The sequence below is a fragment of the Melitaea cinxia genome, chromosome 7 (assembly GCF_905220565.1).
Source record: "Melitaea cinxia chromosome 7, ilMelCinx1.1, whole genome shotgun sequence".
Classification (NCBI taxonomy): Eukaryota; Metazoa; Arthropoda; class Insecta; order Lepidoptera; family Nymphalidae; genus Melitaea; species Melitaea cinxia.
The window spans coordinates 10402513-10463460 of NC_059400.1; the positions used below are offsets into that span (position 1 = coordinate 10402513).

At 33.0% G+C, this 60948-nt stretch overlaps 2 long non-coding RNA genes across 2 annotated transcripts; both read right to left on the reverse strand.

The window, feature by feature from the left end:
- Positions 1 to 40638: 40638 nt before the first annotated feature.
- LOC123655203 lies at positions 40639 to 43467 on the reverse strand. The gene is made up of 2 exons (XR_006743328.1): positions 43333 to 43467; positions 40639 to 41060 (listed from the first exon to the last, which is right to left on the reverse strand). It is a non-coding gene; the product is annotated as an uncharacterized LOC123655203 (long non-coding RNA).
- A 7834-nt stretch (positions 43468 to 51301) lies between these two features.
- On the reverse strand, positions 51302 to 60706 carry LOC123654942. Its single transcript, XR_006743290.1, has 2 exons — positions 60677 to 60706; positions 51302 to 51422 (listed from the first exon to the last, which is right to left on the reverse strand). It is a non-coding gene; the product is annotated as an uncharacterized LOC123654942 (long non-coding RNA).
- Positions 60707 to 60948: the final 242 nt, after the last annotated feature.

Here is a 60948-nt window from a genome sequence, read left to right on the forward strand (position 1 = left end):
CGTTTCGGTTTAATGTGATAAGCCGGTGATGCTGTGATTAAAACAAGGGGTGTAGTTGCGTTAAGCTTTTGCGGTCATTGTTTACTTTAAAATACGTATAATAAATGTTAATATTTGATTAATACTTTTGTGCCTTTTATACTAGTATTGTTATGTATTATAACCATATTATTTAGCAACGTAATACATATTTTCGATTTAATTAAATTGATTTGACTAAAACGTTTTGAATAATTTGTTCAAACCGACAATAGATATTTTCCTTCAATTGCCATCTGCTTCGAAAATAGATCGCTTGTCAATAAAAATGTAAATTCTCTTCAGCTCTCAGCTAATTCATTTCCCAATGGAAAATCCGAGCGTCACCGGAGATCGATCGGCCGTTCATTTCGCCAACATTTTTTTTCTTTTTCATTTTCATATTGACCAGACGCTTAATTTGAATACTAGTCCGAATGTTCATGCGACATTGCAAGCGTCCTCTTGGTAAAGGGCATTATTCTCAAAGGTCATATGGATTTCACGTTTGTGTCACTTTATGTATTTATTTTTTTCGAAAATCGGATACAGATTAAAAATAAACTTTATCTCTATAGCCTTTATCTTTTTTAAAGTAAATTAAATTTATATATCTATTACTGTTTCCACGACATTATTTTCTTAAACATTATTTTATGATAACTTAACATTAAAGAGTTTTTTTTAATCAAATAACGATATACCGCAACAATACGACTATGTAAAAAGCAGATAGAAAAGATTTTAGAAAGACCTAACAACGAATAACTAAATAACTGATTTATATAAGATCAACAAATTGTGATACATGAAAAAATCGAAAAAAATAAACATACAAAACCTCGAGTAAGCGCTCACACTCGCGGTGATACGCCTGACACCCTAATCAAATAAGTACCTTTTACGGGGACTTCAGTGACAGATTTAAAATTAGACTATAAACGTTTGAGATAAAGTTCACAATAGATTGAATGCAGAGTCAGACTAGCTTCCGCATAAAACGTATTTGTAGGAAGGACGACCCAGAAAATGGGTATAATATACTCACACTACCGCCGCTGCTTTCTCGCCTTATCCTCCTCGTCCCCCAGGAGTCGGCAGAAATTTATATAACAAGCTATCTTTCCCGGGCTCGATTATTGTCGAGGAAATACTGCCTCAGACATTATTTTTAATTAAATACGGGCAGCGTTCTGATCGGACTTCAAGTTTTCTCCTATTTGTTTTAAATCATAATAAATTTCTATAAAATCATGAATTACTATTATAGTATAGTGAATATAATTTTTTATTATTAATTTTAACTACTTTTATGTGGAATAAAAGGCAGAAAGTCTACCTCTATCAATCATAATACATAAGTCTTGACCTAAGCCATAATATCAATTTAATAAATTATAAACAATAGACAAGGCCTCTGGTAGACTATAGATATTTGGTTATACTCGTATAATGACACTCGCAAAAATAGTAATTCTAAACGAAAAAAAAAAAACCATAAAGGTAAAGGTTGGCATAAAATTATTAGCAAAAGATGACTGCTATTTCAGAAAGCCTGCCGGCTGTCTAGAATGGTGACTAAGGCAAACTACTAACTAGCGACCTCTCGATCATGACAACGACGATTGCATTTGGTGAACTTTACTGTACGTTCCCTTCGGTTTAATTGCCATGTTTCAATAACAACTTACTCAAGTAATAAGTGAATACATCGTCTGTAGAAAATCTGAAAGGTCTTCAAAGTCAGTTGAGGAAACAATAACAATTAGCCTTACTACTAAGGTCATCGACCATAAGAAGATTATATCAGATTTGTGATAGTTCATTTAAGAAAAGTCTCGTAGACGTGTGTGTGAACGAGGGCAGCATCTCTAATTTAAAAAAAAAAAATTGTTAGATATTGCCTCATCTACATACGTCGCCAAAGAAGTCGAATCCATATTTAAAGATTTTACAACCAAAATCTTTTTCATATATTATGTTATTGAGGTAGTTAGTGCACAGCAGTAAATACTCGTATGTTGCTCAAATCTGTAGTTTGACTGAGGAAATACCTTTAACTTAATCCTAATGATATTATTATATTAGGTATAATATACACAAAATTTGCTACATTAAGAGACTTAAGCCAATCTTATTCGTAACAAAGCACCGTTCAAATCGTCATAATTTACTTTTTTTGTCAACATTAAATTGGATTGGATGGGCATGGGCCTCTATCTCCGTGCAAGAGAAAGGAGGATATAAACTAAATCTACCACGCTTCTCCACTACAAGTTGGCGGATATAGTCCCTACTATGAGTAACTATCACTATCAGGTTTTTATGATTACAAGAGGGACCGACAGCTTAAAGTGCTCTCCGAGGCTCGGTGGGGAAACCTAGTAGGACAGACATCGAAACCGGAAAGCAATATTTGTAAAAATACAGATGGATATTATATATTAATATAATATCCATCCCGAGCGGGAATCAAACCCGCAAACCGCTGGTGTTTAGGCACCTACCGGCACCGGCACATGTACATTATGACCAGCCAGACCAGTTGTTATTAAAAAACAACAACATAATTATTTGTAAAAAAAAAAAACTAAAATTGATACCTGTGCAATGCTCGTTGGTCTTCTCTTTTTCAGCAAATGGTTCAGATCTAGAAAACTATGTTATGTTTATTGAGAAATGTTATATTGCAGTCTACTGCTGAACATAGACTTCCCCAAGTTCGCGCCAGACATCCCGGTTTTCCGCAATCCTCATCTAGCCTACACCGGTAATCTTACGGAGATCGTCGGTCCAACGGGCCGGGGGGCATACCACACTGCGTTTGTCAAGACGCGGTCTCCACTCCAGGACCCGTCTGCTCCAACGGCTATCGGTCCTGCGACACAGATGACCAGCCCACTGACACTTCAACTTCCTAATTGTGTGGGCTATGTCGGTTACTTTCATTCTCTCGCGGATAGTCTCATTTCTAATCCTATCTTTGGGAGAAACCCCAAGCATAGCCCGTTATATTGCACGTTGAGCGATTTTAAACTTTTGGACCAGTCCCTTCGTTAGTGTCCACGTCTCGGCTCCGTATGGTTAACACAGGCAGGACACATTGCTCGAAGACGTTTGTCTTTAAGCATTAGTTAGCAAACGCAGTGTGGGACCGTAATCTTGCCCGCTGGACCGACGATGTACTTAACATTGCTGGCGGAGGCTGAATGAAGATTGAAAACTGGGATGTGTGCCGCGAATTTGATTAGACCTATGTCCAGCTGTGGACTACAATAGGCTGAAGTAAAGAGATTATTTTTCTCTTTTAAAAATATCATGCAATTGAAATATGCGAGTTAATCAATAAATCGCACAATTTTTTTCATATGTGAAATGAATGATGCGCGTTGAAAAATTCTAAAAACATTCATTCAACAAAAGACGATTCAATTAATTATAATATAATAGCAATTAATGTTTTGTATTAATTATAAGGAGACAAACTTTCACTTTCTCTTGTGATGAAATCTATTTTTTGTTTTAGAATTACTGTGCCTGAAACTAATCTATCAACAAATCTTTCCCATAATGTTCTATGACATATGTAATATTAATTACTCGAATAGTACAATTTTTATTACAAAATAAAAAACACAAGATTAGAAAAAAATCACTTCAATAATGAATTTAAAAAATCTGCTACTTTAAACAATTTCCTACCTACTCCATCACTTTAAATGAGAGGGGGCAACCACCCCCAAGATTCGAATGTTCATATCGGGCAGTGAAGTCTGCAAGTTCCTACTACTGTTCTTTGTTTTCGACTTAAATTCGACTTGGCTTCGAATAGGTATTTATCTGGTTTGAATATTTTTAGTAACAGTACGTAATATATGTACAAGAATAAATAATCTACTCTAAGTTACGCTCATGTAATAGGGTTTAAATAAACTTTGATAGACCAAAACTATACAAACTCAAAAAGGTTTTGTAAAGTTAAGAGTTTGCTTATTATAAATGTGGGTCGTAATACGGTCAATGATAAAACGGAACTTTTCTGTGTTGGTCTATTTACTAAGCATATTTGCTTAAAATTTTCTTACATTGATTCTATTGAATTTGTAATATTGCTTAAGTATCGAAAACTCAAAATCACGTGGATACCCCATTTTACATATTAATTACAGCATTATGAGTAATAATAAGCATATGTATAGTGCGAAAACTCCGTACCATACTAAATCTGATAAATATAATAGTTGTCATATTTACGTAGGTTTAAAATAATATGTATAGTAAAACTCATACATTTTATATAATCTACAAACAACAAAAAGTAATCTCTGTAAATAACTAGATAAATTACAAGTTAATTTGATGATACATATAATGTTTAAGCGTTTAAATAATATAGACAGTTAAGAAACGAAGTTTCAATAAAAGCAACAATGATAATATTTTATGTACGAAGTATTCGATCTCCGTGACCCTTAGACGACCTGCAGACGTTCTTAGAGTAATATACAATATTTATAAGATTATTGACTCAAGTACAGTAAATAGTTTTTTTATACTTTGAAAAAATATTAGATTCTTAAAATATAATAATGCAAAAAGTTTTAGTTCGATTAAAAATTTGACACATTCAATTGTTTGGTTATCTATATATTTAAAAATTTCGTGCCACGATGTATGTGGACGATAAACTCCGAAACTACTGAACCAATTTTTTATTAAATTTTGTAAGCATCTGTAATTTGATCCAACTTGGGAGATAGGGTAGTTTTTATTTCAATGGGATCCGGTAAGTGGCGCTGCTATCGGTATGTAACTCCGAAACTATTGAACTAATTTTTATCAAATTTTGTACGCATCCGTAATTTGGTCCAACTTGGAAGATAGAGTAGTTTTTATGTCAATTGGACCCGGTAGGTGGCGCTGCTATCGGTATGTAAGCAATCAAATTTAGTAGCTGTTTTCCGGGCAGGACAACGTCTGCCGGGTCCGCTAGTATTTCATAAATTAAAGTTTATTACCAGAAATGTATCCTTATAATGTGATAACTTTAATTTTATTGATTACAGAAAATCAATTTTGATAAACATAAGTACATGTAATATTTTATGTTTTGAACTCCACAATGACACATTTTATTTATTTTTATGTAAATCTATTTAATTAATTTAATTATTTTAAAGATATTTTTTTACGTAATATTATTATTACTTAATAGTTAGTTCAAAATGTTAAAAACAAAAAAAGATGATAAAACATTGTAATATAGTATAGAAAAAAGAAGAAAGGAGATGAAGGACGATTCCCTACATTCTTGGGCCAGAATGTAATTAAATGAAAATGGTATCGATTAATGAATTTAGGCTTCTTTATCCCTCGCTGAAAATCCTCTATATTTTGGCTATTTAAGAGCGGAGTTATTAGACATTTTGTAAAAGTGAGGTTATGTTATAATGTCTATAAAAACCCCCGATCACTAAGTTCTTGAAGCACTAATGTTTATTATAAATTAGTGAATAGAATATTGGTCACAGCATCTGCTGCAGATGATTGTTGCAGCGCTAGTGTGTTGGTAGGATCCCACATCGTCGTTGATGGCTATAGAGCCCTATTGCTGCCCGGCATTTCTTGCCACATCGATTGCACTCGCAATCGCGAAAAATTAGTGAAGAATGTTTGAAAACTCATTACAAATATCAATCACCTGAAACCATAAATAAATATCGGGAATGCACTCAGAACCCATCGGAAAACAGTAGGTAAACACGAAACGAGTGACGGGACACGGGAGGAGACGGCGCGGTGGCCGGTGCGGAAAATAAACGGCTAGTATCAATGTCAGTCAGCTGTCAAAGCTGTCATTAAACTATCTTTATCATTTTTTTTCCACGTCCAGATTCAGGATTGAGCTGATATTTTATATTTTAAGATAAAAAATATGACTAATTTTGTAAACCATATCTCTACTTAATACATTTTGGCTCAAAAGTCTCCGTCTCCTTTGATACGTTAAATCACTAGAATTTAGTATTTTTGTTGGGTCACTCAAACCATTTATGAACAATTAAATTTGGGAAAGACAGCATGAGGTTACTTCTTCTTCTTTGCCTGGCTCTTTCCCATTTTTTTTGGGGTCGGCCCTCCGTATCATGTGCCTCCTGACAACACGGTCATGGGTCGTCTCTTTGTTGAGTTGGGCTTCTTAAAGGTTCTTATTTACTACAGACATTTATGTGATTCGGGGTTTTCCTCGTCTTCAGAGTTTAGTTTTGATATCCAGCACCTTTCTGGTCACGTGTCGGATGATTGCCTCATAATGTGTCCGTACCACCGAATCCGGCTCTTCTGTAGTTTTTCTGGGATAGGTCTTACTTTGAAGGTTCCTCTTATATGTGTGTTTCTGAGATGGTCCAGCCTAGTCACACCACCTACCCACCTGAGCATCTTCATCTCTGCGCAGTGCAATTGGTTTTCGTGCTGCTTTTTGAGAGGCCAGCATTCAGCTCCATATGTCATGGCCGGTCTGACGGCTGTTCTGTATACTCGTCTCTTTATGCGAACGGTGCGAATGCGAACTGCATGAAGTTACTACAGCGATCATTTATACTTTGAAAAAAAAAAATAAGGACGTGATACTTACAAGTTTACCATGGGCCTTATTGTGGAGAATTTTATTAGTGTATGTTAGCATATTTCATTTTAATAAGATAATTTCTTTATTTATATGTTTGATTTTAATTTCATCAGTCAGTCATCATCAGTTCAGCCTATTGCAGTTCACTGCTGGATAGGCCTGCCCAAGTTCGCACCAGACATCCCGGTTTTCCACAATCTTCATCCAGCCCACACCGGCAATCTTACGTAGATCTTCGATCCAACGGACCGGAGGGCGTCCCACACTGCGTTTGCTAGGACGCAGTCTCCACTCCAGGACCTGTCTGCTCCAACGGCCATCGGTCTGCGAAACAGATGACCAGCCCACTGCCACTTCAACTTGCTAATTCTGTGGGCTATGTTGGCTATAGCTATGCTGTGTATTTCTATTTATTAAACGAATAAACCATACACAAGTAACAAAAAGCCTCTGTTATAGAGTTCCCAATAATCAACAACTTATAATGCTAATATATTCGTTACTTAAAACTTGTAAATTATTAAAGAACCTGATCTTTATTTTAAAATATCAAGAAAATTCGAATTTAATAGACATGGTGTACAATTGAAAAAATAAAATAGATATTTCTAGACGTAAAATAGTTTTTTTTTTGTAATTATGTACAGAAATAAAATATCAGAATGTGATTTTAAATTTTAATAGCAAATCCTGAAATTATGAATATTTTTTTTATTATAAAAATTATATGCCCTTTAGTAAAAAAAATATTTTTGTCACATTTTATGCTTCAAAGCTCGCTGGCCACGACGCTGTTAACGATCCATAATCATAGGTACCTACATTATTTATGTCTAATAACGCTATCGCACTCTTGTTTTCAAACGAAGTTTCAAAAGTTTCAACATAAACTAGTTGGTATGATCTTGTGGAAAGAAAATTAGGTCGTAATTACTTGTTAGTAATATTTTCCTTTCTCTCGCCACAAAAGGCAAGCAAGATTCTAATATGCGAATAATTCGAAAGCTTCTCTTCGGACCTACGGAGTCAGACTAAACGCCCGACCTAGTTAACTAAAGCATAAGCGTTATGTATATTGAATTAAGTATAAATACAATAACCTTTATTAAAAACGATACATCGGGCTACAGTGACCTATATAAACTCGAAACATCACAGCAAATCAATTCAATCCAATTACTACATATATCGTTTGTATAAATGCTCCCAGCACCGGCAGTTGCAATATATATTTATAATATTGTCCCGATAAAATTATTAAAATTTTCAGGCAAAATAAAACTTCCAAACTATATTTAATTTGTGATTGTAACTAAGCTTAGTGAGACCAGTCATTTTAAAAATTTTAAACCCCAAATCTGCGGAAAAATTCCTAGTGAGCTGAATTTTTGTATACACCTTTATAACGGCGTTGTAATGAAGATGTGAAAAATCGACATTGATATCATGCCGGCTAAAAAGTTATAAAGGTCAAAAGGTCACGAAAATCAGTTTTTCGCAAATATCTCGCGGCCTATTTCTCGTAGGTCAGCGGATATCACTATAAAAATTATGTGTCGTAAAATTATGTACAAAAAAAATTCTTCTTGCATTTGTCTGTGAAATTAACCGTTTTCGGAGAAGAGCGCTGAGAAAGCGACTAGAATACACTCACATGCGGTATTGTATACCCTACACCAAGGCGTAAACTCTATCCTTTTTAACCGACTTCCAAAAAAGGAGGAGATTCTCAATTCGACTGTATTTTTTTTATGTATGTTACATCAGAACTTTTAACCGTGTGGTGTCAATTGGTCCCATTTAAATTTATTTGAGATCTAACAACTACTTTTCGAGTTATATCTAATAATGCGTTTTTACTTGACCCCTTTTTCGTCGACCTACGTTGTATTATACCGCATAAATTTCTACTAGATGTACCGATTTTAATATTTGTTTTTGTTGGAAAGGAGATATCCCTAGTTTAGTACCATAATAAGGAAACCAGGATCTGATGATGGGATCCCAGAGAAATCGGGGGGAAACTCTTGAAAATCCGCAATAACTTTTTACTGGGTGTACCGATTTTGATAATTCTTTTTTTGTTGGAAAGAAGATATCCTTAGTTTAGTACCATGATAAGAAAACCAGGATCTGATGCTGGGATCCTAGAGAAATTGAGGGAAACTCTCACTCTTCCTCGATAAATGAGCTATCTTACACTGAAAGAATTTTTCAAATCGGACCCGTAGTTGCTGAGATTAGCGCGTTCAAATAAACAAACAAACGAATTCTTCAGCTTTATAATATTAATATAGATTTATCCATTATAGTTTATTACTTCAGTGTATTTTTGTCTTTTGAAAATGATATCGTGCCTTGTATACGGGTATTTTTTAAAGTACACAGTTAGCGACAAGCGTGGGCATGTACACAAGAGGTCAGTGTAAATGGTGACCCGAATACACTCCCGACACAATCCAATTACCTCGAATATGGATGGAGAGTCGTAACTGGTTCACGTTGATTATTATTGAAGACTAAATTTTGTATGTGTCTTTACTCGGCTCTCTGAAGCTTATTGATGAAATGGCAATACTTATAGAAAGAAATAGCAAAAATGTACATTTTGATGAAATCGAAAATTTAGAAAAACTACAACATGTCCTGTTAAGTGTATTCTTAAATTTATGACAAAGTTATTATATTACTATTGTTGTTTTCAATATTATGCTATTCTTATTTATCCACGTTGAACGTGGTCATAAATTTTTTTATTATTTTACCTCTCGATATTCGACTGATATGGGTAAATATGTTTGTATAATGATATATTAATATGAGCTAATGCTATAATATGTAGATAGCAAGTTGTTTAAATATTTTTACTCCACTCCCTCCTTGGTGGCCGTCTCGTCCAGGCCCGAAATCCGCACCTCCGCGGAGTTGACGGGCCTGACTATATTGCCACCCCCGACAGGGCTCCACGGAGCGATTCTGCGAGCCGGTCTGCCTTCACATTCCTTTCGGAGCCGGGGATCTCCAGCATTCTCGCTCCCGTGGCCGTCTGCCGGAAGCGGATTTGGTCAATCCCCAGCTACCCCAAGCGATACCTTAATTAGCCTGAATAAGGTCAACAATAAACGTAATAAAAATAATGCTCTTTATTTAATTTGCACGTGTATATAACATGCAAGGACGGGTAGGTTTCAAATATTCATACTGAGATCGATATGAGTCGGTTCAGCTATGCGTTCGAGGCTCGAGGTCGGACTTCACTAATCAAAACGTAATTCCAAGCTTATATTGTATTCGGAGCAATATCTGATACTTAATTCAACTACAAATCGTAATTGTTTAAAAAACGAATTTACTAACTTGTTTATTTTTAATACTGTTGTTTAAACCAAAAATATATAAAGTAACTGATGAAAATCAAAAAGAGATTTAACCAAACGGTTTAAAATTAAATTGATAAAAAGAATATATGTAAGCATGTAAAAATGAATTATTACATTTCCCTTTTGTTTATGCTCTTCAATGGTATACCACCAACAATGCGTATTATAAATTGACAAATATTTTTGTTCGATTTATTTTTAATATTTAAATTATTAGATATTATAGTGGTGAATAGGTTGCCAACAGGACCATATGTAGAAAAAATTTGTATATTAATTGTATTAAAAGCAAGTCGTATTTCTTAAACAAAAAAAAAATGTAGGGTATGGAATTATGTAAATGGAAGAGGTAAAAAAACTAGTTTAGACTTTAAATGCCTATATTCATCTCATTCGTCTTTGAAATTTCTTTGTAAACGTCACAGACTTCGTAAGTGAGCGAGCCCACTTTATTATGATATATACGAAGGTTATTAATTCCCTCGAGTACCTTTGAACTTTAACTTTGCGGAGGACGCCACAAACTAAATAATCCAATTGTAACAAATATTACCAAAAGTATTATCAGATTCAACATATATACATATCTACATAGATTTAACGAGTAAGCACTTATGTAGCATTAGGTAATTTAGTTTCTATTCCATTACGTTTCAATTTGTTGTTTGGACTGGCCGTGGAACTTGTAAAACATTATTATTCCACGTAAAGAAAACCTAATGATCATTATATGATCAGCTTTGTTTATAGTAGGTATCATCAAATAAAAATAAAATAATTAGCGCAATATAATTTAAATGATGAAATACGTTTATTTTGAAGGATTTTTATTTAACTAAGTCAGATTCTCTATTCTTCTCGTAGATGAAGAAGGAGGCCCATGCCCAACAGTGGAATGACAGGCTGAAACGTAAGTCAAGAGTCAGTCAATGTGTAAGCTGTTAACTGAACGTTGTCAGCTAGACAACGTTCAGTTAACAGCTTACACATTGCAAATGCCATAATGATTCAACTAAAATGTTACGAATTTCACTGCATTTATTTAATAAAAATGCTAGTAATTGAGATGAATAACTATTTGACTAACGTGACTGGAAATTTTTTTTGTTAAAATGAAATGTACTATTTCTTCAATATACCTTTAATTACTTATCTAATTTATTCACACTTTTTTTTTGAAAACAAGTAAAAGTCAAAATGTTAGCATGGTAATAATGATATCAGAAGAACATTAAGCAGTCTAAGGTAAGCCTCCACTCTGTTGCAGTCGAGACCGTAGGCTGGCGCCTCTCGCTTCCAGAATTAATAACTTTCTCATCCCAATCACCCCTCACCCCAAAACACCCTTTTTCTCCCTTTCCCATACCATCAAACCCTTACCATAGTTTCTGTTCTCACGAAATTTTACAATGCGATATCACAACAAAGTCGTCACTTAATGAAGTAAGTGAGAGAGCGTTTAACTATCGATATGAAATAAGATTTCTAAACGATTCGAACAGAGAATACCTTAGTAATGAGTTACATCAGTTTACATTAATCGAGTTCCCATAGTATAGGTCCCGGTCCTCTATCCCTCTCTGGCTGTCGGAAGTTTCATGAGCGTTTCGGTTTGCCTCTTTGACTGTGTTTGGGTGTGTAATGATTTGACGCGCGTGTAATTTGGTGAAAAAATGTCGCCGCCTTTCATAGCCGTATTTTTCCATCACGATCCTAGCTTTTTGATGATTGTTATTACGCAGCTTGTTACGAATTTTATACATTTGTGATTTATTCTTTTATACATGAATTATGTAATTCTGACGTATCGTAATAACTTTTCATTATTTTGGAACAATATTTTATAATGAATGTGTTCATAAGCTATAGATAAATCCATAAATTTTAAAAATGAAAATTCAAACATGTGTGTAGTAAGTATTTGGCGAGTACGGATAATGTTTATAAATCATTTTGCAAATCGAAAATCTTAGGAAGATAATTTATTTTTCAACATTTTTTTTAATGGCAAGCTCATGCTTGTCTTGTAATCTTACTTGAATTTGATTGAGATCTAATGACTACTTTTTGAGTAATTTTTTGATACAGCGTTTTTACTTGACTATTTTTTAACTACCTACGTTGTATTAGTTGTCGATATAATTGAAGTAGTTTTTTTTTTTCGTTTGCAAGCAAACACAATTTTATTAATAAATTGTTTTTTTTCTGTTTTGCAGATCACAAATTAGTTTCAAATGTATTTAATTTATTTATCCTTACAATTTTGACATGCAGAAATCGCTTACCTACTGAAACCGTCAAATACTAACCAGTTGATAGTCCGTGAGGTTATTTGGGGCAACAAACTTACATTCAAGTTTTTAAATAAATGCTTTTTTTCATGTATCCACAAGATTTAACAGTTAAAAAAGTAAAACAAAAATTATTTAATTGTCTGTTTATGCGTCATAACAATATGCTAACTAAACAAAAAGTTCAAAGTATCTTCATTCTTCGCTTTATTTCTAAACTAACAACACGCGGTTACTGTAGACGCTTGCAATTTGAAGAACGACGAGCTGCCAACCCTACCCTCTACCCTAAAGTTCTGGCTACCACTTTTAGCACAGAAAGCCAACATGACTTGAAACCAGTTTTATTTAGCTGATATCTTCTGTGAGGTTGGAATACTTGCCCAGTATTTAAGATTTAAGCAGCAAAACATGATAAAAGCTTTTAGTTAGAAGAGGTGTGACAAAAATATAATATGTATTTTTTCTTTAGTCATCATGTCTTATATTTTAAAATTTTGTTTTAAATAACATAAACAGAATAACAATATTAGTCAAGTTAAAGTCACAAAATTAAATACTATATATACACACATATGAAAATTAATGTGCGCAATATAAAACGCTATATTATTGTAAAATACGTTATCAAGGAAATAATATTATTCATTATAAAGTTAATATATGATTTGGTTTTGAAGATATTAAGCCAAATTTAAAATTATTCAAAGACTAGCTGTGCCCGCGACTTCGTCCGCGTGGAATTTAACAAAAAAGTTGTTTGTTCAGTTCGCAGCGTTATAAAATAAATAAATTTCTAAATTATAAGTAGCATAAGTTACTCCTTACTACATCAGCTATCTGCCAGTGAATGTCCCATCAAAATTGGCCTCAGAGATTTGTCGGAACAAAGAGACAGACGGACAGACAAAAATTGTAAAAATGTTATTTTGGTATATGTAGCATGTATACATGCATATACATTTAGTAAAAAGCGTTTATTTTAATAATACAAACAGACAGTTCAATTTTATTTATTTGTATAAATGTATAGGTTGTTAAGACGATACGCAACAGTAAACAAAGGCTCTTAGGACGAATAACGTGTAATCAAGCTTATTTTGTACAAAGCGGTACCTTTTTTTGTTTTACGACATTCTAGAACGGAGAAAACTTTAGTTAAGTAGGAGTATCGATTAAACCTTATTACGCTCTAAGACAAAGAAAAACCTATTTTGGTGGTATTTTTCTATGTTTTCTTGCTATATTATATAAGTAGATGATAGGCTTGTGCATAATATTTCGCGACAGCAAACAATTTTTTAAAGTTTCCTCGCGAACTAGTTTGATCTTTTACTTCAGCTGCTCACTTTTACTAAAATACATCGAATTCCAGAAAAACGATCGCTCGCTTTGTCGCGCGTGCTGTTTCAATTCTGCGGTATAATTTTAACGATTATTGAAGTAATTAATAATTACTATAACATTTTTTAAAGCTTTCTAATGCACTGTAGGTTTTTATGGAATGAAAAATTAAGAAAATTACATAGAAAATCGAAACATTTTCTAAACATTAATGAATATTTCAACAAAGGACGACGTCTGCCGGGTAAGCTTCTTTATTAATATATTAACGAAATATTGTGAACGAAGTAAAATAATTAATAATAGGTTTACCTATTATTTCAAGTTTAATTTTAGTAAGACGGTCTGTTACAGACGGTCAATTTGTTGCGCAAAAAGTTAACAGAAAAATTAACAGCCATTAAATATACTTTAGTGTATTTTTTATAGAATTGATATAATTTAGATACATTATATGTATATTATACATTTTTTTAAATTATAATTTCAGCGCAAAATCCAAGCAATGTTTTTTTAATTAATACAAAGTATTAATATAAATATATATCGTATTTTTATTTTTCGTATTTTTCGTTACGAATACATACGAAACAAATTTAAAAGTTTATTTACCTATTTTAATTTTTCTCAAAATATTTATATGATGTTGGTACTTAATACTTTTTAAAGTATACTAAATATAAAACATCTCTAACAAATAATCAAATAATTTTTAACATTTTAAAATATTTTGTAATTGTTCTCAGAGACATAAGCGGTAAAAAATAGCGCGTTGAAGTCTTTCATAGGGACCTCAAATATCCACAAAATACCAAAAATAATACAAAAAATTTAACTTCGTATTTTTATATGAAACATATTACAATTTTAGTTGTTATAGCAAATTTGGGAAGAATTCTTTTCGGAAAATAAAATTTAATATTATTTTAATAAAAAATTTAACGAATGAAAAAGAAAAATTCAACATTCTTAATATAATATTCAAACATATATAAAAATAAATAAATAAATCAATAAATATATATAAACGCTAGTTCAATACTCAGATATGGAATCGGAAAATCAAACCATGTGTTGCTCGGCAAAAACAAAGATTTTATTTATTTACAATTTTTCTTTATATATTTTGGTACAAATATTAAAATAAAATGAAACCTACCTGCAAAAACAAAGAAACGACATTCAAAGTTATTAGATATAACTCGAAAAGTACTTGTCAAATCTCGAATAAATTTAAATAGGACCACATGACACGCACCACCTTTCGATTAAAAAAGAATCATCGAAATCGGTCCACCCAGTCAAAGATTCTGAGTTAACATACATTAAAAACACAATCGAATTGATAAAAGTATAGGCTAACAAGGCAAACTGCGTAGTTCGTACCAACTTTTTAGTTTGTGTAATGGTTTAATTTTCATTTTCTTTTGTAAAAACCTTTTCCTGACAATAGTAAAAACAAAAAAATTCCCATTTTGGTACAGTCGTTGAGGATTTATGTGCATACATAAATTACGAGTATATATGTGTATAGAAGATTTCATTACATTTTATTAAAAGTACAATTACTTTAAATATTTTTTTCAAACATCTTATAATTTGATGTCATACACGGGAGACAAAGAAGCGATGGCGGCACGGGGCGGGGGCTTCCACACGGACGATATGCATCAGAACAGCCGCGGAGCAACATTCCAGGTTAAGGCTAACAGTAGCAATATGTGGATAATACTATAATCAATTCATGTTTGGTTTCTTTTTTTTTTGGAGCTATTACTCTTGTACATTTACATATCATTATGATTCAACATTTCATACTGTATTATAGTTTTCTTCGGTTACAATATGCCGTCAGTCTTTTATTACCTATCTTAACGTATTTTTTCTTAAACTAGTATAATTTTTGACGTGACAACGTCTAATAAATCGATGAACGCCGACGGCATGCACGAGAAAGAGTGACTCATTGTGGCTTTGCGCTCATTGTCCCGTTACGCTCAGTGATAGTCGCTCAGTGATAGTATATGGAATGTAGATAGATGCGGCGCAAGCTATTACACTACACGTTAAATTATCGTCCGTAAACCAACTTTATTTGGACTATTTAGATTTAGTAAACTCCAGTCGTGCGTCGGAGTTGACACTCACACTTTTTTTTTGGTCAAATGTGTCGAATTTAAAGAAACGAAGTATCGGGCTATACTTACTACTGTTCCATTTCTTTCACGTATAATTTCGGTTACGGTATATGCCTCCATGCATCTCTATATGGCCCTAAACGGAAGGAAGCCAGTTTAATAACAAGTTGTATCATACTAAAGTAACAACATTTTATAACTTACTAATAAATAAAACAAAAAATAATCCATTAATAAATTACACTCATACTCACTTGATGCTACATTATCACAAGACCATTCTGCAGTCACGAAGGCGCCACACGTGCGTTACTGGTTTAAGAAACGTCTGGTCAACAAGAACATTAGTAATAAGAAATGCGGGATTCATTGTTCTACTAATAATTACATTAGAATATTTAAAAATATTTTATGCAACTTAAATTTTTGCATTATTTCTATGCTTCGAACAAAACTCTTCAGTGATAATAAATTAATTAATATTACAAATATTTGTAAGTAATATCCACATTATTCGTAGCGTCGATGTCAATGCAACTCTTAGTTACAGCCCAGTCTTTCTCTAATTTACTTGGCCGCCGCTTACCAACGCCAGCCGGCCAGGCCACACAAAACAACTATAGATACTCTTCAAAGATCGTACCATTATTTAGATTCCTCGTATATAATGTAAATCAAATATATATTTTGTTCCATTTTAACCGACTTCAAAAAAGGAGGAGGTTACTCAATCCGACCGTATATATATGTATATATATATTATGTATGTTCGGGGACAACTTCGTTTTTTTCGTTTGCGAACAAACACAATTATTCATAATAATAAATTATATCCATATTTTACTCTACACGCTACTGTGTGGCTACGGTAGTATATAGCCACCCCCTCTCTTCCCGTGGGTGTCGTAAGAGGCGACTAAGGGATAACACAGGTCCACTACCACCTAGGAACTTACAAAGCCGACCGATGGCGGGATAACTATCCAACTACTGGCTTTGAAATACACAGGCTGAAGATGGGCAGCACAGATTTCGGTGCGACAAAGCCAGCCCTGCGGTCACCAACCCGCCTGCCCAGCGTGGTGACTATGGGCAAAACACACAAGTACACGTCATTTTTGGCGTGAACTTATGGAAGCCTACGTCCAGCAGTGGACTGTGGTCGGCTGAAATGATGATGATGATGATATTTTACTTTATAGTTTTCATATTAAACTGTTATACACATCTATCCCTATTATTGTATATGTACTACGTTACGTATTTAGTATTATGTGTGCATGTTTAAATAAAACGAATTAATTAGAAGTTGTTATCTATGCATGTTGTATTTTATAATTTTACTTGACATTGAATTACAGTGTTTTTTACTGGTATTTTTGTTTGTCGGAGATCGTTATAGGTCCATGGAATTTTTATTTCGTTTAGTTAAACAGTAGGTTGTAAGGAAAGGCAATTAATGGCGAAGCGATAAATAATCAATCGGTAATATTATCCAAGTCAATAAAACAATTCAATTTAACCCTGTTGCTAGGTCGTCACTTCCAAAGCCATATCGCGGCCCATTCCAAATTGTGATTAAAGTAACCTAATACACACAATAACAGGTCACGCATTTACCAACAACTGCGACCTTCTTAAAACCAAAAGACCACAACCTTACAATTGAAACATATTACAAAAAGTAACCTTGTCAATCTGATAATATGGTTCAAATTGTAATAACATAAAATTGATAAAACATTAAAGTACAGTTGTGTGCCCCGTGAAAGCTACACATTTCATTTAAAACAGTAGGTACAATATGCGTCACAATGTACACAACATGTCCACTATCGTACACATACACGATGTCTGTGTGAGTGAATACAGAAGTGAAACACCGTACGCTTTAATTATAGGATTTTGATCCTTAATGCTGATATTTTAAGGCATAATTAGGGTAAATTGAGACAAATATTAAGGCAATGAGAATATGTTTTGTAAGTGTGTAAGCCACAACGGTTCCGATGGTTTATCGAAGAATGCGGAGCGTGAATTACCATGTTTAGGTACATGTCAGTTTGACAATTTTACTCTTATTTGGTTTTAATTAGTTTTAATTACCTACGCTAATTAAATTACTACAGTAAGTAATTAACAGATAAAATACAAAAAGTAATCTTGGATTTCAAATGGTAATAATTATTTTTATTATTATCTCTCATTAAATGTTTAGAAAATAACTTTTAATGTTAATTGTATTATTTAATTTCTATTTTTTTTAATTAAATACGTCATGATATAAATTACGAAGTGAATCAGAAAATTAATACAGTGAAAAAACCTACTGTAAAGCAGTGAAGTGAACAGATAAACGTATCAATTACTAAATTGAATTAAATGCTATAAACCGCGTGGACACGCGGCGGCACATTAAGCGAACATAGCGCATCGCTCGCATTAGCTTCTGACAGTTTGCGTGCGTGTGTGACTGTGTGTACCACGCTCGTTACGTTACGTGACGCTCACATACACCTGCCAACTTATGCGTGCCATCCGCTTAACCTAATTTAACCTCTGTACCCTTGCTATAAAATCTTCTCGGATACTATAGTAAAGTTGCCGCTCATAAACTTGCGCCCGCCGAAGCATCGGGTGGCGAAGTCCGGCAACGTCGCGCCGAATTTAGTTTGACATTTATATCACGTAAGCTACAAAACGGTACATCCAGTGACATCTATCGGTGCTTCATGAACTAGGAGTTCGGATTTTAGAGCGAGAGAGAAACATTTGACAATATCACTTTCACGGACTCGTACTTAAAGCTAAGCGGTTTGCAGTGTACAGTTTGTTTGTGTCTGTAAACACAAACAGCGCGCCCGCTGAGGTGTACCGCGCATGAATGAAATGGATGACCTACAGAATGAGATGGCGTACTAGCAACAATATACGTAAGATAAGGATGGCACAAAAGCGCGAAGCGTGCAGCGTACATCGTTTATCAGATTACATGCGAAGTATCGCGAGCGTGGCGATGTTTTGACACGCGATAATCATGAGATAATGCAGGCAATCTCAACGACGCTAAAGTTGATATTGGCTTTTTATAGCGCAAGTGGAGCGTTGGCAGTTGTAAGTAGGCAGAATAATACCAAAATAAAAATAACATGCGCTGCTCGTATGACGTATGCCGCCAGGTGACTCTTCAACTTTACACGCGATGATCACAAATTAGCCGCCGTATGGTACTTGACAAATGTTTTCCTCGGCTTGCCGTTTAGCTCTTCCATCATAACTACTGATTTTCTTAGTAATTTATTGCGCCTAACCATGAAGCTCTTTTGATTAAATCAATTATATGACTTAAATTTATATTTTCGAATTTAATTTACGAAAAACGAATAAATTTATTTCTTTGCTATAAATACTTATTTTATTTTTTGGTTAATCGCTTTATTTTAATTTTATTTTTTTTTGTTTTGACACAAATGTAAATTAAAATTTCAAAACTTACCTCTTATTCTTTTGAATTTAATTTTTTTCATGTATTAATTATATATACATATACAAAAAAAAAAAACTTTTTTTTATTTTATTGTATTTTTTTGTCTAATCTTTAAACTACGTTTTAGTTATTATCGCTAATATCATTAAAAAAATATTGGACTCATACTTGTTTGGATGCAACAACCATCGCCATCTTGTGCCCAGTAGCGCTATGTAATAAACCATTAAAATTCAGTTGATGTACATATGAATATTAAGTTAACGTTTAATTTTACTTTATTAATATTCTTTAAAATATTTTAATATTTATTAGTATATGAGCTAAATAAATTAAATTTATTATGTTAAAATACATATCAAATCATTGTACATATATACCTACTCGTAATATGTACAGTTACGCAAGTAATCTTTAAAAAATTACCCATTAACTTTACCTCAATAACAAACTGAATAGATCCGATGATAGCAATCGAAATTCCTTGACCGTTATTTCTGGACCATGTTTATCTTATAGTGTGCTTCGTAAACGTACCATGTTATTCTAGTATTAGATTTGTTTTCTTTTATTTTAGTAATTTTAGATGTTATTGGAATTCCGAATCGAGTTTAATTGATTTAGTGTACGAGGACACCTACCGCGTTGCTTTTTACGTCTTTGTGTTTTCAACCCAGCAGTGCATAAACTAAACGTATGACGCATATTTTGTTCTAATTGCTCGTTTTAATTACTATGTAACATAGCACCTACACACATGACATGACAAACATTTGTATTGGCCATACAGGTGTTTACCATGGTCTGGGTGTTTGTGCAGTCCTTTTGGGTCTCCCCACCGTGACTCGGAGAACACGTTACGCCGTCGGTCCCGGTTGTTATCATGTACACCTGATAGCGATCGTTACTCATAGTAGGGAATATATGCGCCAACCCGCATTGGAGCAGCGTGGTGGATTAAGCTCTGATCCTTCTCCTACATGGGGAAAGAGGCCTATGTCCAGTGTAGTGGGATATTACAGGCTGAAGCGTATAGCACCTACCCCGCCCACCCCAGCCTGCAAAATAATGATATTTGTAATAAATAAAAAAAATACTAATCGATAGATTTTCAATAGCTCAATTCAACTATGTTGTACTTTAAAATTGCCCACCTTAAATTATTTAATTAAAAATCCATTAAGTTTTTGAAAAAAACTTCATTCACAAATATAAAATTTAAAAAATAAATTAATTGTTTAATTAAAAATGTATTTAATTTAGAGATGATAATTTCAAATTTTATAACAATAGAATTTCCATCTGTCCCGAGTATAAAGTAGGCGTATTTATCATCAGTGGTATAAATACAGAAATACTCACCTACCCCACCCCAGCCTGCAAAATAATGATATTTGTAATACAAAATATATAAAACATTCTTCATAAATTATATTTATTATTTTTTATTAATATATAATATAAATAATATTTCAATTAGAAATGCATCTTGAGCAGTTTTTTAACACTATAAGCAATTTAAAATATTGTATACTTACATCAAGATATAGGAGTTTGAAAGTATTGATAAATGTTTTTTTTTTTTTTGAATATAAAATGAGTCCCCGAGCTTACGTAGTTTGGTTTCTTTTTACTTTAATTATTACCTTTTAGTCGGAATGAGTAAAAGAATATATTAATTATAAATTATTGTAATAAATACTACACGTAAATATTTTAATAGAAAATAAAATAAACAATTTTCCTATACTTATAATATGCGTTTATAATTATATAAAATTTAATTTTAAATTCATTAATAAATGACCAAAAATTTGAAATGTATACAGTAGTGAAATGTGTACCTTTGGAATGCTGAAAAAATAAAAATAAAATTTACTCTCATAATTTTTCCCTAATGCGTCATAAGATGTAAATCTTCAAAAATATTAAGAAAATTTAATATTTTTAATAATAAGAAAATACCTATATTAAATTAATAACAATATTTTTGTATATTATATACATTTTCTTTAACAGAAAGAATACTGAAATATATATTTATGTAAATTTTTTAATTTATTGTAAATTTATTGTAAATTTCATAATATTGTCCAATAATTTTACATTTCTTTTTAATATCAAACCAATACTGACATAGGTCTGCTCTCAGATTATCGCTCTTATTGGTGTGCTCGTCAGCGCTGATTTTGACTTGGTTTACATTTTCTAACAGTCGAGGTGTAAATCTTCCATTGATTTATACCGCACGTACTTTAATTTACAGTCGGTTCAATTTAGCTTCCTTTGACGCATGTTGACTGTCTATCCTATTCGAAATAATTCTTAGAGTTCGTAAATGCGACAAATTAAACCGGAAGTAAAATAACATTTTACATAAAATATTATAAAAATAGACAACCATTACTCAAAGATTCGAAGACGAAGTTATCTTGAGTGCTAAAATTGTAATCTAGTAATCTAATTTAGCTGTGCGCTACGATTTCACCCGCGTTAATTTGAGGAAAAAATATACCAAAATAAAGCCTTTAGCTTTCCTTAGTAAGTAATAAAATTGTCAATTAGTGCTTGAAATACAAATAAAGTATTCTATTTACTTAATCAGTGTTCATCATTCAACTCATTGAAGGAAGTTTAATATTTAACGTTTAAATTTAAATTTGTAATGTAATATTGAATTAAAGATCTTCATATCCCACGGAAAATTTATACAACGTTCGTCAGATGAAAATCAATAAAACTGAATAAGAACGAAGATCGACCCAATTCGACCCAACGTTAATAAATATTTTTTAGAGCTCAACATGTGATTTATTACACATTTAAAATCAACCAGATGCTGGATCATTGTTAACCACAGATTGATGATCTAACACTCTATTGGTCGAAATTTTATAATTAATTTGTTTCAACTCCAAGAAAACTCAAAAAAACGTTTAGTTTATTTTACGTTAAAAAGTAAAAGGAAGTGTTGAGTTCACTTATGAAATACATGTTAATGCTTGATAAACGTCATTGATATTATGGCGTTTCGGTTTCCCACGGCTTTGCACGCGTATTATTAATTATATTTCTAAACAGGCTTTGATAGATATTATTAACTAACATTATTAGCAATGGCCCAATAAAAATGTTATGTTTCTAGCTTGAAAAATTGTAGACTTCCATACAAACTTTCATACATGTTACAACTTTTTGGAACAGAGTAGCTTATACAATCTTTTTAGATCTAGTCCTATCTCTTTACAAAATTTCATTCCTACGGATTTCTGGATAAGGCGTGAAAGTGTTTCTTTGTTTGTATTTGAATACGAACTTTTACGTCCCTATTTCATCCCTACACAGGTCAGGTATAATTTTTTTTCTCCTATTTCAACCCCTTCAAGCCTTTTTTTCAAATTTCATTAAAATCTGTTTAACAGTTTAGGCGTGAAAGCGTAAATGATAGACAGACAGAGTTACTTTTGCGTTTACAATAATAGGAGGTAACATGTAATATAGATTATGGATTTCATTATCATTGATAAGTTAATATAATTATATTGTAAGTTGTAATTTTACTGTTTATAACTACTGTATAAGTGATTTTTTTTAATAACCGATAATTGCCCACACAAGAAAGAAAATATTTACAAAGCAACTTATAAATAAAAATTATTCTACTTAGAGTTACTTTAATGCTAAAACCAAATAAAATAATCACAATCTTTGTTCTTCTAATGTCCTTTCTATTTTGCCCATTGATTAATATTCTGAAAATTTTCTCTTTTAGAACTTTGCTTTCCATGTTTTATTTTGTTTCGTAAATCGTAATGCAGACATTGTAGTGTTAATAAGTTATGAACGCATATAACTTTACTCATTTAGAGTTATACGGGACCTTCCCTGCCCTTTTTGTTTAATGAATTCTGTGGTTTAAGGAAAAAGGAGATAAGTACATATATTTGAACTTTTCACCATAGGCAATTAATAAGAAAGCAGCTCATATGATTTGTTAGAAAATTCTAATTCATTTAATGTTCAATACATTAGTGACTTCATTCCTTTTTGCCATGTGACATTTTAATATTTTGAACCAATAGGTGTAAATTTCCATTTTTCAAATTTTTGACTTATCTTCTTTTTCCTTGCCACCTCAGAATCTTTTGCATACGTGAGGAAATTCGTACTGGATTCTAGGGTCAAGCTGTTTCGTCCGTTGTTCGACCAATGTACCTATACCAAAATTTCGCGTTTTCCGTAACTGATCTCCGTTAGAGAAATTCAAGGGCATTTCTTTACGTTTATAGAATTATTTATATATATATACTTAAAATTAAATTAATATTATTAGAATAATATTAATTATAATTTATATTAATAAACTAATAATATTTATACATCTATATATTAAATTCGCTTAAAGCATATAATTTTGTAACAAGAAAACTAAATCGTTAGTTTCACATATTTATAATAAATTTGTTTTAAGCATATTTGTTATACTTGGCGCTGTGCACAGAATTATTAAAATATAGATGTTTTGATATGTAAGTGTTTATTATATCTTTTTTTATAGCCCATATTTACATATGCACCCAGCATGGCAAAATTATAAAAAATACATGAAAGTAGCTTAAGTAAATAAATTCGTTTTTTATTTCACATCAGCTAAATCATTATAACTTATATTGTCAGTATGTGCAAAGTTCAACCATGGATCATATTTGTATGAAGATGGTTATGTTGAATATAAAAGTCCACGAGCTGACGTACTTTTGTTTTTTTTTTAACTTTAATTATTACCTTTTAATAAATATATTAATTATAAATTATTGTAATAAATACTACACGTAAATAATTTAATAGAAAATAAAATAAATAATTTACCTATACTTATAATATGCGTTTATAATTATAAAAAGTTATTTTAAAATCATTGACTAAAAATTTGAAAAAAAATGACTAAAAATTTGAAATGTATACAGTAGAGGTTACCTTCGGAATACTGCAAAAACATGATATTGCCATTCGCTAATAGATGGCGATAGAGTAATGTGTTCGTAATTAAAATAATAAATGTAGCATAGATGTGCAATACTTTAGTAGTGTAGACATATATAACTGCTAATATTAAGCTTTTTATTTATTTTATACTTTATATTGCACCAGTAATACATTACAACCAAAGTATAAAGATAGTTACAGACTGTGAAGTACAAAGGACGGACTTATAGCTAATTAGCCATTTCTTCCAGACAACGCAGACATAAAAAAGAAACTTGTTATCGAAATTGGGTAGGTGGTGTAGATGTATAATAAATTTGCATACAACAGTCCACATTCTAATACCTATAAAAAAAATGCACAAATAAATAAAAAGAAGAAGAAAAATTAATAAATCATAAACTAATAAAGTAGACAATAAATTACGTATATTAAAGATTAAACTTAAGTGAAATAATCAAAACAAAATTATAAAATTAAATATAAAAGAAAAAAAAACAGAAGAAATTATCATATAACACTATTTAAATCGCTTCCATCTTACGATAATGATCCCTAACGTGGTTTTTAAAAGTCAACAGTGATTTAGCTTCCCTTTATAGGTAAGGGTAGACGATTCCATAATATAATAGCCTGAGTAGTGAAAGACCGACCAAAGTACTTGGACTTATGTACGGGTAGCTTCAGCATAAGTCTTCGAAATTATCTTAATTTTGATGTTTCGCCGAGACATATCAATTTTTCTTTTTAATAAGAAGAAGAATTTGGATTAAATAGCACACACAACAACAGAGTAAGAATATTTAGGTTCCGGCGAGAGCTTATAGGAAGCCACTTGACCTTGGAATGAGATTCGAAAATATGGTGGCTTTTTAAAGAAAAAATGTGGGGTTGTTTTCCATCACATCGTTCTACTACAAATTATCTTTAAAACTTGAAATATTCTACACAAACTTTTGCCTTAACCACCGAATACTTGATTAAAAAACTGCTTAGATACTATATGAGAACAGTGCTAAAGCGAATTTAACAATTAACCATCATTTGATTGAAATCTATTCACTGGATCATCTCTTACATAATTTATTACCTATTAACATATTAAACATATGAATTATGTACCTGTATTTCAGACTGTAACAATATGATAAAATGAGTAAAGATGAAGCAAAAAGTTTATTTACTTTTTGGATTGTGATACACGTTCTAATGCTACAGTCAAGAGCTTAAAATAAATATGACCGCGTTGCTGCCAAGCGCTCACGATTTCCTCTCGATCCTCGTCAAATCGTAGATATTGGTCGACAGAAATAACTAAAACTAAAACGTAAACGAAGGTAAAGAACGGAGACTGATACTATATTTATCTACGGCGTACTAAGTCTCTTTGTTTATAAAGAGGCGTATAACGCCATAATACGAACCATAGATTGGATTATAACTTATGTAGGCGAAGAAAGATTAAGTGTGTATTTTTTATTAGTAAGAACGAATATTTAATTGAACTGAGAGCGTATACGATTAAAATTAGATTGTACTGAATATAAGAATTTTGTATATGTAAAAGATGTAGAAGGATATTATTTATTTATATGAACATTTTTATTTTAAGCTTCTCATCGCTCATACTGGGAGGAAGTACCTACAATAAGAAAAGATACGATTAGTCACTGCGTATCTATTAAACAGATTTGATACAGGTAGTTGTTACCACTTTTATAATTTGTTTATGATCTATAATTAACAGAATCTTAAAAAAATGGTTATCTGTAAAATTGGTTTACGGACGATAGTTTAACGTGACAACCTCATAACAAAACATCTCCTCGGACGCATAGGTCAATCGAGTGAAAGAGAGATATATACGGCGCAAGCGTACAATGAGCGTAACGGGACAATGTGTCATCTTTTTTCGTACATGCAGCCGGCGTTTATCGATTTATCAGACGTTGTCACGTCAAAAGGTTTTGTTAAAAGTGTCCTAAATTTAAATCATCATCATCATCATCATTCCAGCCTATTGCAGTCCACTGCTGGACATAGGCCTCCACAAGCTCGCGCTAAAAATGCGTGAACTCATGTGTGTTGCCCATAGTCACCACGCTGGGCAGGCGGGTTGGTGACCGCAGGGCTGGCTTTGTCGCACCTAAGCCGCTGCTGCCCATCTTCGGCCTGTGTGTTTTAAAGCCAGCGGTTAGATGGTTATCCCGCCATCGGTCGGCTTCTTAAGTTTCAAGGTGGTAGTGGAACCTTGTTATCCCTTAATCGCCTCTTACGACACCCACGGGAAGAGAGGGGTTGGCCATATCCTTTGGTACCGTAGCCACACAGCACAAATTTAAATAAAAAAAGATAAGTCTTTAGAATTACTCCTTAGAATTAACTCGGCCCACCAACCGACCGAACAACCAGAACCGCTTATTGAGAACGATACAATGAATAAATTAGTTTGAAGTTAATAATGTTTGGAGAGATTTTTTTTTCAATAGTAATTCAATTTATAATAAATACGCGCACATTTTTTGTTTCTTTAGTTTTGTTTTAGCAACGTTAAAAATATTTTTATCCATAAATATCCATTTCATAGCAGCAATTTCAGCTCTTCAGTCGTTTGAGAACCGTTTTCGTCAACGGATCTGTATTCAGTGTAAAAAAAAAAATATTTATAAGTTATTTTATTGATGACTGACGATACAGCCTGTAACATCTCACTACTAGATTGCTAGCATTGGCCTCTTTTCCACGTAGGAGAAGGATTGAAGCTTAATCCACCACGCTGCTCCACTGAAAGTTGGCGAATATATTCCCTACTATGAGTAACAATCGCTATCAAGTATTTATGATAACAGCCGGGACCGACGGCTTAACGTGCTTTCCGAGGCACGATGGGTCTCCCACAAGGATAGACATCCATATCGGAAAGAAATATTTGTACAAATACAAAAAGATCTATCCCGAAGCGGAAACGAAACCGCAAACCGTCGGTGTTTTAGGTGACAACTCGGACCACTACACCAAAACGATTGTTATTATACTGATGATTTTTTTTAAAATTGTACTTACTTGTTAAATTTAGTATTATTATAGATATATTTTATGTCAAGCCCTCTTTGTTGCATTCTAATATTAAGCCCTTTTTTAAAGAAGAAAAACATCAAAATAGAGTTTTCAGATAACTAAAGAGAATGAGAGAGAATGTAATTTTATTTCAAACCATATCACCGGTCTATTGTAATGTAGATTAACGATTTTTTCAGGTCTGTCAGTTTGATGAAAGCTTAATATAATTTCGAATTTGTAAAAGCAATATCAGCTTTTTTAATATGATATTATATTTTCATTGTTTTTAAACATATAATTAGTAAAAGTGATAATTAAGTTAATAATATAGTAAAAGGAATCGCTGTACAAAATTTTGCAGGCATCAATACTTAAGGCTGTAATTTATCTAATGTTTATTTTTAAAATCAGTTAATTATATACCTACTTTTATAAATATATGCTTAAATAATTAATTATCGATCATCGTGATACTTTTTTACTTTAATTATTAGAGTTCTGTACACTAGGGTAGAATTTGTCGATAAAGTGTCGCGACAATATGTATATGTAAATAAGTCACCTGTACCTACTATATTTACACTGGAACTCCTCCCAGTTACAATTAAAATATGCAAATGGCTTATATTATTTACGGCATTTGATTTGGTCGATGGGATGATGATTTTGTGTATAAATAAAAAGCACACAATGTGATTGATTAATGTGTAAATAATTGTGCTTATTCTTAATCCTACTAAAAATTTTAGTTTTTAACCAACTTCCAAAAAAGGAGGAGTTCGATTGAATTTTTTTTTTTACCTCAGTACTTTAGACTGGGTGGACCGATTTCGATGATTTATTTTTAAATCTAAAGGTGTTGCGTGTTTTGGTCCCATATAAATTTAATTGAGATCTGACAAGAACTTTTTGAGTTATATCTAATAATGCGTATTTACTTACCTATTTTTTCATTGACCTACGTTGTATTATAACGCATAGAGGTGAGTCGTATTTACTAGAACAGATCAAAACATTCGTTATTTAAGGAGAGACTAGGTCACACCTATTCCAATTATCGTAAGACTTAGTCCACCTAGTCTTGTGTACTTTCGCTCAATAACACTTGCACAGACTGCTACTCTGACTTAGCATAATAGGGGGTCCAAAGTTTTCTAAAGACCATTGGGAAGAAACCTTCTTGTGAAGTTCAAAACAGCGGATGGTAGAACCGTCTGCTCTCGCCCTCAGATCCGAGAAGAGGTTGAGAATTTTTATGGACTGCTGTACTTGTCGAGCGCACGCAAGCCTGCGACTTGGGACACCGAAGATCCATGGGCACTATTGTTGCGCCACTACTCGGAGTGTATCCCGGAATTCGAAGAGGATGAGATTAGTGCAGCGCTCGGGCAGCTTAAAAACGGAAGGGCACCGGGGGATGACGGAGTTACCACTGAGCTCCTTAAAGCCGCAGGGCGACCTGTCCTAAAAGCCCTTCATCATTTTCATCATTTCAGCCTATTGCAGTCCACTGCTGGACATTGGCCTCCACAAGTTCGCACCAAAAATGCGTGAAATCATGTGTGTTGCCCATAGTCACCACGCTGGGCAGGCGGGTTGGTGACCGCAGGGCTGGCTTTGTCGCACCGAAGACGTTGCTGCCCGTCTTCGGCCTGTGTGTTTCAAAGCCAGCGGTTAGATGGTTATCCCGCCATCGGTCGGCTTCTTAAGTTCCAAGGTGGTAGTGGAACCTTGTTATCCATTAGTCGCCTCTTATGACACCCACGGGAAGAGAGGGGTATTCTTTGGTGCCGTAGCCAAACAGCACAAAAACGTGACAAAGCCCTAGCAATACTCTTTAACGCTGTCATCCACCGAGGTACCACGCCGGAGGCGTGGTCCAGGTGTGTGGTGGTGCTGTTCTTTAAAAGAGGCGATAAGTCTGAGTTAAAGAATTATAGACTGATCTCAGTTCTGAGCCACGTCTATAAGCTGTTTTCGAGTTATTTACGTTCTACGATGACAAAGGACTCGACGGATTCCAACCACCAGAGCAAGTTGGGTTTCGAAATGGCTATAGTACCGTAGGCCACATCCATACTGTTCGGCAGACTATTCAAAAGACAGAAGAATATAATTAACCGCTGTATTTGGCATTTGTGGACTACGAGAAAGCCTTCGACTCTGTCGAAACCTGGGCTGCCCTGGACTCTCTGCAAAGATGTCATATCGACTGGGGATATATCGAGATACTGAAATGTATGTACGACGACCTTGGATTGAGGGGAACGAGGCATCAACGTCAACGGTGAATTCATCTCTCACCTTCGTTTCGCCGACGATATTGTCATCTTTGCGGAAATGTTTTTTTTATTTTATTTTATTTTTTTTTTTATTTTGGAAACAAACAGTACAATAATACAAAAAAAAAAAATCTTATAAAACTAATACATAAACCAATAAAGTTTCCAATAGTAAACAATTCATTAATAAGCTAAAAAGCACACATTAATAAGAAATAATCGATACACACAGAAATATAAATAATTCAACAGTAGTAAATTGAATAATTAGGTAAACATGTACGAATAGAAACATTTCATACAATCATCAATTAAATAATAAATAATTAAAAGATAACAAATTCAGATATATACAACATTAAAAATTAATCATACCATAATCATACTATAATAAAATTATAATTAAATTAATTTATAACAAAATCAAACTAAAATTCATGAATTATGTAAATAATTAATGATCGTAATTCACTCCTTAAAGATTGCACTGAACAAGTTGCAAAATCAATGTGATGAAAACATTGGTTGTACATTTTACATGCTCTAAAAGTAAAATTATTCTGCGTATATTTGGTCCTAGTTCTAGGCACGTAAAATAGGGACTGATTACGTGTATTTATTTTGGGACACCTAAATAATATATTACTTAGTAGATAAGGGGAATCAATAAAATTACGAAGTAACTTAAATAAAAATATTTGGTCTCTCTCCAATCGACGATTTTCTAAAGAAGGAATATACGGGATATCTTGAATATGCGGCGAAGCTTTGTAACTTAAAAATTTTATAAATTTATAATTAATTTTTTCCAATTGAGCAACATGACATTTGTAAAATGGATTCCATACAGTTGAGCAGTATTCCAAGATAGATCTTACAAAAGAGTTATAAAGGAGAATAATTGTGCTGACATTTTTAAAATCACGTCCCACTCTCAACACAAAGCCAAGCATTCGGAATGCTTTAGCAGTAACAAAATTAATATGTGACTTAAAAGTCAATTTACTATCGATATAAACACCCAAGTCTCGCACCTCGGTAACTCGTGTTATTGTCTCTTGATTAAGTTGATAATTAAAATTAATTGTGTTAGTCTTACGAGAAAAGGATATCACGTAGCATTTTTTTATGTTCAGATACATAGAATTCACTGAGAAGTAATCACACAATTTGTTTAAGTCACTCTGAAGTAGTATGCAGTCAGAATTATTAGATACACACCTAAAAATTTTCATGTCATCAGCATAAAGAAGTATATCTGAATTCTCGAAAAATTTATGTATATCATTTATAAAAATATTGAAAAGTAGAGGACCAAGGTGCGAGCCCTGGGGTACACCAGAAGAAACGGGCACAAAAGAGGAAACATGCCCTTTCACTGTCACTGCTTGGCTACGGTTATATAGGTAAGAAGAAAGCCATCGAAGTAGATCGCCATGTATACCGACTCTTTCTAGTTTATTTATCAATATTGCATGTGGTATCTTATCAAATGCCTTAGAATAGTCGGTATACACGACATCCACCTGGTAACCCTGATCCATGGCAATAGAAATGCGATGGACAAACTTACACAAATTACTCTCCGTTGATCTCCCGTCCACAAACCCATGCTGTTGACTCATTAAGAAAGGCCTAAGACTCGGATAAATATTGTCATACACAATTTTCTCAAACAATTTAGCAACAGTAGACAATTTTGAAATCGGTCTGTAATTTTCAACATTATGCCTATCACCAGACTTGTACACAGGAACAACGTAAGATCGTTTCCAAATATCAGGCATGATACCCGATCGTAAAGATAAAGAAAACAAAAGCAGAAGCGGATAAGCCAAAGATTTGTGGCACAATTGCAAAAAAATAGGTGGCAAGCCATCCGGTCCTGAACCCTTATCAACATTCAACTGCCTGAGATATTTCATAACAATATTAACAGTAAGTTCAATACGTCCTAACGACAAATTACTTTTAGAAGACACATTACCTTGGGACCCATAAGAACTAGCAATGTTAGACGGCGCTGAATAGACAGATTTAAAGTGTTCGTTAAAAAATTGACATCTTTTGCTTGCATCGGAGGTGCACTCATTCTTGAAAAAAACATCTTTAGGTATATTTACTGAAGCCCTTTTAGACCTAATGAAAGTCCAAAAAAATTTACTATTCCTATTAATTTTTAATTCTGATTGATATATATATTTATCATAACACTCAATTTGGACTTGTTTTTGACGGTTTCTCAGATAGCTGAACATGTTGTAGTCAGATACTCGACCATAGATTTTCCATTGCCTATGACAACGCAACTTATCACATATTATTTTTATTAGACCATTAGTATACCAAAAAGGATACCTTTTGTCGCCTTTTAAAGTTTTTACTGGAACATATTGCGAAATTATGGAGTTAATAGTATCATAAAATAAATTTATAGCATCAGAGATATCGCCGTTACTAAGCAAATGACACCAATCAATACCAGATATGACTTCATTTATTTCATTATAATTAGCATTTCGAAATAAGCGTACCTTACGAGGAGTGGAAAAAGTAGATCTATCACAAGCAATACTTAATTTCACCTTAAGTGTAGGATGATGGACATCTTCCTTTGTAAGAGGAGAATCATTGCGACTCACAACACAGTGAGAGTTGCTAATTACTAAATCCAAATATCGCCCATTTTCATTAGGGACACTGTTAAATTGTTTTAGGTCTGTAATATTTAAGAAACTGAACAAAGAATCAACTCCAGGGTCACTATCATCGAAGTTACACATGCTCATAAATTTCCCATCCCAATCCCAAATACAGTTCGAAATGTTAAAATCTCCAATTATAAAAAAACTATCATCGGGATGCGTCAAAACTTCATTTGTGATATGTTCAAAACAATCACAGAGAGATTCAACATGGAATCTACTGTGAGGAAAATAGCAACAATAAATATGGAGCTGCTTAAGGAGAGGTCCAATTTCTAAAGGAATAGAGACTTTAATTACTTCACCAGCAAAATTCTTCACATCAATTGATACTGACGATCGAACCGGTATATCGGTCTTAACTATGTTGGATAAGTTAGGCCAAATACTGGCCGGCCTAAACGAGTCCTCCAAGCGTGTCGGTCTCTGTATGAACTTGGACAAAACGAAAGTTATGTTTAACAAACAAGTCATACCGAGACCGGTAGCGGTCGATGAAACCCTTCTCGAAGTTGTTTAGAATTATATTTATCTAGGCCATACTATCCAACTAGGCCGCAACAACTTCGAGACGGAGGCCGATAGGAGGATTCAATTGGGCTGGGTAGCGTTTGCAGACGTCGTCAAGTCTTCACATCGAAGATTCCACAATGCTTGAAGACAAAAGTCTTCGAGCGATGCGTCCTGCCTGTGTTAACATACGGAGCCGAGACGTGGACACTAACGAAGGGACTGATCCACAAGCTTAAAGTCGCTCAACGTGCAATGGAACGGGCTATGCTTGGGGTCTCTCACAAAGATAGGATTAGAAATGAGACTATCCGCGAGAGAACGAAAGTAACCGACATAGCCCACAGAATTAGCAAGTTGAAGTGGCAGTGGGCTGGCCATCTGTGCCGCAGGACCGATGGTCGTTGGAGCAGACCTGGTCCTGGAGTGGAGACCGCGTTTTGGCAAATGCAGTGTGGGACGTCCTCCGGCTCGTTGGACCGACGATCTACGTAAGATTGCCCGTGTAGGCTGGATGAGGATTGCAGAAAACCAGGATGTCTGGCGCGAACTTGGGGAGGCCTATGTCCAGCAGTGGACTACAATAGGCTGAGCGTATAGTCCGTCTATTGCAGACGATTTAGACAGTGTCAGACAGACACTGTGTCGCCTAGGTCACTTTTTAGGAAACGTAGAGTTGTAATAGTAGTTAATTTTATAACAATTCTTCTTCATTTTATAATTTAGTTTCAATAATTTTTATATTTAATCTCGAATATTCATTATTGCATGTTACATTGACATTTATTTTATTTGACTTATTTTGATGTAGACGATATTCTTGATAATTTAAGAACACCTGTAGAAAAGTAGGATATATTTAAATACCGATGTTTCTTTGTTAATATTGTATTTGTTGTTGTACTGCTTATTAGTGTGGACTTTTGAACGAATAAATAAATATAATAAGCCTGATAAAGTATGAAGGAGGGATTTTAACTCAGTGATTACTCTATATCAGTGATCTTATCTATTCTTTCGAGTCTTAATACGTAAGGTACTCGCAACGTGAATCATAGTCGATACTAGGTGAGACTAGGTAGAATAGGTATTTCGATCGCTTAATTGTAAGGACTAGGAACGGGTGGACTTGCTCTTTTTTTTTTGTATGGACTTGATCTTAAATTTACCTAGTACAACCCATCACTAGCCGCATAACATTCCACTGCGTTTATAGATTTTGATGATTTTTACTTTAATCGAAAGCTAATTCTCGTCATGTATGATTACTACTTTTTGAGTAATCTTTGATTACGCGTATTTACTTGACTGTTTTTTCTGTCACCCTACGTTGTACATACCTCATAATTTTATACTGGGTGCATGAATTTTTGATGTTTCTTTATGAATCAAAAGCTAATGCTTGTCATATGGTTCCACTTAAATATAATAGAGATATAATGAGTACTTTTTGAGTAATCTTTGATGACGCTTATTTATGAGATATTGATGAGACTTTGTCGCAACGTCATCTATCGATTCCAGTAAAACTATTTCAGTTTGGATTATCAATCTACTATAACGTAGCGAGCAATGATAGCCAATAGAGGGCAGTAGTAGTTTTTTATTTATAAATAATTTTGATGCTTCTTATTTTAATCGGAAGCTGATCTTATGGTCCCATATAAATTTTTTGGAGATCTGAGGATAACTGTTTGAGTAATCTTTGATAACGCCGATTTACGACTTATTTATTATATATTACTTTTATTACGACTATTTTGCGTTGTATTGCTTGTCGATGTAATTGAAGTCGGTTTATTTTTCGTTTGCGAACAAACACAATTATTTCGGTCGAAGTTTAACTATCGTTTGTAAATTCATTAAAGGTAAGTATAATTTTTAGCTTTAAATATTTAAATGTATGGTGAGTAAATTAGATTGAAACTAATTAAACAGCAGATTCAGATCTTCCAAAGCTAGTTTAGTAATATCATGAATACAACTACCATAGTGAAATAAACACATATTGTTCGGATATAAAGTAAGTTGACCGTTAAGTTTTATATGAGATATCGCTTTAGTCTGTAATATCCCACTGCTGGGTATAGGCCTCTTTCCCCATGTAGGAGAAGGATCGGAGCTTAATCCATCACGCTGGTCCAATGCAAGTTGGCGGATATATTACCTACTATGGCTAATCGCTATCAGTTGTACATAATGACAACTGGGTTAAACGTGCTCTCCAAATACAAATGTTATAGATAATAGATAGGTAGAGATATATTTAGAGATTACTATAGAAGAATATGTTATAGATAATAGATAGATAGAGATATATTTAGACATTATTATAGAAGATATTATTTTAGGGTAACTCTTGTACTCACCAATTGTAGTCGTCTGCTGTCTGTTGCTCAGATATGATTTGAGCATGTCCAGAGCTGAATCAATAATACCAATATTTACAAGTTTTCTAATAAGTAAATTATGGTTGACAGTATAGAAAGCTACCTTCATATCTATAAATGCACCCAAAACGAACTTTCTTTGATATATACTCTTTTAATATTGTAACGAGATCGACTGTAGTGGTTAATGAACTGGAACGTGCCCTAAAACGATATTGCTCTACACTAAATAGTTCTTTTCAAAATTTTCGAAACTATAGGCAACGCTGGTATTAGTTCTTGGTCCAGACATATAGATAGGACTCACTTTCATAATTTTCACGTGTTTTCAATTCACAAAATCAAATCAAAATCAATCAAATCACAAATAGCATCTTAATTTATTTACAATCTTTAGATGATTCAGTAATTCTTAGGTCTATACGCCTGGGGGATATGACACATTGAGGGTGAGACACGTGGCGTAGGGGAAAATATGTCTGTCCAGCTTAATTGAAAAAATAAGTTTGTCGAGAACTTTTATAAATAGGTAACTCGATTGCTCAATTGACCAATTAAAATGTAGTGATACCCAAGAATGTGATCTCTAGAATTCTCTTAATTACATCAACGACAATACTTTTGGAATTACAAACTTTTGTAAGCAGAAGTTAATTTATATAACAAAGGTGTTTAACAAGCGATAATTGTTTAGAGGGGTTTCACTTTAATAATAAAGTTAATAAATGTCAGAAACTTTTTATCAATGCCTTTTGAAAAATTTTCATAGAAGTCATGTTACTTATAAAATACATTGTTAATTAAGTTACATAAAATTACTATAACATTTGTCTAGTATTTTTTCACCTATTTATAATATTCAGAATCACACATCAAAGGAACTACATTATAAACTTACCTAAGGTAAAAGAAATATTGAAACAGTTGAAAATTCGGTGTAAATGGAAGTTTCTAGTACGAAACATCACCGTAGACTAGACTACTGATCTTATTTTCAGAAGTATGTCTAATAAATTACTATTTTTAGTCTAGTATCAAAAAAGAATGAGTCATTATTAATTAGTTTCTTAGTTTATTCAAATTATTATTATTTTTTTGCCTTTTTAATCCGAGATTGTTATAAAATACCCTAAAATTAACCAAGATAAAAGACGTAAAGACAAAGTATGTCCCTCTGTCAGGGTTTCAACTGCTCTAGCTCGGAAACACTACTATTACTCAGGGAACTTTCTGTATAACAGAATTAACTGTCGTATACCCATCTATTTATCAACTTCCAAAACTCAAATGTAAATTCATCATTAGAAACTGGGTTAAATCATTTACATATAATGATACTGAAAACCTGCTTTTTTATTAAGCAGCTGACTCTAGATATATATTTTTTGTGTGTATTTTTTTTTATTTTTTCCTCTATTTTCTTATGGACCTATTGGGTCCTTGTTGGCACCATCACATATGATCATCTACGGGGCCTGTCGCTATTTGGCTCAGTTCTGTACATCTGATTCTGTTTTCCTAACTTTGGCGGAGGGTCCTGGTTAATTATAGTACAGGTATATTATACCTTTTTTCAGCAAAAATCCTTCGCTAATCGAGTTTTCAAATTTTGAATTATTGTTATATCATTAACAAGATTAGGTTCCACTGTATGAAAATTATTATGATGGAAAATAAATCGTTATTATTATCATTAATATTATTATTATAAAATTTATTTGTATTCTGGATGTCACTCCACCCATTTAATATACAATAGATATATTCAATTTAACGAATACTTATATAAATTATATAATTAAACATATTATACTTACAGTATTTGTAATATTATACTCATTTTTTGTAATCATATTTTTACTGTAACATAAAATTTTATTTATCCATTAATTGCAAATATTTTTCTGTGAAAATAATTTTATTAATATTTTTTATAAAATATCATCTTTGCACTACAATGCTTTGCAGAAGATTAAAATCTTTACGTCTAAACGAAAAAACTCAATGGTCACTTAAAAATAGACAAATACTTATTTTATTGATTAAATACAAAAAAAATATGTAATTTAATACGAAAAATAATACGTAAAAAATATGTATTTATACACGTCTGTTATAATGTTCATTCAGTTTTATATTTGTGGAAAATTAATAAGATGCTAGTTAATTTTCTACTAATATAAGTAATATGTTAAGTTAAATTAATAGTAGATATCAATTAAGATTTTTGTAATTGTATATTATATGTAAAAAAGTAAATAAACTTTTACAATCTTATTTTCTTTTTTCAATTGAACTGTTTTAAATACATTTTCACACAAATCAAGTCTTCTAATAGGTACGCAAAGAATGCATCGATCAATATCGTTACGATTCTTAGACTGGAGTTAAACCCTTGGAAATCTGTAAACAGGAGAGGGTGACCGAAGGACGTTCAATATAGTCCGAGACATATGTACGATTGTACTCGTAGACCTTTGGACCACGTAGTTTTACAACTTTGAAAATAAATTATTTTTATTTAATATTTTAGCTCACATAGTATATATAAAATTTATAAAAAATAATAAACTTCAGTCGTCATTTTGCACCACATGCGAAAAAATATGTTAAAAGTAATTAAAATAAATATGATATAATTTGCTTTAGATGAAGGTTAAGAAGATACTACTCTAACTATACTCTAACTATAGATACTTTCCTAAAACACGTGAATTAGTCAAAGTTACATACATATTCATTTCTGATATTAAAACTTATCAGTTCAAAATACAGGTGGGAATGGTATAATCAGATAGAAACTTTTAATAATACAGAATTTATACTGTTAATCTATATTAATATTATAAAGGTGAAAAGATTGTTTGTTTGCTTTTAAGCGCGCTAATTGAAAAATTACTGGTTTGAATTTAAAAAAATATTTTTATGTTGGATAGCCTACTTACCGAGGAAAGCTATAGGCTATTTAATATTTTAGTAATTTTTTTTCCGATGAACATTTTCAAATGAACGTGGATGAAACCATAAAATCCTAGAAAGAGTACCTATAATTGAACAAATAATTTAAAAACTGAGTACTATGATATGCATATTTGATTAACTAAAAATGATTTTTGACAATACAAATTTCGTTCATAATATGGCAATGATTTTTATTAATAATTTTCACGTGTTCATTACCATTATTATTATCACCTGTAATCAAATTCAACGATCAATAGTGATATGATACTATGGTACTGAATATGTACATCGACGTCGGGTATATTATTTAGGCGTAAAGGACACCAGAAAACTACGTAGACTACAAGAACAGTAAAAACTATACAAAACTTACGATATAAATTTGATAGTAGTAGATAAATAAGAACGTGTAAGCTTAATCAAACATTCGATGAGCAATCATCTTTATATTTGAAGCACGATACAGACTTCTGACTTGCTCTCAGAGCTGTAGATAATAGGAATGCCTGAAACCTAATACCTGATCGGCGAGACTTACCTTATATTTTGCGACCGCTTACTGCCAATTGCGATACTTGACTGAATTTTAACTAAGTTGTGAATAATAAGTAGGCTATTAGCACAAGTTTATTATTACAATTGTTTTGAAATAATTAAACAGTGGTCGATCGTCAACATTATACAGACATCATAATTTTAGACAGTTTTAGTAATCAGATAATTTAATTGTATAAATAAAGGAAAAGTTACATTTTATTTTCGAATGGTGCGCTAGTGAGTATTCACAAATCCAATCTAAAAAAAAAACTTCGTACGTACGTTCATAGTGATAATTCACGATCTTGATACTCGTAGGAGAAAAGCCGAAGCTGTGCACGATACGGATATTTAATGAGGTGTTTCAAAGCACTGGCTTTATGGCTATTTTGCTGGCAGTCGCAGGTTCGAGCGTTTGTTCTTGGATATTGTGTGTGTTTCCAAACCAGGACACAGAGTAAATCCTAGTGATGGCCGTTAAGTGTGAGGCGTTTACTGAACATAATTCTAAAATACTAATAACGTATACACCATATAAAGGATGATATCAATGGACAATGTCCATCACTATTCCTTTAAAATATCACTAATAGTTCATCGTGAATAAAGAAGACCACGTAGTCAAGATATGGTTATGGTTTTAGTATACGCAATAACATTATACAAATACAGCTCATAAGGTTTTGTAGTTTGTGGTGTTCCTTATCTATTATATGTATAACATGCGCTTGGGAGATCAGTTGCAGTAGCTTATGTGCCTCTATATATAACTACGAATAGACAGCAAAAAAAAAATTAATTCTTACCTATGATTACACTTTATACAGGTACTACAGATATATAAACAAATACACGATCTGTGCGACCAACACAGAAGTCGTTTGATACTAATTTATTTATTTAACGACAGGGTACAGATTTTTTTCGTGTCAAATGTAAGTAATGCTAAGAGATCACTGGCGTTGATTGAAACACATTTTAACTTTTGAATGTAATCACTTCAGCCTATCGCATTCCACTGCTGGACATAGGCCTCCACAAGTTCACGCCAAAAATGGCGTGAACTCATGTGTGTTGCCCATAGTCACCACGCTAGGCAGGCGGGTTGGTGACTGCAGGGCTGGCTTTGTCGCACTGATGACACTGCTGCCCGTCTTCGGCCTATGTATTTCAAAGCCAACAGCTGGATTGTTATCCCGCCATCAATCGGCTTTTTAAGTTCCAAGGTGGTAGAGGAACTGTGATATCCCTTAGTCGCCTCTTACGACCCTTACGGGAAGAGAGGGGGTAGCTATATTCTTTAGTGCCATAACCACACAGCACATTTGGATGTAATAATACAATAATAATACCGCTTAAATCAAAATATAAAAGTAGTTTAAATTAAATAAACACAGCATAACATAACTATGTTGGAATGGGTACCATAACACAACAATTAAATATATTCGACATAGCTGTATTTTTTTGTCTAAGTGTAAAGTAGCACTACATATTAGAGATTTTACGTTAAACCATATTACTTTTATTAACAAGCGTACAATTATAATTGGGCGAATATAAGTTAAAATTATAAATCAAAAAACGAGTGTGCCACACAACTAAAGTAAAATTTCTTTAGCTTCTAAAACGCAACTCTCTCTCATTCCATCTTCACTAACTTATATCTCCCTCTGAACCTCCGTTCGCCTCGCCTGATCACACTTTTCATAACGCTCTCGTCACGCATTCATCAGCTTACTCCACAACTCAAGCGTTCGTAAAGAAGCTTTACTTCAAAAATACGCAAAGTGTAACACTTGATTAACTTATTGATCCATTGTACGAATTGATATGTGAAAGAGGTCGGAAGTATGAAACAAACAATACTGTCCGATTAATATTTCATTTATCTAATGGTGTATTAAAACACAGATCGATATACATGTATTTATTTACATATATCGAGTAATCGGAGCGTAATAGTGGTGTCAAAGAATTAAAGAAACCTGCAAGAAGTGCCATCAATTTCTAATTATTTTGTTATTCAATAAGTTAAAGTATACTGGCTTTTATATTATTTACTATTTATTTATTGCAACATACATACTACCGTTACAGGTTCATTGCTCAATGTGATAGTACACACTAAAATATTTTAACACTAAGCTTTCATTTTACTTGATGTGTAAAATAGTTTCATTAGGTCAATCTTAAGTTAAGACTTCTTCACTTTCATTTTAACATATCATATTAACCGTATCAATGGAAATATTAAGAAGGCGACTAGAAGACAAACAGTTGTATCTAGCGATATGTCCATCATAACTTATTGCATAACTGCGTGGGGTGGTATTCCTAAAACAGTTTTAAAAAATATCGAAACTCCCAGCGTCATTAAAGATTATTAAAGATGCAACTTATCACCCCTCTTTTATACCCAACAACACAAATTTATACTGTAAGACACTTTTTATGCTTATGAAGATTCGGAGACAGCACAGTTTATTTTTATATGATCGTACATACTTGATACAGCTTTTTTTTCTAAATTAAAGCGTGTGAAACCGCACATCTTTATTAGAAAGAACCTAAATAAGAAAGAAATAAATTCCGTTTAAAATGGTAATTTTTTTAAGACACGAAAACATAATGATAGAAATAAATAATACTAATAAAGGTTTTTAAAAAATAGACTTTACACGTGTAATTAATTCCATCATATGATATAGTAGAGCCTAGTTATAGATAACTGATTACAAGTCGTAATCGTATAGCTTGACCGAAACTATAAAACACTAACAAAACGTCTACTTGATTTTAATAGCTTTAGTATGGTAGTTGAAGGAATGTAATGTAAATACTTTATCGGCGTTTACATTACATTCCCTCCTCCCCACTCCCATTTCTCTTTGTTTATTTGGCTAGAAACGTACTTGTTACTCTTCTAGTTCTGTACGTCTACCATGAGTTTTTGTTACAAGCGCACATGACATAACTACAGTAGTAAACGTAGAAACGCAACAGGAATAGTTATCTATACCATACCTATTATGAGTATTTCTAAATTTCACTATAGAGTCTATCGAGCACTCGATAAGACTTATAGTTTTAAATCCGTTATATTGGTATTAGTTACTAATATCTTTATCTCTTTCTTCCGTATAGAAAAAAGAAAGAGTAAACATGATGACTTTCGAATGAAGTGAGGTCTAAACGAAGTTTAAAATAATCCGACAAAAATGCAAAGCAGCATATTACAGTGTATTCATGCGAGCTCAAGAACTTCTAAATTTTTTCAATTTATTCCGTCAGTTGTCTAACTTAAGTTGTTGTCAAACACTTGTGAAACAATAATATTGTTTAATTGTTATACAATAATTCTAAAACAACAAAATATAAAAAATGAGAACTAATGCTTCCCAGTTCGAACTTATGGTGGATTATATGAAAAAGTAAGTGTTTATTTAAGTGTTATGGTTATTTATCTCTTTCTTTATTAACGTAAATCGTGATCATAATTTTATAAATAAATTGTATAATTTGTATTATATTATTATGTTATTTCGTAAATTGAATATAGAAAATAATATTGTTATATCGTAAATTGTGTTTTAGGAACGGGGCTATGTTCTACCAAATATAATGCAATTAAATAGTATATAAACCTAATAATTATAAACTTCTCGCACGATTTTTTCAAGTGAGTGACGCAACTATAATAGTAACGTTAAACAGGGTGACATCTGTCAAATATGTTACTCATGGTACGAATTGTATGAAAATATCGGCGCTCTAGAATGACATTTACGAGTGTAGTTAACTTAACTGTCCTGAGAAAACTTATGGTACCAAATATAGTAATGATAGTATCCGGTAGAGGCGCTGCTCAACTTGCCATACAAATTTTCTACTACACTCGCTAACGTGTATCGTCTCTGGAAACTCATGGTAGACGTACTGAATCGCTTCTGGTTTATGAGCGAAAATATTACATTAGCTTGAGCATCTGCTTTGTTGCCTCTGTTAGTAATTAAAAATCTATTTTATCAGAACTATTAGCGATACTTCCAGTCTGACTCTACATCTGCGTTTTATCTCATTCTATCAGCGGGAGCCAATTGAATTATGTTTCCATTACTATTTGAGAATACTTTACAGGGTCATAATAGGGGTGAACATAAAATCAATAATAATTTTTTAAATGTTTTAAAATATAACAAGATACTATATATTTATGTATTATACTAATATATATTATTTATTTCAATTACCGTTTAGTTAATATTAACAAATATAAATAAATTGAGACAAGCAATATTTAATTCAGGTAAGTCTAGACTTCAATTTAATGTTTTAGTCAACAAAATCAATCTACAATCCATTCATTGTAATAAAGAATGGATATACAACGATCTCAATTAGATTAACTCAGTCGAGTTGCTTATAGTACTCGATTCGGTCATCTAATGAAGAAATGGAACCCGCATCGCGTGCCCGAACAAAAACCACCTCGATATCGTCAATAAAAATAAATATATCACTAATAGACCGCCACCCGCCGGCTCAACTCCTTACCCCCGTACCATAACCGTATCGCTTCTACAAACTAACTAGGTTATATAATTACACATCACGCTCCATTGTGGTGATAAATACTTTCTCACACTTATCATTTACCAAAACTACGCCACTGTCCATTTTAGATAATTGTGGAAAAGAGATGGCGCTAAAGGTAAGACAACGCGATGGAACAACGCAGCTATAAAATAACGTATATTATTATAGTGTCCACAAGCCAAGCGGATATTGATTATCTGCCACAGTTGAGAGCCACCGAGCCCCCCGCTTGCCGCGTCTTTGTCCAAAACTAACACGACGTAATGTACAAAACTTGTTACAAGAAATTGGACTTAAACGCTATAGCAAATAGAACGTTTTGTAGTTAGAATACCAACGATATAACCCTTTTTTGAGACGAACAAAATATTCAATATTTGATCTCTGTCTAACAGACTGAGCGGTATGTGACTGCAATATCTCTATCCCGTTCGAACACATTCCGTAATCATTTACGATGCATTCCCTTGCCATGATTTTCCCGCGGCACTTGCGAACTCAAGTATTTTACCATTTTGGGAGCATTTACTCTACATCTACAAAATTTAACTCTATTTTTCTTGCATTGTTAAATACATGTTTTTTTTTTACTTATTTTTACTTTACAAAAAGTATTGTCACTAACACGTGTTTAAAGTAAATAATGATAAATAAATTTAATCATAATCAACGCGATTTCCATGTGACAATTTCAACGTTTGTTTTATTTAAAATAAATTGATGTGATGTCATTTTGTCATTAGTGTAACTTTAATTATTTCCAAGTTCATGAGGCAAGTCTCGAAGAATTCACATCCAACTTAAAAGCATGGCATGTCTAGACACAACTAGCGAACAAATTTTGTACTACAAAACTTTTCTTGGGGCAAAGCACTCACTACATTTACTTGGTTGCGTTAGTGTGTTTACGTGTAACCTGTGAAAAATTGCTTTTCCCGCTGTGTAAGTGCCACACAGATGCAATCTCAAACGGGAATGGGGACCCATGCGTCTGTGTGAGTGAAGGGAGTCGGGTGGTAAAGGGGTCCGAGTCGTGAACTAAATAGCTTAGTGTTAACACATATTGACATCAAATTTACCGCGATGTTATCATATATTCAGGTAGCTGTTAATTTATTGTACTTTTCATTGAGATTGTGAATAAATAATATTGCGTGTCGCCAAATTCCAGCGACGCGACATTTTTACTTAAGTAGCGTGCGATTAGTTATTTTTGTAGCTTTAACTTATGCTGACTCGGCCTCAGGGTCATTACGAATTTTAATTGCTTGCCAGCGCTGCTCTTCAATTCAAACGCAACGCTCTGTTTTTTTTTTTAACAAAATGTCGAGCAAATAAATGAAAGATTTTTTTTTTCATTTTGTTTTTTATTTTAATATTGACTTATTTTAATATTAATATGTTTTGGTCACAGTTCCATTTTTAGACAAAAGTTTGCATAAGTGTGAAATAAAAGGTTATTAAGAAAACGAGTAAAACAAATGTAAAATACACACTTACGTACCGAAAATTTCTAAATAAATAATATTTATTAACTAAATTAATAAGTACAAGAATACTACTGTTATTCAAATAAGTGCAAATCAAGCATATAAAATTTAGGTTTTAAATAAAAATTTAATGTTCATTACTATGTGCTTACAGTCAAGTATCATCCAATGTTACACAACTTTACTGTTTATTTATAAAAGCTTAATTACAAAAATAAACTCTATAACATTTAAATTACAGTTCAAATTTAAATGCTTTTTGAGAAAATAATTATAAAAAAAAAAATAATAGGCTCCTAATATTTCATAATCCTTTTCATTAAAATTGTTGGGCTTCATATAACAGGAGAGTAATTAATAATATATAAAGTGAAAATTAAGAAATTTAGATATATATTTGGAATTTTATATTGTATTGATTTCTAATCGAGATACAATCACAATCGGTCGAAAAAAACTAGCAAGCAACGAGCTTGGGCGTCGTAATGAACTTGTAATAAAATTATTGGCTTCATAGAGGGCAGTTGAAGCGACGCCCCGGCGGCAACGAGTAAACCTACTAGTGATGCGCTGCATTTGTCGATATCAATTCACGTAAATTTAGAAGAAAGCAGACGTAGCTCTCAGTAATTAATACTTTTAATTTTTAAAAAATTTCTGTTTCCATTATAAGTGCGGACCATAGTAATTAATATGACATGTGAATTACAGCTGTCCATCAAATTTCTGTAACTCTTCTCGTATTTGAAGGCGAGAGCAAACAGTTCTACGATCCGCTGTTTTGACCTTCGCAAGAAGGCTTCTCTCCAACGATCTTTAGAAAACTTTGGACCCTCTATTCTACTTTATAAGAGTAGTATTGTCTCTCGTATTTGAGCATCAAAGGTATGTGCGTACAAGTTTTCATATCCTCTTGGAAAGAGCCTTCTGTTCTAGTGAAGCTGCTTGAGCAGCGGGTAACTTGCACCTCTGCCGCATCAGATGCAAGGCTTTTTTTTAAATTATATAATGGGCTTACTCTTGACCCCAGTCTAGCTCTAGAGCAGAGACGAAGTCGAAGATGGAGCGAGCTCGCCCAGAAAAAGCCTGTTCACTCGCGCTTTAAACATGTTCGGGTTGTATGAATTCGGAAATACAGACGCCGGCAGAGAATTCCACTCCTTGGCCGTGCCGCATTAAAAAAGATGATTCGAAGCGCTTTGTACGTATGAGGGGTATATTAATCAGGTAGGGATGACAGCCTGCAGTACGTCTGGAAGTCCGATGGAAGAAAGCTTCAAAGATGGAAGGTGGCTTCAGATAATCTGCTATCCAGTGTACACGCCGTCTTCACCACATTGTCCGTCATCTCCCACGTTACTAGTGGTTTCTAGCGAGTCGAATCGGTTTTGGAGTTCAAGTTCGGATTGTTCGGATCCACATAGTATTTGAGGCAGCGTAAGTTGGAGAGTAGATTTCATTAAGCGAACTCGCTCTTTTCGGATGCATATATATTCAGAGTTCTCCGCATTAGCCGGTGATCGCTCCCAGTGTTGAACCTATTAACTATTACAACATTACTGAGACGTCTCTGGATATTTACTTTTTATTTATTTATTTATTTAAACTTTCGCACACTAATACAAGGTTTTAACAGCATAACAAGTGATATATAAAAATAGAATTTGCATCAGCTGCAACAGGTCGCTAATACAGCGATCTCTTCCAGGCAACCTTTGGGCAGGGGACTAAATAAGAAGTTTGGGACGGGGCGTAAAAATGTTATGTAACATACATATGAACATGTTATAGTCACAAACGTACATGTACACCAAATACATTTACTTTGTATTGTACATCTTTCTTCGTATGTATCCGTGTCCTTCGTGTGTATGTATTTTTGTAACATTTCTTTGTAGTGTACAATAAAGAGTATTTATTATTATTATTATTATTATTTACTTACATATACATACATTCAGATATATACATATGCATATACACATACATATACATATACACATACATACACATACATATACATACACATACACATACATACACAAATACATATATATATATAATAGTAAAAAAAACTTGATAACTTTTAAATGAAAGACAAAACATCATAGCATAAAGTACTCATTGAAATAAAATTGCTTGACATACATGAAGACGATAAATACATTTCTTTTGTGAGTTTTTTAAATGTCTCTAATGTTTGAGCATTCTATATACTTTATAATTTTTAAATGAATAAAAATAAAATATCTATAAATTTATCATTTTCAATATAACGTTCTAGTTTAGCGATAAACGTTTTGCTAATAACAAGGGTAGAAATCCCCAGATCGCGGACACTGTTTTGTTTTGGTAGAATTCCCATTGAGTGGCTCTTAAAATACTGTTCGTACTGAACCAGGCCGTTGGGGATATTATTATTGGTTCGTCTGTTTCTGCAATTTGTTTAACAATTAGCAATGTAATAATAATTAATTACTTTGTGCGTAGTGTATAGACAGTGGCAATGAGTTCCAAAGACGACAAGCTTCCACAGTAAAAGATTTAGAATAGAAGGATGTAGAATGTGGAGGGATCTTCAATATCCGACTTTCTTTCGAACGGAGAGGCCGTTCGTGAGAATTACAAAGAAACTAAAATCGATTTTCTAAATAGTGCGGAGCAGAAGGATTGAAGAGGATAGTATAAAGAAGGGTCAATATGTGAGTATTCCTGCGAAGTCGTATAGGAAGCCGCTTGAGTTTTTTTTGAAATTCAGAAACGTGGTCATATTTGCGAAGTCCAAATATAAACCGAATACAGAGGTTTTGTAGGCGCTCAAGTTTATTTACATCCTCATTTAGATTAACAAAGCACGTGTCGGCGTAATCAAGAATGGGAAGTAGAAGAGATTGCGCTATCTTTATTTAAGTGGAAATAGGGAGAAAGTTACGTAGCCTTTTTAGCAATTTCATCGAGGCAAACAATTTCCTACTTACTTCATTAACATGAGGAATCCAAGAAAGATATTTATCAAAAGTAATTCCCAAATTTTTATCCGCTATGATGAAATCTATCTCATTTCTCGTCACAGTATCAAAGTTCTGCCATGTCCAGCGCCTTTGGGGCTTTTTTTGAAAAGTGAATTCATCAAGAAGAGCTCTTCTGCTTCAAAGAAGTTGACGAGTATCTGTCCCGATCTGCGATTCCTGCGCCCCAATTCGTGTAATCCGATTTTCGATTCGTTGCGGTCTTGTACTCTCACTTTAGCTTTGAAGTCTCCGATAACTACGTTGTAGAAGGCCACAGTAGTGCCATTTATGGTAATTAAAATATCATCATACAAGGTTTCGACTTCACCGTCAGAGTGTGCCGAGGTCGACGCATATTCTGTACGTCTACCATGAGTTTTTGTTACAAGCGCACATGACATAACTACAGTAGTAAACGTAGAAACGCAACAGGAATAGTTATCTATACCATACCTATTATGAGTATTTCTAAATTTCACTATAGAGTCTATCGAGCACTCGATAAGACTTATAGTTTTAAATCCGTTATATTGGTATTAGTTACTAATATCTTTATCTCTTTCTTCCGTATAGAAAAAAGAAAGAGTAAACATGATGACTTTCGAATGAAGTGAGGTCTAAACGAAGTTTAAAATAATCCGACAAAAATGCAAAGCAGCATATTACAGTGTATTCATGCGAGCTCAAGAACTTCTAAATTTTTTCAATTTATTCCGTCAGTTGTCTAACTTAAGTTGTTGTCAAACACTTGTGAAACAATAATATTGTTTAATTGTTATACAATAATTCTAAAACAACAAAATATAAAAAATGAGAACTAATGCTTCCCAGTTCGAACTTATGGTGGATTATATGAAAAAGTAAGTGTTTATTTAAGTGTTATGGTTATTTATCTCTTTCTTTATTAACGTAAATCGTGATCATAATTTTATAAATAAATTGTATAATTTGTATTATATTATTATGTTATTTCGTAAATTGAATATAGAAAATAATATTGTTATATCGTAAATTGTGTTTTAGGAACGGGGCTATGTTCTACCAAATATAATGCAATTAAATAGTATATAAACCTAATAATTATAAACTTCTCGCACGATTTTTTCAAGTGAGTGACGCAACTATAATAGTAACGTTAAACAGGGTGACATCTGTCAAATATGTTACTCATGGTACGAATTGTATGAAAATATCGGCGCTCTAGAATGACATTTACGAGTGTAGTTAACTTAACTGTCCTGAGAAAACTTATGGTACCAAATATAGTAATGATAGTATCCGGTAGAGGCGCTGCTCAACTTGCCATACAAATTTTCTACTACACTCGCTAACGTGTATCGTCTCTGGAAACTCATGGTAGACGTACTGGTATCACTGTCAGTGAGTTTAAGTACAAGGTACGCTACTCGGGTCGACACACTGCTGACTTCCACAACGTTCGTAGTGAGAGTCTTGTGGACCAGAAAATCGACGGCACCTTGAGAAAGCCCATCACCTCCACGGAATTAGAACATGTGTCCGCAGTCCAGGATCTTTCTCTCTTCGGACTTCAGATAACCCCAGTATTCCCCACTTAATATGACCTAGTTCTAGTTCAAGTTCGGTTAGGTGATGGTCCAGCCGTAGAATACGTCCATTAAACGTCGTCAGTTGTAGTGTCGGTTGGCAGCCTCCCGTAACGCGGGAACTCCTATCATCCTCTGCCCCACCATTACCGCGACCGCTGCCCTAATAGAGAATAGTATAGCTTGCCAGTAACTGTGAGACGAAATTTTTGACGCGGACTCATGTGTTTTGCCCATAGACACCACACTGTTTGTCGCACCGAAGTCGCTGCTGCCCGTCTTCGGCCAGAGCATTTGAAAGCCAGCAGTAGGATGGTTATCTCGCCATCTGTCCGCTTTAACGGTTTCAATGTGGTAGTTGAAGTGTGTTATCCCTTAGTCACCTCTTACGACACCCACGGGAAGAAAGGGGGTAGCTATATTCTATACTGCCGTAACCACATATCAAACAGAAGCTTACGGCTAAATAATACTGCTTTCAAGCAGTGTTGTGATCCTGTGGTGGTTCAATATCAAACATGACATACTGGAATTTCCATTTCTGTAAAGATTTATGTTTACAAAACAGTTTAATACTATGGGCATATTAAGTAATATATAAATTATAATGTCCGATCCGATCTGGTATACATTTATGTATTTTAAAAAATATCGTATGTTTTAATTTCTGAATAAAATTTTATTTTTAATCATCAATATACCTAACCCAGTAATATCAGTGTGCCTATTGACATAAAACTTTGCAATCCAATCTCGCTTTTACAAGCTATAGAACATGAGAAATATAGCGGCGTTCCATTACTCGTTTTATATCGACATCGATAAACCGAGAAAGCTCCACTCAGAGTCAGTAGTATCTAGAGAGGCGAGCTACAATAAAATGTACCGAGCTAGCTACAAGCCTGAGCAGTTACTCGACACCCCACTCACACTTTGCTTCCACCCTATCGACATATGCGCAGTTCTCCCTTCACGACACACACACGTAGCACCTGTGAATCCTTACATTCACATACGCAAAGAGTAAGCGTTATGCATCTGTCAATCCATCGATGCATGTGTTCAAAACATCCGTAGTCAATTCGATTATTAATTAATAGGAAAAAATAAATAAAATAAAGTAAAAAAACTTTCTGTTTCGTAAATTGAGATTTTTGTTGCTTGGATTAATCTTATTTGTTTTATTATAAATATATACCGCCTTAAAAAGTTTATAATGTAATTCTTGCAAATAATCCTATATTAATATTTGCTGACAACTAAACCTCTTTCCAGATTACTCATTTCAAATAAGCAAGGAGAATATTTTTATTCAATAAAATGACTGAAATATATACCCGCCCATATAACGACAATTGAACTTTTTATTACCTTTAATATAAAGGTCACGGTTGCCACCCCACACAGCATATTTACGTCACCAAACATGTGCTGACGCCTGGCACTATGAACGTAGCTATAATCTGTTAATAAAATTTAGCACGGCTACATAAGAAAATAATATAAACGTATTAAATCAAGTAATATTGTATAAATAATTAAATTAAGAAAAAGCTTTAAAAAGTATTAGTAAGTGGGATGTACTTACGTAAGATCTTTTTCTTAAAACTTTTATGTTTGAAAAAGCCTAATATTTAAAAATGTTTTGTACTACTTCTATTTCAGAAATATATCATAACTGTATCAGTATTAATTTTTAGTGTATATTTTCTGATATTTAAGTAATCAGCCCGCACTGTAATCTTTTTTAAGGTTTACAAAAATTTTGTGTCTTTATAACACAGTACCTGGGTGACCGAGCTTAGTTCGGTATTTTTAGTAAATCGTGTTTCTTGGAAATCATTATTTATAAAATATGAATAATATTTTTCTTACCGACAATGATAAAAAATATACATAAATATAAAAAATCAAAAATAAAAAAAAATAAAAAAATAATAATCGACCGAGGCTTTCAACCATGGTCTTTTCGATCGCGACCGGTCGATTTCCCACCTAAGCTATTACAACTTTACTGACAGTTGCGAAATTTACCTTCGTACGATATTTTTTCATCGTCTAAAATTAACGGAAAAATTCGGAATAATGATGATAAACCGGGGCCAGGTGAATTCTCGGTTGAAGTTTCTCCTGTTTCTTTTTGTGCGGGGCTGATATCAAAAGGCAAAAAAGGATCATCTAGATATTATCTCGGTGTACCCACAACCAGATAATATCTAGACGATCCTGACAAAACGGGAAAGCGCTATACTATCTAATGCAAGTAGTAAGTCTGATGACATAAAGAAGATACATAGTGAAGGAAATTAAGACCAAAAATCATAGGATGCTGGAGAATGTATGACCTGAGCATAGAACGACAAGCAACTCATTCAAAAGAACAGAGGTTAACCTAACGTACTTTATAACTGCGTGATCGAGGTCACCTCGGAGTTTGGGCTGAAGGATATGTACCTACGCTACAAAGTGTTTTGGTGGTTGACCAGTCTCCGATGCGCCAATTTCTACCGTTTGTCTTTCGAACACACAGCAAAGCTACGCAAAAAAGATTTGTGGATATTCTGTGGAGGGCCACGAGACCAGAGACTGGCGCTCAGTGATGCTAACGCATAGTGAAGTTTAACGCATAGTTTTACTGCGCTTTTAACTGTTTATGATACAGATCACAGCTAAATAATATTGTTTTCAAGTAGTGTTTTGATCCTGTTGGTAAGTAAGGTGACAAGAGCTCCTGGGGGGGAATGGCTAATTGGGGATAGGGTCGGCAACGCGTTTGCGATGCTTCTGGTGTTGCAGGCGCTACAACCTAAGGTAATCGCTTACCATCAGGTGAACTCTACGATTGTTTGCCAACCTGGTTATATAAAATAAAAAAAAGATACCGTATAGTATACCAGAATTTACAATACTATAGGAATAGCAAGCGTCAATTCGGTTTTGATTTTAGAATTTTATTGTAGTTTAGTTTGATTAATTTAATAGTACATTTTTAAATATTACGGTAATCGTTCTTAAGGGGTAAACTCTACTCCTGTCTCACGTTTTTAGTTGATAAGATAGATAGTCAACATCCTTTAAGAACGGATATCGCAACTTGGACCACATTAAACAGGTCTAACAGCTCTCGTAAATTTTTACAAAAGCTCTTAATTTTTTATGCTATGAACATAACATTTAAGAGAGAGGTATTTATTTGTATTTATTTTATTTATTTTCGTTAAATTAGAAGCATGGGACTTTATTTTTGCACTACTAATTAAAAATGAGTAAATATTTACAGCATTTTTGGATTTTTGGACCTCGATAAGGTTGTATAAGGGTTTAAAGTTAAAATGAAAAATGCGTCACTTAAACTGGAACATCAAATTTTATTTTGGACTGTCGTAAGAGGCGACTAAGTGATAACACAGTTCCACTACCATCTTGGAATTTATAAAGCCGACCAATGGCGGGATAACCATCCAACTACTTTAAAATACACAGGCCGAAGACGGGCATCAGCGTCTTCGGTGCGACAAAGCCAGCTCTGCTGTCACCAACCTGCCTACATAGCGTGGTGACTATGGGCCACACAAATGAGTTCACGTCATTTTTGGCGCGAATTTGTGGAGGTTTATGTCCAGCAGTGGACTGCAATAAGCTAAAAATGATGATGATGATGATGATAGGAATGCTTATATTTATATATCCATAATAACGAACTTATATTTATCTTTTACACGTACTTTACTATTATATAATAATTAATCAACTTACTGCAATTTTACAATAAGAACTCCTATTATTAATAACATCGACAAGTTACGTAAAAGTAAATAAACGTATTATAGCTACACGTAGTGGCCTACTGCCCTAGTCCCCTGATTTACAGGACGTCGGAGTCTCACCGACAGATATGTATCGGGAGTTAAATACTTTGGTAAATGAGGTCTGATAGCGAAGGACCTCTTTTCGCAATTATAAGTTTCTTGTGGCATCAAACGCGTTATATACATATACACTGCAGTGAGTAGGGTGCAACGTATTTTTGTGTGCAACCACTCTATACAAATAGCCTTACAATATGAAATTTGCAACCGCGCATAAACAAAACTTCTTTATCGTTCTTTTAATATTTTAGATGTTGACTAAAAATCTCACCACATGTCACTAGGTCATACCATTTCATTTCCAATGATACTACGGCAAAACACCACACGTTTTCTCAGTCTCATTAGAACCTCATGATGGGGTCGCATGCTCTGCACAATACACTGTTATTATATATTGTATTACACTGGATAGTACGTCCGTTGTAAATCATATTAATCGTATATAGTATCTGGTTATATGTTGAATCATACGGAATACACAAGTATGTCCTGTTTACAGAAGATGACGACCGTCAGCGTCTGCTTACGAATACAAAAGCACGTGTCCTTTATTAATTTGAAATTAAATCAAACAATATTTTTATTATAAATACTTAATATATAATATACAATTATAATAAAGAATCGGTTATCTTTGTGACAAAAAAAAAATACTTCGGTAGGGTCCGACTTAGCGATTGTTTAAAGCAAAAATGAAAGTCTATGAAAAGTCTTCAAGACCTTGATGAAAAAAGACATTCGGGTACGGGAAGTTTCCCTGGAAGTGAGCGGGTGGGGCGGGCCGGGTAATGATCGCAACGGCTTCAATATTGTGGAGGCATGGCCTTATCATTATAATTTATTCACGCCGCAACTGGTAAGAAACTCTCGGTACGCCTTTGTCCTCCATCTTAATAGAACTTTGGATTACAGAAAAGCTTTAGATATTTCCAAAATTTACAAATTATTATAATCAGTTTTCCTTTAGAAGATTACCTCCTCTCTTAAAATGTAAATAAAGCAAGACTCATTCGAAACATCAGAGTTTAGTGCAAGCTTAAATTTAATTTTTCCTGCGGTAAAGAGAAAACCGTGCATCGTAAGAAAACCTGCAAGTTCTAAAAAACCATACTCTCTTTAAACCGCAACGAAACTGAAAAAAAGTTGAAAAATTAAAAACCTTAATGCTGCCGGAACGTATTAACGTAATTTTACATTCGCTGTAAATTCTGAAACAGCTTTACGCTTTGATAAATTATTCGTAAATATGCTTAAAATTTCTTTATAAATAATAATATCACAACAGACCGAAAAATGTTTTTCGTATAACTGAAAACACTTAGTGAAATTAAGTTTTTAGATATAAGTGAAGGAGTATAAGATATAGGTACAGTACGTCTCGTTGACACGTTGTAAACAATAGCATTCCGTAAGCACGGTACGTGGCGTCGATAAATCAGGACACACACTCCGGTGGGAGTCTAATAAAGGCTGTCCCTGTATATATTTATATACACACAGAGATATATCGCGATCTATAGGTAGCCGTATTGTCTACAGCCTCATCGGACCAAACTTTCCTTTCCGCAGTCAAACTTACGTCAAGTGAATCTCGGAATTTTTAACGTTGTCTCGACTGTGCCTGCGTTATTTTGGTGTGACATTTTTTTATTCTATTTAAAAGTTGCCAAAAACTTTTGTCTTTCAAAGTACACAGATTTTTCGTTTGGTTGTTTTGTTAGGTTGTCGATATAATTATATTTTGTGACAAATAAGTTAGACACCTTACTTTTATGCTCAATTTATTTACCGGATATTTGAAAGATCATCTCTTAAGACATTATATGAATCATTTGAACTCATCAACTGATTCTAATAATGATGATAGTTACCAAAAAAAGTTCGAAAATGGTTTTTTTTATGAGCCTTTATTGCCAACACAATATACATGATTTATCATTTCGGAGCTAAAATTAGACATGCAAATTAGAATTTATAGCTTTAAAAGTAAAATATTAACCTTAACATTAAACCAACAGATATAGTCCCTTATTAAAAAATCAAACATGCTAAATATTTTTTGTTAAGTAAATAGCATTATATTTGCAACAGTATTAACTGCTAATTGTCATAAATTATTTATTGTTTCCCCAAATTTCAATTTAATTAACCATAAAGAAAAATCATTTTTCTCGATATTTCCCATCGTCTTAGGCAGATGATATAATCTGTCTAAATTGTTCCATCCTCATAAACAATGCACGTAACAAAACAACGCCTCGTCTTAATTAAAGTTGCTCTATATACTTACGTACTCAATCCCGCTAAGTTAAGGAAAGGTTAGCTAGCGCCCGCCGCCCACCCGAACATTCCCGAAGTATCGCTTAATGCCGCTTTATTATCTCCCGTCGTTGAACATTAATTAATTCTTTTCGAACCGTTACTTTAACAGATTTCAATGAAAATTTACAAAGCTTTTGCTTTGTTTTTAATATCATTGTCTTATTTCCAGTTATTACTTAGTCGTATTTGTGACTTCATTCGTATGGTTTTCGCTAGACTATACACATGTACGACTAATTTTCTATAGTAAGTATAAAGTGTTCGACAGTTACTAAAAGATAATACGTACAACGAAAATTACTTACAACTAAACTAACACGACTTATTTTTACGATAAAAATTAAATTACATTTTTAGAACAGTATAAATTCATTATCTTATTTAATATAATAAAAAAAAATTGTTTCTTCGATTAATAAAAAATAAATATTTGATAATTATCACTAGCTATTTAAAACATACTGTTAAGGTCAACTATACAATTTAATTCTAAAATGATCTTAATTACCGTCGATAAACTCGACAAAACCAACAAAACAATCAATTATCTGTTAATACATTAAGTGAGCCTTTATTTCCCCAGAAATCATGCCAAGATACGTGTTAACAACTGTAGATAACCTAAACATAAGACAAATAATCAAATTAATCGCAAGGCGGGCCGATATCAACATTATTAATTCAAAACTTGAGAACGCCGCCGCCCCATCCTCCCACGACCCTAACCCCTAAAGGCCGCAATATCTTCAAGGAGGTCTCTACTCGAAAGGTTACAAAATAACCTTACCCAGATACAATATAAGCTTTTCGAAACTGTATATTGTTTTACAAAATAAAACTGACAAAAAAAAATCTTATAATTTGTAATTGTTAGTAAAATTACTCCTCTTATGGTTCTTCTACGCAGATGCTACATTTCGAATCGGCGTTACATATTTTTAAATTGACTATAATTAAATATTTTTCAAATTAATAATTGTTTTGTAAAATTATTATACAAGAGTACTTTTGAGCCCAACTTGCGTAAAATACATTTAAAAATTTCGAAGTAGTACCCAAATAAAAAAAATGTTCATCTTAGTACCTACTACTCTTTAAACTTAAAACCTTTAAACCTAAATTGAAAAAAAAATTAGAAACTACGAAAAAGAAACCAAATTAAAACTGACAAAATGAAACTAATGTTACCTCTTCGCTTGTTGCGTGTTCGAAGAAATCTATTCTTAAACAATCCTTCGCTCCAGTCATAACAGAACATTAATTTTCCTTTTCCCACGTCATAAGGTAGCTCTTTGAGTAAAAACTTATTTTCCGTTCGCAAACGCTCCGATGCTATCTGTCACGGGGTGCTACGTCTATTTGCGTTGAGTTTTTAAAATTATAACTCTTATGTACAAAGCAGCAAGATTCATATTCATACATAGTCTGTTTTAAAATGGAAAATAATCGTTGTTTCCAGGGAACGGACCGCCCACACCCCTCGCCCAAACTCTACATGTTATTTACGTGTGAACACAACACCACCAAGGGTTCAATTTATCTGACCTAGTGGGCCTTTATAACTAATACTACATCCGAAAATACTTGAACTTTCTTTATTTATTTTTATTAAATTACTTTGCTTTCAGAATATTTTTCCTTTAATATTCAAAAAACATCAACATTTTTAAATTGTATAAATGCCTTAAATAAATAAACAAAAATTAAATAAATAAATAATAAACAAATTTATAGGATAATTGAGATATACCTATAATTTTCTGTCTCTATTTCTACAATATCACTCTAAATAAAGAAGTCCTCCGAACTCTCCAAAAATTAATTTTAAATAGGACATTAATTTTGATAAAGTTTTGTATAAGTTTTTTGACACGATTCCTTTGTTTATGAAAAAGCGTGAAAAACTTAGTAGCATCGAAAAAGAGGAGGACATCATTCCTGCCTCACAAGTGCCGGGCGGACCCACAATTACAATCGTTTGAGGGAACTTTCTCGAACTCTATGATGAACTGGAAATATTTCATAATATCAGAACCGTCGTTATAACACCTTAGCAGAATATTTTTCTTGGCTAGAAAGCCGATATTCCCCCAAGAGTTACGACATTTCAATTTGCCAAGGCGGGCGGAAAATGGAATTACGATTGAAGCGAGAATACCCGAATGTCGCCGAGGGCGTCCTGTTTCGAGCCGATGTATGCCGAGCACCGCCGAGGAGCCCCGAGCGTGCGACGCGCCCGCCATGCTCGCCGCATCAAGCCTGTGTATTGATTAGATGCGGAACGCCCGATGTCATACAAATTAGGCCGTACGGAAAAATGATTTTGAAAAATTAAACTTACAAAATCTGTTTATGTGACGTACATACATGTTATTATTTGTGTAATTAATAGTGCTAAATAGGAAATATTTGAAAAAAAATCTATGAATATATGCAATTATGCAATTATAGAGCAGATTGTTTAAATTAATTTTATTTTAAGTTTGTGGTATTATACAGATATTAATAAAAATCTACATATATTATTAGTATATAAAAAAATAATAAAACGTATAAATTTTAACTCAGATTTCTCCCTTATCCACGAATAACATTTGTGAAAACACGTTTCATAACAACAGGAAACAATTTAAAAAAAGTAAAATAAAAATTTCAGTCTAATCTTAAAAATAATTAATATAAAAGCCTATTTACAGTAAACCGACTTCGGTAGAATAATGTAGACCAATAAATATACATTACATTATTAACGAATGTTGGCCTCGTTTCTCGCTCTCTTTGTTCGTTTCACAATTTCCCGACGCAGTAACTGAAAACAGGTTTTCCGTTAAGTGAAGTTAAGGTTCAAATTATATCGTTTGAAAGTATTTAGTTCCCAACGATCGTGTGTTGTGAAACAGTGTGATAATGAACCTTCTGTTCGTGCGATGAAGTCTCGTTTCGTGTGTGTGACTGCAATGGCACGTTTCATGATTTGTGAGTTTATAGCAACGGTGAAGTGTTGGCGGTTAATGGTGGCGGAGCGTGGCTCTCACCGACGACATATTGAAAAAGTTTGGCGCGAAAAAAACAGATTAAAAAATATTTGTTATTTACATTCAGATATAACGTATACGTTTTTAATTAAACAGTTTTTTGTTTTTCCTTTAAATATATTATATTTTTTTATGTACAGTTTTTACTCAATGCTATTGTAATTAGTGATGTGCCGGATCGTCAAAAATGTTTATCCGCGGATACGAATCCAGATACGGATATTTAGTGTTAAAATCCGCAGATACGGATACGGATACGGATCTTTATTTACTCGCAAAATCGTTGTCGGCGCGTGATCTGAAAACAATAGTTGTCGTCACGCCCGCCGTAACGACGAATAGGGCGGGTAGTTTTAACTTGCATTGCGCGCGTATTGTTTTGTTAACCGATTTCGAAAAACGGGGGAGATTCTCAATTCGTCTGTATTTTTTTATATATGCTACCTCATAACTTTTTACTGAATGGACCGATTTTATAAGGAGGTACGCGTCACGTGGCCCCATTAAAATTTAATTGAGATTTAACAAGTACTTTTCTAGTTATATCTCATAATACGTATTTACTGGACTATTTTTTCGTCGATTTACGTTTGTATTATACCACGTAACTTTTCACTGGGTTCACTTATTTTAATAATTCTTGTTTTAATCGAAGGCTGATGCTTGTCTTGTAGTTTAATTTAATTTTGATCGAGATATAATGAGTAATCTTTGATGACGCGTACTTATGTAATGACGCGTCGTCGTCAATTATTTTCTTTTTAACGTTATTAGAAACTACTTTGGTTTGAACTATCGTGTAGTGTACTGAGCTATGTTATCCACTAGAGGGCAGTGGCAGTTTAGTGTTTATAAATAATTTTTATGATTCTTGTTTTAGTCGAAAGCTAGTGTTGTCTTGTGGTCCTATTTAAATTTGATCGAGATCTGATATCTACTTTTTTTTCGTTTTATTTTCGTTTGCGAGAAATAATTATTTAGCAACTAGGTCCAGAAACTGCGACATAATCCGAAAATTTGTTTCAATAAAAAAGTTATTTATTTTTCATTTTTTTATATTTATAACAAGTACCTGGGTGACCGAGCTTAGCTCATTATTTTTAGTAAATCGTGAAGGATTAATAGAATAGAGAGTTAAAACGATTTGCTGCGCACACGATGTAACAAAGGTAATGTATAAAATAAAAATAAAAAATGATGTTAAATTAATAATTGTGTTTGCAGGCAAACGAAGAAAAACCGACTTCAATTATATCGACAAGTAATAACAACGTAGGTAGACGAAAAAATAGTCAAGTAAATACCCATTCTCAAAGATTACTCCAAAAGTTGTAATCAGATTTCAATGAAATTTAAATTTGACCACATGATAAACATCTGCTTTCGATTAAATTAAAAATCATCAAAATCGGTACACCCAGTAAAAAGTTATGCGGATTTTCGAGAGTTTCCCTCGATTTCTCTAGGATCCCATCATCAGATCCTAGTTTCCTTATCATGATACCAAACTAAGAATATTTCCTTTCCAACAAAAAAAAAATTATCAAAATCGGTTCATAAACGACGGAGTTATCACCGAACATACATTAAAAAAATACAGTCGAATTGAGTAACCTCCTTTTTTGCAGTTGGTTAAAAATTGATACAAATTACAAAATTACAAGAATGAGTAGGTAGTTGCTTCTCAAAAACTGATAGGCGCTCCAATAAATCATGTTTTTTGGAAATCATATTTAAACACGAATTACATATATATAAAATATGAATAATATTTTTTTTACCGACAATAATGAAAATATTAATAAATATAAAAAATCAAAAATAAAAATAGTAATTAAAACATAATATGTTATAATAAAATATGAATTATAATTTTTGATTTTACCGACATAATAATATAAAATAAGAACTGCCCATTTAAATAAAAAGTAACGAGTGCAATTAGAAAAAAAAAAGAAAAAATAATAATCGATCTGGAAATTTGAGAATTTGAACCGTGGTCTTTTCGGTCGAATTCACACGAGCTATTACAACTTTTTTTGACAATCACGAAATTTACCTTCGTATTCTAACGATATTGTAGCCATTTTTTCACTGTCTAAAAACTGGGATAAAACGACATTTTATAAAAATGTGTTTTCTAAATCTGTGCTCATTTGGTACTATTGAAAGCCATTTTAGAAGAAGAAGAAGAACTTACTAGAATATAATTGTTTGGTATTAAAGGTGTCAAATATTTGATTTTAAGAAAGAAAAAAATACTCTGAATGGGATTTTTTTTTAATTGTACTACTTAATCACATAATCTAAATTATTATGCGACATTTTATC